This window comes from Apodemus sylvaticus, chromosome 1 (genome assembly GCF_947179515.1).
Source record: "Apodemus sylvaticus chromosome 1, mApoSyl1.1, whole genome shotgun sequence".
Classification (NCBI taxonomy): domain Eukaryota; kingdom Metazoa; phylum Chordata; class Mammalia; order Rodentia; family Muridae; genus Apodemus; species Apodemus sylvaticus.
Genome location: NC_067472.1, coordinates 105,900,561 through 105,971,676, shown reverse-complemented (window position 1 = coordinate 105,971,676; position 71,116 = coordinate 105,900,561). Strand labels below are relative to the sequence as shown.

At 48.7% G+C, this 71,116-nt stretch overlaps 2 protein-coding genes and 1 pseudogene across 4 annotated transcripts in view; 2 read left to right on the top strand and 1 right to left on the bottom strand.

The window, feature by feature from the left end:
- The window catches only part of Rnf169 (ring finger protein 169), a 52,299-nt gene extending 46,133 nt beyond the window's left edge, over positions 1-6,166 (bottom strand). The window contains exon 1 of one of the 2 annotated variants that reach the window (XM_052157735.1): positions 5,666-6,166. In XM_052157735.1, the coding sequence (XP_052013695.1) occupies positions 5,666-6,128 (463 nt within the window). In that variant the 5' untranslated portion in view covers positions 6,129-6,166. The remainder of the gene's footprint in view (positions 1-5,665) is intronic. The other variant, XM_052157745.1, reaches the window with a different exon arrangement.
- Positions 6,167-21,318: 15,152 nt separating this feature from the next.
- Positions 21,319-38,870, top strand: LOC127684726 (protein SET-like; annotated as a pseudogene).
- Positions 38,871-43,148: 4,278 nt separating this feature from the next.
- Positions 43,149-70,887, top strand: Chrdl2 (chordin like 2). 2 transcript variants are annotated; one of them, XM_052177474.1, is made up of 11 exons: positions 43,149-43,230; positions 53,599-53,711; positions 57,584-57,677; positions 58,702-58,844; positions 60,659-60,752; positions 62,623-62,678; positions 64,395-64,548; positions 65,381-65,575; positions 65,899-66,072; positions 69,900-69,992; positions 70,808-70,887. In XM_052177474.1, the coding sequence occupies exons 1-11, from the start codon at positions 43,149-43,151 to the stop codon at positions 70,885-70,887; spliced, it is 1,278 nt and encodes a 425-aa protein (XP_052033434.1). The 2 variants fall into 2 exon arrangements, with proteins under 2 accessions (XP_052033434.1, XP_052033426.1); XM_052177466.1 differs by lacking the exon at positions 43,149-43,230 and adding an exon at positions 46,532-46,634.
- The last annotated feature ends 229 nt before the right edge of the window (positions 70,888-71,116 follow it).

Here is a 71,116-nt window from a genome sequence, read left to right as displayed (position 1 = left end):
ACACTGTGTCCTAACTAATAGGAGCCAAATATTCATGGCATTATTCATATAAAATGTGACTAAAATGGATTACCATATTCTCAAGTCAAGTCACATATGAGTTGCCACTCAAGGTAGGCAACTCTTCTAAATCAACTGGGTGTCAGGGAGCAGATGTATGAGGAAGGACGCAGACGCACCTGCATTCCTGCTGTTCAGTTTGAATCCGAAGAGCTCAGCAATCCCTTCAGTGGTAAATAGATGGTGACGCAATATCAACATGAGTTTTGTAAAACACATACGTGTGAGGCACATGGTGTCTGCCTTAGCGCAACACAAGAGGATATGCTCATTCTGTCACTAAGGAGGAAGAGATGAGTGACTCATACATTCGGAAACAAGTCCTTACAGACAGAGAACTCCCCGTCCTCTATACAATCACACAATTTCATTATGTACTAGTCCTAAAAGCAACGTAGGCTACACACTTAGCAGGCCCAGGCCTATTTGCTTCTCACAGAAAACAAATGCTTAAAATATGTGTTAATCATAAGTGAGCAGGAAGTGTGAACAGGGATGTTTGTGTGGGGAGACTGTGAGATAAAGAGGAAGGGTAAATGAGACAGCATGAACCCTTTTATCTACTAAATTTTTGAAATTTGCTTTTAAGACAAAAAAACAAAAAAAAAGTATGCCAACTTGAATTGCTCTCAGCCGTTGTCAGCTTGTTACCTTAATCATTACCTATAGTGGAAGGAAAACAAGTTATTCTAAAAGCTAAAAAGTTCCATTTTCAAGATCAAAGACAGTATAATTGAGAAGCTCTTTTGGCTTTAAATCAAAATTCTTTAATCATGTTCGATATGACTTAAGTATTATTATGTATAGTTTTAAAACTATTCACACCTGTGTAGTACACATTTTTAAAATCAACACATTAGAATGCATTTATATCTAGAATATAAATTGCATGAGAGTTTTATAATATTTTGTTCGCTGATATGAAAAATGCTTAACAAAATGTAGCTATTCATTATAAACCCTGTATACTGTCCAAGACAATACCAAAACTTAGTACCACACAGACAAGGACCTGAATAGTCTCAAAGAATGTGAAGTTCAGCTTGGAGCCAGTCTTGACATGATCACTGCTGTAGCCTTTACACAGGGTTTCACAGATCAACAAAACTAATAAACCAGGTGTGGTGATGCATGCCCGTAATCCAGCATACCAGGAAGGCTAAGGGGTTACTGTGAGTCTGAGACCAGTCTGGGATACACACTGATACCCTGTCTCAAATAAATTTCAAGCCACAAAAATGTCAAAAACACAATCGAAATTTTCAACAAGCACAAACTATACTTTTTCTTTTCATAGACAACCCTAAAAAAGACATTGTATTTTGAAACCTTTTTAAAAAATAAATAAATTGTGCATGGTGGCTCATGCCTCAATCCCACACTCCGGAGACTAAGTGTGGAAGGCCCCAAGCTTCCTGCCTGCCTTAGCTCCACAGCAAGGTCCTGTCTCAAAACAGAAAAGCACAGCAGGAGTTGCAGCACACACGCAGGGGTGAAGTGAGAGGAGCACAGGACTGCAGGAGTTCAAAAGCAGCCTCTGCAACAGAACACAACCTGGCCTCAAATAAATAAGCAAACAAAGCACTTAAACAGCACTGCACCTGAGACAATTTCATTTCCAGTCTCACCCAGCAGGCCAACCCTTCCCTCAGTAGCTGGCATGACTGTACTGTAAGAATCCACCAAGAGGTACACTTGCGAGGGTTCCTACAAATGACCTCCTGCTGCTGTGGTTTCTACTCTCAGAAATCACAATGCAAATACTTCAGCCTCCTCCACTGACAGCCATGGTGAGCCAGGACAGCAGAGGCTCACACCTGCAGGCTCTGCACTCAGATAACTGAAGCAGGGGAATAGTTCAGGCTAGCTGGACGCTTCTGTCAGATCTTATCAAAAGTCAAAACAAAGTCAACATGAGCCTTTCCCTGTCTGGAGTCTGAGTTTTGTGTTTTTACACAGTCCCTCTTTTAGCTTGTGTTTATCCACTACCTCACTCACTTGTAACTAGTAGTTCTTGCCTCCACTTCACTTTTCTCTGTGCAGCAATAAGGACCCAGACTCAGACAGTCCTCAACCTCTTCTTTTCTTTAGCAGACCCTTTGAAAATCTGTTCAAGCTGTGGGTGACTTGTCCATGGAAATGCATACAGTTACAAAACAACTTTTTTAAAAATTATGGGTCTAGAGAGATGACTCAATGCTTACGAGCACTAGCTGCTCTTCCAGAGGACCCAAGTTCAGTTCCCAGCACCCACCTGCCAGTTCCCAAAAATTTATGACACCACCAAGTCCAGGGAATCTAACACCCTCTTCTGGCCACTTTAGGCAACAGGCACTTCTAGCATGTGTGTGTGTGTGTGTGTGTGTGTGTGTGTGTATACACACACATGACTCACATAGGCAAAACACTCATACATATATATTTTTTTAAGTTTAAAAAATATAATAGCAAAATATAACATTCCACTTAAAGGGGGCTGGAGAGATGACTCAGTGGTTAAGAGCACTGACTGCTATTCCTGAGGTCCTGAGTTCAATTCCCAGCAACCATGTGGTGGCACACAACCATCTGTAATGGGATCCAATGCCCTCTTCTGGTGTGTTTGAACACAGCAACAGTGTACTCATATAAATAAAATAAATCTCTTTAAAAAAAAAGATTCCACTTAAATGTTCACCAATAGATGGTTAAATAATGTTATACCCATTCAATAAAATTCCATACAGTTATAAAAATCCTAAAGATATTTTCTGTACTAGTGTGCATGTATTATTAAACAGAAAAAGAGGAACTTACAGGCTAGGGAGATGATGGCTCAGTGGGTAAGAGTGCTTGACCTGCAAGGATGACCTAAGTTCAAATCCCTATATAAAAAGTCAGGTGCAGTTACAGGTGTCTGTCACTTCAGCATTGAGGGACTGGAGGAGGACTGTGAGAACTTGCTGACCAGTCAATGTAGCAAAATGAAGTGCTTCCAGTTCTGTCAGAGACCTCATCTCAAAGCAGTAAACCATAAAGCAGTAGTTTTCAACCTCTGAGTCCCAACCCCTTTGCAGATTGAACAACCTTTACACAGGGGTCACCTAAGATCATCAGAAAAAACAAATATTTACATTATAATTCATAACAGTAGCAAAATACAGTTATGAAGTAGCAACAAAAGTAACTTTATGGTTGGGAATCACCACTACATGAGGGAATTGATTAAAGATTGAAAGCACTAGGAAGGTTGGGAACCACAGGAGGAGAGGAAGGTATCTGACATCGTTCTGTCCTCTGTGTACCCATGTAACACATGCACACACACACATACATACACAACACTGTATATACATAGCAAATATGTATTTTATTTTGATACAGATTTCATGCAGATCCACAAACTGTGAAAGAGTAAATAAAACACAGGGGACCCCAGAAATGAGAAGAAAACACATTCGCTGAATACTTTCTCCCATTTTCCTCAACTCCTGAGTGATACAGGTTGTTGAGCTTGGTTTTGTTCTGCTGAGACAGAGCCTCCTGTAGGCCAGACTGGCCTGGATTTTATTAAGTACTCAAGGATCTTGAACTTATTCTCTAGTCTCTACCTCCCAAACAGTGGCATTATAGGCTTGCCCCATCACTCTCGAAAAAATTTATTACATTTTTATTTATTTATTTTGGGAGATAAGTGCACATGCCACTGCACACATGTGGAGGTCAAAGGACAACTTTTCAGTCAGTTCTCTCCCTTCACTGCGGGAGCCCTGGGACTGACTCGGGCTGTCAGGCTGGCACTGTCTGTGACCTCCTGCTGCCTCCAGTTGTTAAGCTTTTACTTAAAATATATTGGATATAACGTCAGTAAATACCAATGCTAGAAGACAGTTTCCAAGCCCTATTCAGCAATTCCTTTTTTTTTAAGTTTTGTTTTTAAATGGCTTCGCACTTAGCCAATAACCTTGAACTCTTGACCCTCCTGAGTCCACTTCCCAAATACTGAGATCCCAAGTTTGCATCACCATGATTATTCTTCTAAAATTATTTAGCTGGATAAACATATGATTGCATATACTTAATGATCTAAAAAGTAAATTTAGCAAAAATACCTTTCATATATAACTGAAAGATACTAAGTAACAGCAAATCCTATGAACTCTTATTTTAGGTAAATGTCCTTAATCACTAAAAGCCTATCCTTTATGAAAACAAATTTCTTTAATGGGAAAAAGTTTACACAAATCAATAAGCAATGCCTTCTTCCATAGTTCAAATTTCAAGGTGGATGTTTCATAACAGCTCCAAGAGATATAGAAAGAGAAACTGCTATTTTATTTGACCATACAGTCAATGTAGTTAGTAGGGAGACCAGAGAGATTGCTTATATTTACAATCTCAGAAATTAAAGCAAGCTAAATTGATAAAATCAGATGGAATTATACTTTCATCATTAGACAAGTTAATCTCTTTGGGCCTCAGTCTCGCCTATAAAAGAGAAATAAAGGTACAACCAAGAGCATTGTGATGTTTCTAGAAGGAATAACAAGAAACGCAGAAAGTAAAATGCAGAGCATCTCAGCCCTTAGACTGAAAAGCAAGGTGTCTTTGGCAGGTGTCTCTGCTTGAACCAAAAACAGATGCATTCTGGACCCTGTGGTTTCTAGGAACTGCACTTTCATACACACAAAGCAATGCCTTCCTTCTGCTGAAAACAACTAAGGCAGAATTCCTAACATAAAAAGGCTAGCAAATGGCTTTTCCTGATTTACGGTTCTTGAACATCTCAGCTGTAGGTATGTTGCCTAGGCTTGCACCAAAAAAGCCTAGGTCTCGCTCGTGTTTCTATCTCAGACTTCAGCACCAACAAGTGATGGTGAGAAAGAAAAGGAGTTCAGGCCAAGAGTCTTACTACAGACCTTTAAATTGCTAGCATCATTGACAAAACTTACATAGAAAGACAGAAAACAGCCCCCAGCCAACCAATCTTCGTCCCCAACACTTAAATCTCACCGGCTTTTTTCATCAAGCACTACTGACGTTTATGATCAGTATTATCACCAATAGAGATGGCATTTATCTCATCCTCACTATGTGTCAAGTCCTGCGCTACGCATTTACTTTTTTCAAGATTGCATGAGAACTTCACACACGAGCTCATCCTCAAAACCCACTCTGCTCTCAAGTCTGCAAAGCTCCCCCTGAGCCTGGGATACCCCACACCTCATCCTCTCCAGCCCTGGAAGACAATCCTTCCAAGAATGCGACCCCAAGCCCTCCGCCCAGCACTGAAACAAGCGCTCCTGGGATCCTCCAGGGCCCCTCCCCCTCCACGCACCAACTTCAACATGCCCCTAACTTGTTCCAAGAATTGTTTCCTTCCAAACTTCTGACTTACGCAAGTCACGGGGTCCCCTCACTGCCCCTCCAAATTCAACACGCCCGCAGTTCTCTCCAAAGTTCAACATTCACCAACACATACAGCGCCAGGGCAGAACCCGGTCGCGACCCCAGGAGAACTCTGCACACCCGCTCCAGTAGAGCCCGGGACCCTCCACCCCGCTCACCAGGCCAGACCCGGTGGCTGGGCCTGGCTGAACCCCAAAGGGACGAAGGGAGGCTCCACCTGGCTCCGCGAGCGGCTCGGGCTCCGGCCTGGGCCCCGAGGCAGCCGCGCCCCCGTCCCGGCGCGGGCGGCAGCGCTCCGGCTGTCCACGACGGGCGCGCTCGCCCATCAGCTCCGCGGCGGCCTGGCCGTCGTCGCGGGCCCGACGGCGGGCCCAGCCCGAGCCGCGGGGACGGCAGCGACGGCAGCCCGGGCCCGCCACGCGAGAGGCGCAGCCTCGGCACAGCAAGTGGCTGCACGGCAGGGCCGCCACTTCCCCCGGAGTCTCCAGGCACCCGGTGCAGCCCGACTCCTCCGGCCGTGGCGCTGGCCGCAACACTAACAACGCGGGGCTAGAGGCCGGGCCCGGAACCCCGGCTTTCCCTGCCGCCATCTCGTGACAGCGGCCCCGCCGGCCCCGCCGACTCAGAGCTGCCGCGGCCGCCGCGGAAGAAGCCCGAGTGCTCGGACCTGCCGCCGCCATCTTGTTTCCCGTTTGAAGGGAGAGTCCGTTGCGGTGGGAGAGGAGTGGAGGGCGGGGCAGTGCTCGGCGGACAGCTATCTGCATATTCATGAGGAGGCGGGGACCTAGTCGGCCTGGGGATATTTTTCTAGAGCCTCTAGCTTAGCAGGAGGAGACTGCTCATTAATAGTTAATGATTATTCTTTATATATCCGGTCTTCAGCCCGCCCTCCAGTTTTTGCAGTTTCCAGCACTGAATCCAGAAAGACGGCAAACTGAAAGAATTTATTTGGAAATTCTGAGCGACCCTGAGCTTTATAAAGTGAGCTATAAATGTGAGCTATCCAGAAACTTATCCAAGTACTTCATTTGGTAAGGGCTTTCTCCTCGGGACCATGATAGCTTGTTGTGGTTAAAATGAGGCCTATCATGACCAAAAGTCTTGAGTGGTTGTTGCAATAACAACCTGACCAGCTCTCATCTCATCCTCTCTCTCGCCACATCCCTTTATGAAGCTCCTCTCTTGACTGGGGCAAAAGCATACTTTATTTCTCACTTATACACAAAACCCTGCTTGTCAGATTATTTCCGCGTTCGTTAGTTAAATGTACATATTCTTGTAAGCTTGTGCCTTTTCTTTTCTCAGTCTCCTCTGATTCCCTGGTCTCCTCTTTCTTCCTCATGAAAGCCCACACTAATATCTGCAGTTCAGAGTTACTGAATTTATCATATATCCTTGGCTATCTGCATCCTCCGTGCACAAACCTAATGCCTTCCGCCTTTCAAAACAGCTCTTAGTTCCCACATTTTATTCACAGAACCATCTCCACAGGTCCTCACGCTCCCAGCCCAGGTGTCTTTAACTTATAGTCTTGTCATTTTCTGGCCAAAATGGCTCTGTTTCCAGCCTGTTCCCACCCACTTCTTTCGGTAGGCCCACTACACGATTTCTTCCCCATCAGCTCTCACTGCTGGCAGCAGTGACTTCTGCGCACCGACCTCCTTCACACAGCCCCACTTCCTATAAGCTTTGTTCCATGGTTCCTCGAGTTCATTCCTAGCGGCCAGCTCTGACCACAGCATTCCTGTGTAAGCCAGGGAGAGGTGTTTAGACTTTGTTGTGATTTCCCTTTCTGGATACAGAGGATTTACAAAAAAGAATGTCTCCCCCCCATGGAATGATAGCTCTACTACAACGCGTCTCAGGCTGTTGCTTTTTTTTTTTTTTTTTTTTTTTTGTTACCTTAAGGTACTTTTGGACCAAGATGCTATCTTTATGGAAAAGCAGAGACTTTGTAAAGACATTATTTTTACAGCATCTTTATGTAGAAGAAAGCATCTAAAAGCTCTAGGTTGCCATGAGGGTGTCCACGGTTGGTGGTAACTGATTCAAAGCAGAGTGATTAATCCAAGTCAGGTGTGTGTGTGTGTGTGTGTGTGTGTGTGTGTGTGTGTGTGTGTGTGTCGGGAGTAGGGGGGAACATGGAGTCTCAGGATGAGAACCTGGTAGTTAAAGGACAGACAGCAACTGACAAAGGGTCAGTGAGCAACTAAACATCATGTCCAGAGAGTCAGAGGCCCAGACTAAGGCCCAGGCACAGAAGTGTGGGTCTGGGATGGGCTGTCCTTTATCCGTGGCACCTCCTCACTTCCTACCCAGGGACATTTTACCTGATTCTGACAAGGAAGACTTGGGGTACAGAGAGTATGCTAGCTAGTTTTATGTCAACCTGACACAAGCTAGAGTCGTCTGATAGGAGGGAGCCTCAGTTGAGAAAATGCCTCCATTAGATCAAGCTCTAGGCAAACCTGTAGAGCATTCTCTCAATCAGAGATTGAAGGGGGAGAGCCTGGCCCATTGCACGTAGTGTGGCCTTGACCTGGTGGTCCTGGGTTCTATAAGACAGCACCTGACCAAGCCAGCAGCACTCCTCGTGGCCTCTGCCATAGCTCCTGCTTCTGGGTTCCTGCCCCAGTTTGAGTTCCTGACTTAACTTCCTCAGTGGATTGTAATTCAGGGTATCTAAGCCAAATAAACTCTTTCCTCCCGAAACTGTTTTTGGTCATGGTGGTCCATCACAGCATGGTGAAACTTAGAGAGAAAGCAGCCACCATTAGAAACAGCTGCTTCTTGCAAGCTGCTCAAGTCAACAGGACTTCCGTCTGAAGGGCCTGCTCACTGCCAGCCTAGAACAGTGTAGCTTGCTTTCTTGGACACAACGAGAAGCAAGAGATCTGAATGTCACGTGACCCGATGCCAGGTTTGATCTTGTTCCTGGGCCTCGTCCTTCTCTCTGCCCTCAGTCTCCTCGGCTTTAAAATACATGGACTAGAACACAGCAGTTCTCAGCCTGGGATGCACTACAGAAGTATACGCCCACGGGCATAGGACAGTCAAGGTGTTGCCTCGGATGTACTGATGCCAAAAGCTGAGATAAAGGATACCAGGACCTATGTGAGGTTCATTTTTAATGGTATAAGAATCTAAGATTGTAAGGGAGACTGTTGCCATGGACACGTTCAATAGTCTCTTCTCTCTCGAATTCAGAAGACCAAATTCCCAGTTTCCAGTGTTTTCTCTCCTCTATGCTGTTGCCTAGGTAATCTTTCTACCGCAGTAATGATCACTGGGTACTGGGGGCAGAGGGAGTCAGATCCGTGGAGAGTTATCCATGACCAGAACAGGAACAAGAAGATGGTTCTGAAGTTTCAAGTGTAAACCAGAGACTGTGGTTGTGGTTGACAAGTCAGCAAAGCAGAGCAACCAGTCTGAGAGGAGAGAAGGCCCGAGGCCTGGCAGACATTTTGTTATATCTCATTTGCCACCGTCATCTAAGCCGCCTTTCTGCTAAGAAACCCCTCATTCTGTGTATCTCTGAGGAGAGGAGAGAGGCTGACAAAGGGAGGCATCGAACTCCTCCCCGCCTGGAGAAGCCAGGGCTGCTCATAGGTCTCAGGCTCCACTCCCTTCCCACTTCTCTCAGAACTCTGAATCTTGAAATCGGAACTTTGAATCTTGTGAGTGACAGATTTAGAGACAGATTTAGAATTGTTCATAGCAACAAAAACAATGGGTATCCAGCAGCAAGGGCTCTTGGGTGGGAACTGGGGGAGGGGTGGTGTCCTGCCCTGGTGACAGTTGCCACTGCATTGTTCCTGTAGTACCAGCTGCCTCGCTTCTTAGCTTCTCTCCAGTTGACTCAATTTTTCCTTAAACCGTTTTCAGTTCCTGCCAACTGTGCTGCAATTCTTGTTTTGAGGCATCGTCTGAGACTGGTTGTTAAGGATGCTTCACAGATTATGAAATGACGCAAGGTTAGGCCAATGGTCTAGAACAGAAAAAGCCCAAATGGTGTAACTACCCTGGCAGGAATGAAGATATTCCAAAGAGACATTGTGCCCCTCCCTTTAGATATCGAACTATTGGAATAAGAATAATAGACCCCATGGGATTGGAACTTCCCTGGAAATCTTATACTGGGAGAATCTTATACTGGGAAAAGACTAGAAATGGTACCAGGCAGAGGAGAAACCTGTCTCTCAGAAAGAGACTTCTCTCAATACTGACAGCTTGTCAGACCACCTCAAAGGAAATGCTACAGCCCACCAGTGAGGAAGGACAGGACCACACTTAGACCCGGACTGCTTAGCTCTGCATGCCTCTTGCACTGTATCTGAAGCTAAGTTTCATGTCAAGGCCCAGAAGATGGATTTGGCCAGAGGAGGGGGATGGGGTCCGTCTGACCTGCTTCCTCCCCCACTGGGGCCACACTGAGTGAATCTTTTTCTGCTCATCACCCTTACTCTATCTCTTTCATCATCTGTCAGGGGACCGGTGGCTGAGCCCCTAGGGTGCGGTGCAGGATCCAGGGTCCAGGCTCTGCTTCCAGCTGGATGGTGACATAGTAGGCCACACTCTTTGTCCTCATCCTCAGGTGGCTATACTGATTACCAGGGAAAAATGGGACCCATAGACTCACGTTAATGCAGGATGCTGACTAGAACAAGAATGGAGTCCCCTGCTTCAGTCTGCCACCCCCGTCATCCAGGCTGAGGACTGCATGACCACACACACACACACACACACACCACACACACACACACACACACACACACACACACGGTCTCTTGGAAGCAGAGAGCATAGGCTGAGTCCTAGGGAAGGCCCCACAGAAGCCCCCTTTGAATTCTGCTCTGAAAGTGAGCTCATCCAGTGGACAGGAGGGAAGGAAAGAACTGAGGCGCAACAGTAAAAGTGGCAAAGCTCAGCTGTGTGTGTGTGTGTGTGTGGTGTGGTGTGGTGTGGGGGGGTTGAGGGGTGGTGTTCAGACTAAACAATTCAATGTGGGAAGAAAGAACATAGGGCTAGAAATGAGCCTAGAAAACTGGGGGGAAATGAAATAGGCCCAGCAAGTCTGAGGAACTGAGATCAACCCTCAAGCCCCAGGTGGTAGACGAAAACTGACTCCAAGCTGTCTGATCCTCACAGGCAAGCCTGGCATTCACAGGGACCACCTCCTCCCTCCCTTTCTTCCTTGCTCCCTCTCTTCCTCTCCCTACCCCAAAAATGTAAAACTAAGAGGTTGTCTTAATGGAGCTGGAGAGACGGCTCTGTGGTTAAAAGCGCTGACTGTTCTTCCCAGAAGACCTAGGTTCGATCCCCAGCACTGACATGGGCAGCTCACAAAATGACTGCAATTCCAGTTTCTGACGGCAATGCCCTCTTCTGACCTCTGAAAGCACCAGGCACACTTTTAGTACACAGATAAACATGCAGACAACACACACACACATACACACACATACACACACACACACACACACAAACACACACACACACACAACCATAAACATTTTTAAATGAAAATTAAAAAGAAAAGTGGTTAAAAACTAAAACTAGAATTTACAGAGCAACGACTACATGGTAGGCACCTCACTGAGCAGTGAGGACTGTCTCACTGCAGCCTGTCAGCCATGCTGGCCTCTGCTTATTGAGGAAGACAAGATATTTGGGAGCAATCAAAAGATTTGGATTAAAGGAGTTTTGCACATGAATTTTATAGAATAATTCTCAAACCTATACTTACAAATATGGAGTAAAAACAGTGTCTTCTCCACACCCACACAGAGCTGAGCGATCACGAGAGAAAGCCTTTACTCCGTCGGCGCTGATACACAGCCTGGCTGAGAATTCAGCCGCAAGAAGGAAGGGCGGGGATTGGTGGCACCAGGCAGCTTCAGGGACAAGGTTTGATGCATCCTAGATGTTATGAAATCAATTTCATGGAATAACATGAATAAATGGTTAATACCATTACCATTCAATGAGTTTCAAAGTACAACACATAAAAAAAAAATCTATTAAGGAACAGCACAAGAGGAACACTCCTCCATTGCTGGTAGGATTGTAAGCTGGTACAACAACTCTGGAAATCAGTCTGGCAATTCCTCAGAAAATTGGACATAGTACTAACTGGAGACCCAGCTATACCACTCCTGGGAATATGCCCAGAAGATGCTCCAACACATAACAAGGACACATGCTCCACTATGTTCATAGTAGCCCTATTTATAATAGCCAGAAGCTGGAAACAACCCAGATGTCCCTCAGTGGAGGAATGGATACAGAAAATGAGGTACATTTACACAATGGAATACTACTCAGCCATTAAAAACAAAGATTTCATTAAATTCACAGGCAAATGAATGGAACTAGAAAATATCATCCTGCTGAGCTGAGCAGACCTTGGGCACAAACTCCGCAGACAGTCCCACAACGCCCAGAGGAAGTTCCACTCCCAGGCGCTTTTACATGCTCAGGGTCACAGGATTCCAAGATCCCAAGAGCTTGGTCACACCAGGATCTCAGGGTCCCATAGGCAGCTTGACTCCCAGGAGCTTAGACACACATCTAAGTCATAGATGCAAGCATCACCAACAGAATACACGAGATAGAAGAGAGAACCTCGAGCCCGGCAGTGGTGGCACATGCCTGTAATCCCAGCACTCTGGGGGGCAGAGGCAGGCGGATTTCTGAGTTCGAGGCCAGCCTGGCCAAGTGAGTTCCAGGACAGCCAGAGCTATACAGAGAAACCCTGGCTCGGAAAAAAAAAAAAAAAACAAATCCAAAAAACCAAGAGAGAGAGAGAGAGAGAGAGAGAGAGAGAGAGAGAGAGAGAGAGAGAGAATCTCAGGTACAGAAAACACCATAGAAAACATTGACACAACAGTCAAAGAAAATGCAAAATGCAAAAAGCTCCTAACCCAAAACATCCAGGAAATCCAGGACACAATGAGAAGACCAAACCTAAGGATAATAGGTATAGAAGAGAGTGAAGATTCCAAACTTAAAGGGCCAGTAAATATCTTCAACAAAAATATAAAAGAAAACTTCCCTAACCTAAAGAAAGAGATGCCCATGAATTTACAAGAAGCCTACAGAACTCCAAATAGACTGAAACATAAAAGAAATTCCTCCAGTCATATAATAATCAAAACACCAAGTGCACTAAACAAAGAATATTAAAAGCAGTAAGGGGAAAAGGTCAAGTAACATATAAAGGCAGGCCTATCAGAATTACACCAGACTTCTCACCAGAGATTATGAAAACTAGAAGATCCTGGGCAGATGTCATATAGACCCTAAGAGAATACAAATGCTAGCCCAGGCTACTATAGCCAACAAAACTCTCAGTTACCACAGATGGAGAAAACAAGATATTCCATGACAAAAAACAAATTTACACAATGTCTTTCTGTAAATCCATCCTTACAAAGGATAATAAATAGAAAACACCAATACAAGGAGGGAGACTACATCCTAGAAAAAGCAAGAAAGTAATCTTTCAACAAATCCACACAACATAATTCCACTTCTAACAACAAAAAATAACAGGAAGTAACAATCACTTTTTCTTAATATCTCTTGATATGAAAATTAATATTACCAGCATATTGATTGAAATTCAAAAATATGAGGAACTAGAAATTTGTTGGCTGTCACCCAGTGGTCTCTCTAATTTGGTAATTGGAGAAATATGTGCAATATTGTACAATCCATGGACACTTTCTGCTTGTTTGTACCTGACAGTGTCTTGCTGTGTACCACACAATGGTCTTGACATCATGCTTCTCCTAGCTCAGCCTCTCTATCAGTATGGTTGTTTATTTGATGTTTTCACACTATAATGTGGTTTTCAGAACAGCTTACATATTTCAAAGTTATTTATACAGCCAAAAGAAACTTAGACAATTAATTTGGTAGGTTGCTTGTAAGAGAACAACAAAGAGTGAGACTGAATGTTTTGCTTGATATTTCTAATTATTTTATCAATTTTAAAGACGATGGTTTTTTAAGTTACTCTTCTTCTGAGATGAATGCTTTTCAAATCATCACAGTCAGTGAACCAGAATCTTACCCTCACCTAATGTCTGTGCCAACCTCCAAGCAGAACCATTGTTCATTGAAACAGTGATGAATGTCTTCATCGATAGACTATCTTAATACACACACCATTTCTTAAATAAATGTAACCTGTTCCCTGTGGGCTGAGAATGATGACAATCACTCAAGTCAAATAGCTTTGACCATAGCAGGAAATCTGTATCCAAATAATTGTAGCTACAATTCATTCCTTGGTGCCGCAGAACTGTCAACTCTTAGCTTAGCTACTATGGAGGTAAAATCCTTTGGGGATGTGAGGGACATTGAGGTACAGCCTTATTACAATGAACTCCAATGTCTAAAAATTGTTCTTATTTTGGGTTTGTACCACAGTTAAGAGCCAAGATTTTAAGCTCTACTAAAATCAAAAACAAACAAATGAAAAGACTTTATCTTTTTATGTTCATTTAATAACATGTCCATCATTTTTATGATTGGTAAAAGATATATATTGTGTTGAATATGATAAAAAAGAAAATTAAGAAAAAGGAAATATCATCCTAAGTGAGGTAACCCAGTCACAAAAGAACACACATGGTATGTACTCACTGATAAGTGGATATTAGGGAAAAATCTCAGAATACCCATGATACAATGGGTATTCACAGGCCATACAAGGCTTAAGAAGAAGGAAGACTAAAGTGTGGATGTGTCAGTCCTACTTAGAAGGAGGAACAAAATAATCACAGAAGGTAGAGGTAAGAGGGACTTGGGAAGAAGACAGGAGGGGAGGGAAAGGGGGCAGGGTCAGGTGTGGGAGGAGACTGGGATGGTATACAGAAGGTCAGGAAATTGAACAGAGGTGTCCAGTGGGGGATGGGAAACTGGGGGTAGCCACCAGAAAGTTCCAGAAGCTAGGAAAGCAAGAGAATCCCAGGTCCCAACAGGGAGGACATTAGCTGAAATACCCAATAACGGGGAGAGAGAACCTGTAGAGACCACATCCAGTAGTTAGGCACAGCCCCCGGTTGAGGGATGGGGTCACCCACCCATGTCCAAAATTTGACCCAGAATTACTTCTGTCTAAAGGAAATACAGGGACAAAGAGTGGAGCAGAGACGGAAAGGTCATCCAGAGACTGCCCCACCTGGGGATCCATCTCATCTGCAGCCACCAAACCCAGAGACTATTGCCGATGCCAAGAAGTGCTTGCTGACAGGAACCTGATATAGCTGTCTCCTGAGAGGCTCTGCCAGAGCCTGACCAATACAGATGCAGATACTTATAGCCAATCATAGGACTATGCATGGGGAGCCCAGTGGAGGAGTTAGGGGAGAGACTGAAGGAGCTGAAGGGGTTTGCAACCCCACAGGAAGAACAACAGTATCAACCAACCAGACCCGCCAGAGTTTCCAGGGACTAAACCATCGACCAAAGAGCACACATGAGGGACCATGGCTCCAGAGGCTTATGTAGCAGAGGATGGCCTTGTCAGACATCAATGAGAGGGGAGGCCCTCGGGCCTATGAAGGCTTGATGCCCCAGTGTAGAGGAATGCCAGGGCAGTGAGACAGGAGTGGGGGGAGCCCCCTCATAGAAGCAGGGAGAGGGGATGGCGTAGGGGGTTTGCGGAGGTGAACCTGGGAAAGGGGATAACATTTGAAATATAAATAAATAAAATACTCAATAAAAATACATAAAATAAAATAAAATAAAATAAAAAGAAACAAGCACATTAGTTATTTGTGTGCAGGCATGGTGGTACACGCACCTTTAGTCCTACACTAGGGAAGCAGAGGCAGGCAGATCTTTGAGTTTGAGGCCAGCCGGATCTGCAGTTTGAGTTCTAGGACAGCCAAGGCTGTTACATAGAGAAGTTCTATCAAGAAAAAGGAAGGAAGGAAGGAAGGAAGGAAGGAAGGAAGGAAGGAAGGAAGGAAGGAAGGAAGGAAGGAAGGAAGGAAGGAAGGGGAGGGAGGGAAGGAGGGAGGAAGGAAGGAAGGAAGAACAGATCTCTCTGAATTTCCTACCTATATACTGTAAATCCACTTAATTATATATGCAGTGGGATCCACTCACTCTACCTCCTGCCCAGTCCCCCACCCCACAGTCTTTCTCCCTGACTCTGAGACTCCCCCACCCCACAGTCTTTCTCCCTGACTCTGAGACTCCCCCACCCCACAGTCTTTCTCCCTGACTCTGAGACTCCCCCACCCCACAGTCTTTCTCCCTGACCCTGAGACTCCCCCACCCCACCGTCTTTCTCCCTGACTCTGAGACTCCCCCACCCCACAGTCTTTCTCCCTGACCCTGAGGTTTCTCTACTCTTCTGTCCCCTAGACCCTGGCTAGAAATTCTAAGCAATCAGTCTCAATCATTTTGAGATAAAGTCTCACACTGTAGCCCAGACTGGCCTGGAACTTACACCAAATCCTCCTATCTCCAGCCTCAGAGTGCTGGGGCTATATACCACACCAAGCTTGATTTATTATAGAATTTCTTTGATGAGTGAAAAAAATTATATATAGTTATTGTTTATAGGGGCAGAGGTGGCTTTAAATATACATCATGTTTATGATAAAAATATAAGAGAAAAATGAGCAAATAGCTCTACCCAGCCCTGTCTCACAGTGCGCCAGCCCTGTCTCACAGTGCGACAGTTAGAGACAGACATCTCTTGCTAGAGCTTGTCATATTATAGCTCAGAGCTGCTTGCTTCTCACTGAGCCTGACTCCTGGCAACCTCAGCAAAAAGATCTTACTAGATTCACTTTGCCTAGGCCAAAAGAAAGTGGCCATGGCCCTGTTTGAGGACAAGTGTGAGACACAGTGAAGCCATACTTTGTCATAAATTAATGGGTAAGAGAATAAAACTGAGCTGAATGAAGAATTTGCCTCCGAAGAAAATGTCTCTAGTTTGGGAAGAAACTGATGCTTGATGTGTTCCGCTAAAGGCCGAGAGCCGAGAGCAGAGCGACCAGTGATAAAATTGCTTTGCCTATTCTAGAATGGTTCACAATTTGGTTGCTGGTCTCAGCTCCACTCTCCCATCTGTGGGAACAACCAGCTCGGTTCCCGGGCCTTCCAGGACTGCGATGTCACCAAGTGACCACCAGGGGGCAAACAGAGCCTGCACTACCTCTTCCAGTAGTTTCTGAGCCAGTCACTCAGAGCCCTGCTGGCCTTTGAAATCATCAGAGGTTTCTAACCAAACCCCTTTGTTAAAAAAAGAAGAAAACTAAGGTTTGCAGGGGGCAGGGGGAGGGACGACTTGGTCAAAGCTCTTTAGTGAATCATGTGAACAGAACCAACGTTTCTGTTTGTTTGTTTGTTTGTTTGTCTCGAGACAGGGTTTCTCTGTGTAGCCTTGGCTGTCCTGGAACTCACTCTGTAGACCAGGCTGGCCTCAAAATCAGAAATCCGCCTGCCTCTGCCTCCCAAGTGCTGGGATTAAAGGCATGCACCACCACTGCCCGGCAGAACCAACGTTTCTGACAACTGTCTCACCACAGCCCACGCGGGCCTGGAATTCACTCTAACTCACAGTACCATCATTCCTAGCTAATACCTCTTTCATGTTTTCTACGGAAAAACTACTTTTCCGATTAAACTATAAGAACAAGAGGCTGGGGAGCGCTTGGACCAACAGTGAGAATCTCCAGCGCCTATGCTGCTGTGCTGCAGGCCGCCTTTGCTCTATGCAATCTGAAGGATTTCACCAAGCATGAAACTGCGGTGAGGCAGGTCCAGCCTCCCTTCCTGGGTGCCCAGAGATGAAAACGCACCATCCTCCCCCTGCCATCCGGACGGAGCTCAGTATCAATGAAGACAGACATGTGAACCTGTAACTAATCCAGGAGAGGGCTTAACAGTGGAGCAGATAAAGCCACGTGGAGGTGCAGACAGAGAAGGAAGCCACTACTAGGTGGCACAGAACTGAACCCAAAGGAAGGATCTGAACTCATCCAAGAAAAAGGAATTCCAAGTGGGACAGTAGAGGGAGCCAGCACTTAGAGGCACAAAACTCCCTGCACAGGGTGGAGAAGACAGATTCTGAGGAGCTGCCACATTTGTATCAGAAGCTGGATCATGGTGGAGAAAGAGTAAAGAAGAAGTTTGGGGTCAGCCAGTGATACAGCCATGTAAGCTCAGGACTCAGGAGGACTGCAAATTCAAGGACAGCCTGGGCGCAGAGTGGGGCCAGTGTCAGCAAGATCCTGAAGGAAGGAGAGGAGGAGAGGATGGGGGAGCACAGCAGGATGGAAGGAAAAGGAAGGGAAGAGGGGAGGGAAGGGAGCAGGGCTGAGAGGGAGGGGAGGAGGGAGGGAGGGAGGGAGAAAAGTAGGGAAGGAGGGAGGAAGAGAGGGAAGGGAAGGAGGGAGAAAAGAAGGGAGGGAGGGAAGGAGGGAGAAATGAAGGGAGGGAGGGAGGGAGGGAAAGAGGGAGGGGGAAAAAGAAGACAGGGAGGGAAGGAGGGAGGGAAGGAGGGAGGGGGAAGAAGGGAAGGAGGGAGGGAAGGAAGAAGGGAAGGAGGGAAGAAAGGAGGGAAGGAAGGAAAGAAGGAGGGAGGGAAGGAGGGAGGGAAGGAGGGAAGAAGGGAGGGAGGGAAGGAGGAAGGGAGGGAAGGAGGGAGGGAGGAAGAAATCTTCATCGGCTGTAAAGTTGCTGCTGTTCCCTCATTCATTCAAGGAGTTTTAAGCACAACAGGCTTCAGGCTGGGGTTGATAACAGTAGAGATGCTAGCAGATGCCGAGGCTTGGGGGTGGGGGTGGGGCGGCTGGAGGGATGGCTCAGTGGTTAAATGCCCTTGTTGCTCTTCCAGAAGACTGGGGTTCCATTTCTGGCACCTACATCAGGCAGCTTACAACCACCTTAGCTCTAGCTTCAGGGATCCAATCCCCTCTTCGGGTCTCCGAGGTCACTGAACACACAAACAGGACACACATATGCTGGCACACACACATACACAGAAGTAAAACTAAAATCAAAACTAGCTGGGTCTGATGGCATGTGACGTCAATCAGAGCACTCAGGAGGCTGGGGCAGGCAGCTCCCTGTGAGTCGGAGGTCTACCTAGCAAGCCCCAGGACAACCAAGGCTACACAGAGACTCTGTCTCACGTAAAATAATCCGTGGCAGAGGTGCTGGTGACACTATTACACAATCACACTTTTAGAATTAGAATCACACTCCTAGCCTCGGGTCTAAGCTTGGGGTCCGTGTGAATCAGATGCTGCTGTATGTCCTAGCCTCCACGCTTTCTCCTGTGACTCACTATCCCTGGCATAGTGCCTCCTCATGCATGAAGAATATCTGAAGATCCCTGAACTCACTGGATTGTTCTCTAAGCACGGATTGCTAAGTAGCGACCCTACTGAGTGCTACCCGCATGCAGGGAAAGTTTATGACCCGAAGCAGTGGTGTGCGGGTGGGCAGACCAAGCCAACTTTCTACACTAAAACTACAAAAAAGATTGTCCTGGGGATGAGGGGCAGTGAGCCCAGCCTCCAACCTAGGAGAAGCCTGGCTGTTCCGATGGCTGTTCCGAGGCAGGTGGACGATCAGATGAATGCGTTATCTTTATTCTTTTTAAGATTTATTTATTTATTTACAGTATATAAGTACACTGTAGCTGTACAGATGGTTGTGAGCCTTCATGTGGTTGTTGGGATTTGAATTTAATACCTCTGCTTGGCCCGGCGGTGGTGGCGCACACCTGTAATCCCAGCACTCTGGGAGGCAGAGGCAGGCGGATTTCTGAGTTCGAGGCCAGCCTGGTCTACAGAGTGAGTTCCAGGACAGCCAGGGCTACACAGAGAAAACCTGTCTCAAAAAAAGGCCTCTACTGGCTCCAGTCAACCGTGCTCACTCCAGTCTGCCCCGCTCGCCCCCGTTAACTTTGCTCACTCATGCCCAAAGATTTATTCATTCTTATAAATAAGTACACTGTAGCTGTCTTCAGACACACCAGAAGAGGGTGTCAGATGTCATTAGAGATGGTTGTGAGGCACCATGTGGTGGCTGGGATTTGAGCTCAGGACCTTCTGAAGAGTAGTCAGTGCTCTTAACCGCTGAGCCATCTCTCCAGCCCCATCTTTCTCTTTTAAAACATCCGTTCTTTAAGACTTTCATTTTGGGCCTATCAATCCCCCACTCTCCCTCCAACTCCTCCCAGACTCCCTTAGGCCCACCCCCATACCAACTTCATGTCTTCCTTTGTTAGCCTAACACAGTGGTTCTTCACCTGTAACAGATATCCTACATATCACATACTTACATTATGACTCACAACAGTAACAAAATTAGAGTTATGACATAGCAACAAAATATTTTATAGTTGAGGGTCATCACAGCATGAAGACCCGTGTAAAGGGTCACAGCACCAGGAAGGCTGAGAACGTGGCTTACTAAGTCTAGTCAGTGCATGCACACGGAAGAACATGGAAAAACACTGATGAGAGCAGGAGCAGCCTGAAAGGGGCCAGGAGTCATCCCTTGTTTTATTAAGAAAATAAAACCCCAAGGTTGTGCAGTCCCCACCCCACCATCTCGTCCAGCCCCCACCCCACACACCCCTAAGGTCCAGCCCATCCCGGGGTACTCAAGATCATGGAGGATTGGTGTATTTGTTTTATTGCTTTATTGGGTTCTGCTATCTCCACCTCCCTTCTAACCCTTATTCCACCCTAGTCTCTTCCAACCCAACACTAGTTAGGAGGAAAGAAGGTTAGAGGGAAAAGTGGGTGTGGCCCTCCATAGGTGACTTCCTGCTGATTGGAGCCCTCGGCATTCCCTGGGTCAAGTCCAGTCTTCATTATCAGGATGTCCAGCAACAGCAACAGCAAACACACAGACTGCAGCCGAGGCAGCAGCAGGCGGAAGCAGCTGCCGCAAACCCTCTCTGGGATCACCCCTCCCCCACTCCATCTAAGTTAATGGCTGTGGGCAGACTGAAGCAGCCCATATCCCACACCTGGAATTAAAACACAGACACTCACATAACTGGGTTTTTAAAGAACCACAACTCTCACTACATGATAGAGACAGATCATGTCTAAGACTTAGGTCAACTACTACTATTATTTTTGTTAAATGGACTTAGTATCACACTGTCCTTTAAAAGCCTAGCTCTCTATCCATAGACTAGCAAGACTCTCAGACCTCATCAGAGAAGTTTCTTTTGTGTGGTGGATGGTATTAACACAGAAACTCACAACTGGTTACAATGCAGAACAGTAACTGTGGCGTGTTCGGCTATAAACGGGGCCTCTGGATCATGCCCTCTCCCCAGTGCTCAGAGGCCATCATGGAATGGGGGTGGGGTGGAAAGATTGCGGGAGCCGGAGGTCCAGGAGGAGCAGAGTGAAACAGTGTCTTCTGAACACAAGACCAGGACACTCAGGAACTCAGCTGCCGAGGCTGCCTGCACGGTGTCTGCACAGCCAAGAGTCGGGCACGGAGTGGAAAAAGTCCTTGAGCCCAGCTGAGGCGCTAAGAACACTTGAGGGCACCAGGGGAGGAAAGTCAGTTTTTTCAAGGGTGCAGCTTCCGATGGGAGGAGCGTATTGCAGTGGACGGCCCCACTCTCAGATGAGGGACAACGCAAGTTGGAGTAGACGAATTATTAAATTAAAAAAGAGAACATAAAGTTGGGAGGAAATGGGAGATAGAGGTGGATATGAGAGGAGTTAAAAGGAGGATTCGGGGATGAATATGATTAAAATACATTGTCTAACATAAAAAAAATATTTCTTCAAAAAGAATTATGGTGAATAAAAGACATGGGCTGGGTGGTGGCCACATGGAGAGAGTGCTCGCAGCACAAGCATGAGGACCGTAGTTCAGATCCGTGGGAAAGCCGGTGAGTGTGGTGGCCCCCCGTGACACCACCGCCTCACACGAGGTCAGGGACTCCCCAGTGAGTGTGACAGCGCCCCTGTGACACCACCACATCACACGAGGTTAGGGACTCCCCAGAGCAAGCTGGCTGGCCAGATTACACCAAACAGTGAGTTCTAGGTTCGGTGAGAAACTCTGTCTCAATACACATGGTGGAAAATGATGGAAGACACCAGACACCAACATCCGGCCTCACATTCACACGCACACTTGCTCACATGCACACACAGGCATAAACACTCACTCATACTCACATACTCAGGTTACCATACACACACTCACACATAGGCACACACATTCATGTGCACACAGGCACACACGCTTACATTCCCACACAGGAGAACACACATTCATACACAGAGACACACATACTTTCTCACATACACTCATGTGCACACAGGCACACACACTCACATGCCCACACAGGTCAACACAAATATACATTCACACACAGAGACACACATACACTCTCTCACACACATAAACACACTCATGTACACCAATGGACACATATTCTCTCACACACACATATACACTCACATCCCCACACAGGTACATGCGCGCCTGTGTGTGCACTCACACACACACACACACACACACACACACACACGTGCCGTGAGCAGAAGTGACTCAGAGGACACAGGAGGTAGCTCAGGTGATAGTCTTTTTTCAGCATGCCTGAGGCTGGGGGTTCAGTTCCCAGCACCATATTCCAGGTTGGTGGCACATAATCCCAACATTTGGAGGTGGAGAAGAGGAGCACAATCTCAAAGTCATCCTCTACCTCCTAGCAAGCTTGGGGCGGATGACATACATAAAGACCTGTATCAAAACAGGAAGTAAGCAGAAACTCAGAGAAGGCAGACCCTGGTGGATAGGCTGGACCTGGAAGACCGCTGAAGATGTGACACCTATCACAGGTAAAGTCTGCTCTGGGGAAGCAGGAGTCATTCCAAGCAGGAAACTCACAAGGCAAAGACCTTGATGGAGGCTGAGGATGTGATGTGACCCAGGGACAGAAAAAGGCAGGTGCCTGAGCCCAGAGGAGAAAGGAAGTCCAGGGGTAGGAAGGGGCGGCTCAGATGGCTTTCTTTTCTTTTTTAAAAAATACTTTATTTTTTTTAATCTAATGAAATTCATTTTAAAATATAAAACTCAGTATTGACATTTTTAAGTCATCAAAATAATTTATAATAGTTAAATAACCATTAAATATACACGATATCTTCTGAAGCTAAACGTAATATGCACTCAAACAGTTTTTAAAATCTATTTGGAACATTAAACATGATAGAAGTAGAAAAACAATCTCTTATGAAGTCCTCTATGGAAGGAAATTGTGACAAGTTCCTAATTAGACAGAAACCATTCCACCTCCATGGGAGAATACTCAGTGTAGCTGTGGCTTCATAGAACGGATTAGGTAGTGTTTCTTCTGTTTCTATTTTGTGGAATAGTTTGAAGAGTATTGATATTAGATCTTCTTTGAAGGTCTGATAGAACTCTGCACTAAACCCATCTGGTCCTGGGTTTTTTTTGGTTGGAAGGCTTGTAATGACTGCTTCTATTTCTTTAGGGGTTATGGGCTGTTTAGATGGTTTATCTGATGGTATTTGGTAACTATCTAGAAGATTGTCCATTTCATCCACATTTTCCAGTTTTGTGGAATATAGGCTTTTGTAGTAGAGCCTAATGTTTTTTTTTTATTTCCTCAGTTTCTGTTGTTATATCTCCCTTTCATTTCTGGTTTTGTTAATTTGGATACTGTCTTTGTGTCCTCTGGTTAATCTGGCCAAGGGTTTATCTTCTTGTTGATTTTTTCAAAGAACCTGGTTTTGGTGATGCATTGTATAGTTCTTTTTGTTTCTACTTGGTTGATTTCAGCCCTGAGTTTATTTCCTGTCATCTACTTATCTTGAGTGCATTTGCTTCCTTTTGTTCTAGAGCTTTCAGGTATGCTATCAAGCTGCTACTGTATGCTATCTTCCGTTTCTTTTTGGAGGCACTCAGAGTTGCATTTTCCTCTTAGCACTGCTTTCATTGTGTCTCATAAGTTTGGGTATGTTGTGCCTTCGTTTTCATTAAATTCTAAGTGTTTAATTGCATTTTTTCCTTGACCAAGTTATCATTGAGTTCAGCTTTCATGTGTATGTGGGCCTTCTGTTGTTTTTGTTATTATTGAAGACCAGCCTTAGTCCGTGATGATCTGAAAGGATGCATGGGATTATTTCAATCTTCTTGTATCTGTTGAGGACTGTTTTATGACCAATTATACGATCAATTTTGGAGAAGGTACCATGAGGTGCTGAGAAGAAGGTATATTCTTTTGATTTAGGATGAAATGTTCTATAGATATCTGTTAAATCCATTTGGTGCATAACTTCTGTTAGTTTCACTGTGTTTCTGTTTAGTTTGTGTTTCTATGATCTGTCCATTGCTGAGAGTGGGTTATTGAAGTCTCCCACTATTATTGTGTGAGGTGCAATTTGTGCTTTGAGCTTTAGTAGAGTTTCTTTTATGAATGTGGGTGCCCTTGCATTTGAAGCATAGATGTTCAGAATTGAGAGTTCTTCTTGGTAGATTTTTCCTTTGATGAGTATGAACTGTCCGTCCTTATCTTTTTTGATAACTTTTGATTGAAAGTTGCTTTTATTCGATATTAGAATGGCTGCTCCAGCTTGTTTTTTGGGACTATTTGCTTGGAAAATTGTTTTCCTGCCCCTTACTTTGAGGTAGTGTCTGTCTCTGACACTGAGGTGCATTTCCTGTATGCAGCAAAGTGCTGGGTCCTGTTTATGTATCCATTTTGTTTTTCTATATCTTTTTATTGGGGAATTGAGTCCATTGATGTTAAGAGATATTAAGGAATAGTGATTGTTGATTTATCTTATTTTTTATGTTATTTTTATGTTTGTGTAGCTATCTTCTTTGGGGTTTGCTGAAAGATGATTAAGTTCTTGCTTTTTCTAGGGGGTAGTTTCCCTCCTTGTGTTGGTGTTTTTCCATCTAATATCTTTTTTGGGGTTAGATTTGTGCAAAGATAATGTGTAAATTTGTTTTTGTCATGGAATATCTTGGTTTCTCCATCTATGGTAATTGAGAGTTTTGCTGGATATAGTAGCTTGGGCTGGCATTTGTGTTCTCTTAGGGTCTGTATGACATCTGCCCAGAATCTTCTAACTTTCATAGTCTCTGGTAAGAAGTCTGGTGTAATTTTGATTTTGTATGCTTGGTCTGCTTTTATATGTTACTTGGCCTTTTTCCCTTACTGCTTTTAATATTCTTTTTTTGTTTTGTGCATTTGGTGTTTTGACTATTATGTGACAGGAGGACTTTCTGGTCTGGTCCAGTCTATTTGGAGTTCTGTAGGCTTCTTGTATGTTCATGGGCATCTCTTTCTTTAGGTTAGGGAAGTTTTCTTTTATAATTTTGTTGAGGCTATTTACTGGCCCTTTAAGTTGTAAATCTTCGCTCTTTTCTATACCTATTATCCTTAGGTTTGGTCTTCTCATTGTGTCCTAGATTTCCTAGATGTTTTGGGTTAGGAGCTTTTTGTATTTTGCATTTTCTTTGAGTGTTGTGTCAATGTTTTCTATGGTATCTTCTGGACCTGAGATTCTCTTGTATTCTGTTGGTAATGTTTGCATCTATGATCTCTTTCCTAGGTTTTCTATCTCCAAAGTTATCTCCCTTTGTGATTTCTTTACTGTTTCTATTCCCATTTTTAGAGCCTAGATGATTTTGTTTAGTTCCTTCACCTGTTTGGTTGTGTTTTCCTCTAATTCTTTAAGGGACTTTTGTGTTTCCTTTTTAAGGGCTTCAAGTTGTTTACCTGTGTTCTCCTGTACTTCTTTAAGGGGGTTATTTATGTTCTTCTTAAAGTCTTCTATCATAATTATGAGATGTGATTTTAAATCAGAGTCTTGCTTTTCTGGTGTGTTGGGGTATCCAGGGCTCACTGTGGTGGGAGAACTAGGTTCTGGTGATGCTAAGTAGCCTTGGTTTCTGTTGCTTATGTTCTTGCCCTTGACTCTCACCATCTAGTTATCTCTAGTGTGAGCTGGTCTTGCTGTCTCTGACTGTGGCTCGTCCCTCCTGTGAGCCTGTGTGTCAGAACTCCTGGGAGACCCGTTCTCTCTGGGAGGAATTTGGGTATGGAGAGCTGTGGCACAGGGACAGCTCTGAGGTGCAGATGGAAACCAGAAGGATTCTATCCCAGGCTGCTCCTCAGTTCCTGTGTCCTGAGGGCTCTGGGTGTGTCCATCTTGGGCCAGGAATTTGAGCAGAAGTGGTGGTCTGACTTGTGCTTACAGTCATGTCTGCAATCCTGGGAGACCCACTCTCTCCCCGCAGTATTTGGGTAAGGAGAGCTATGGCAAAGGATCAGCTCCGGGTGCAGATGGAAACCAGAGGCCTTTTCCAGTGGTTGTCCCAGAGAGCATCTAATCAATTTCCAGACATTCAAGACTTCTTCAACTTTTGAAATAAACCTTTCCCACTCTGAGGCTGTGATGAAGTCTGTGATCTCAAACACTTCGGACTCGGGCTCACTGTGCACGGACAGGATCCTGTGAGCATCCTGCTTTCCTAGTCCCTGAGTGTGGAGGAGGCCAGAGCCAAAGGCCCATTCCCCATGCCGATTATCAAGTAAGACTGCAGGATTATCGTGATTGCTGACAGCACAGGAGGCTCCAGGGTGGCAGAGCTTAGGCCCCAGATGATGGGTGATTTCATTCCATAAAATCCACTATAAATATTGTCCCTGTCCAACTTCCCTCATGAGGTCAGCCTGGTCTACATAGCAAATTCCAGGACAGCCAGGGCTTTGTTATACAAAGAAGTCCTGTTTTTAAAACAAAATAACAAATAAAAGTAAATAAAAGAAAAAAGATATTGAGTGTTCACAGTGCATAATTAACAATTTGATATGGTAAGGGTTCACTCATCCATTCTGCAAATGTTCATTTAGGTGAACACACTGGAGATCCAGATGAACATATCCTAAAGTCCAGTGCACGGCCTCACTGAGTAATCAAGCTAGCCTCAAACTTATGATCCACCTGCCTCAACTTCCCCAATCAGTGGGACTACTAGTATGTGCCATCACGTCTGTCTTAATATTGGCTTTAAAATAAACATTTGTTACATACACGAGTGACTGGGCTCAGGAGCAGCAACAGGTGGACAATATTCTCTTCACACACTAACTCTGAGCACCCTAAAGTAAGATTTCCCTCCCATTGTTCCTGACTTGGTTCTAACTTCAAAGAGTCAAAATGGGGAGTTCACCCTTTTTAAGGAGACAATCAACTCAAGCAGTGAGCAGGTGTCTCTCACGATGCATGAAAGATTGGGTCCAGGACCCTGGTGGATACCAACATCTATGGACACTCAAGCCCCCTGTATAAAACGTATCTGCACAGAGCGGACACACATCCTTCTACACATATGCTCTAACTCACCTCTAGACTCCTTTCATCATGACAGCAGTTGCTACATGTTAGTGTTTAGGAATGATGACAAGGCAGCCAGAAGCCTGCACACGCTGTGAGTCTCTTCCTGGATATCTCTCACCTGAGTCAGTTCAGGCTGCAGATGCTAAGCCCGGAGACATGAAGGACTGACTGCACTAGAGCAAGGGTTACATGTCTAGATATTTTGCAAGTGGTCATTAAATAGTTATTACCAAAATGATTGCATAGGCTTAATACAATGTGAAATAAGCTGTATTTAAAATAGAGATCATAGGGTTGGGGATGAGGCTCTGCTAAGGGAATGCTTGCTTAAGGCACATGAAGCCCCAGGCTCTGTCACCAGCATTACATGACTACAAAGGCTTGGCGGTACACTCCTGTAATCTCAGCACTCAGGGAGTAGACTCAGGAAGATTAGGAGTTGAAGACCATCCTCAGCTTCATAGGAGTTCAAGGCTAGCCTGAGTTATAAGGGACCCTGTCTCAAAAGAACAAATAATCAAAAGTTAAAAAAAAATAGAACTTTCTAATTTTGTACAAATGTGCTCAAAGTTATCAATACCTATCATAACTGTATAGAAGAAATAGGTAGAGATGGAATCCTCTTTCAACTGCTGGTTCCCGAAACCACTCTAGGAACCCAGTTGCCTGTGTGTGCACGCATGTGCACTGAAGCCAGAGGCCGGCACTGAGTGTCTCCGTCCGTGTTCTCCACCTTACTTTTTGAGTCTCTCACTGAAACTGGGCTCCCTCAGGGCCTGAGCAGAGAGGCCAGTGAGCCCCAGGGGTCCACCTCTGTCTGCCTCTCAGAGCTGGAGGTGCTCATGCGGGCTTCCGTGCCTTAGGCTGTTGACATATGGGTTTGGTTTTGGTTTTCGCCTGTTATCACATTTGCACAAGTCCGTCGCTGACCGTGCCATCCCCCCAGCATTTCACACTTCCTTGTAGAAGAGGCAGTGAAGTGGTCCAGGGACAACCGTCTTCAGCGGTCTTCCTGAGGGAGTACCTCAGTTTTCTTCTCATGCCTATTTCTCTTGTTTCTTTCTGTCGCGGATTTTGTAGTGAGTGCTGAGGTAAGCCCAGGCCTTGCACACACTTGGAGAACACCCTCCATTGAGAACTGTCTGTTTCTTGGCAGTTCAGGCTGAGGCCTGTGAGTGCTGCAAGCATCCGGTAAAGGCGGGATGTCCTGTGAGAGGCCTCCTGTCCTTGCTCATTACACCGTATTTATTTGATTCCTTTGTGTATCAGAGGTTTGGATAAGTGCTAGAAAATAAAAGTACACACACAGTGCAGGGAAAATACACAGATGTTTACACCCCTCACAAAGATGGGAGGTCTACTAAGTCCCAGCCTAGCATGTGCCAGGACTGAGGTTTGATCCACAGCACTACCAATTATAAATAGGAAAACAAAAACAAAAACAAACAATATTTTCCCCAGAAGATTCAGGAAAGGTCTAAATAAATAAGAAGAGAAAAGGAAGGTAGAACCACCTAGCATGCAGGAGGCCCTGTGTCCACTTCCCAAAAGGCTTGAATCATTGCAACCCTTGCACTAAGGGGTGGAAAGTTTAAGATCATAATGAACTGGAGAGATGGCTTTGTGGGTGAGAGCCCTTGCTGTGCAAGCATGAAGACGTGAGTTCAAATCCCAGCCTGCATAAAAGCTGAGCTCACTAGCTGCAAGCCTGGCTTCTAGGTTTAATAATAATAATAATAATAATAATAATAATAATAATAAAAACAATATAATGTGGACAATGACAAAGCAGTGCATCTAGTGACCTCCTCTGACTCGACAACCATGTCTATGGCCATATGGCCGTGTGTACCAAGTTATAAAAAGCACTCACATATGCAAACACACACACACACACACACACACACGCACACGCACACGCACACGCACACGCACACACACACACAAACACACACATGAATGCACAGGCATGTGGTCCCCTAACAAGAAGCCAGAAGCTTAGGCCATAGCAAATTCCAGCATGGAGGTATATACCTATAATCCTAGCAGTTTAAGGCAAAACAAGAGTGGGTCTGAATCTCAGACAGAAAGTGCTGGCCTGCTGAGTTCAAGGGCCAAGATTTACAAGTAAATGGAAATGTGTATACGCAAACACAGAGGACTGGAAATGCACGGCCGCCTTGTGGGGGAGCACGCTTGGTAAGAGCGTGTGGCGGGCTGCAGTAACCTGACTTCGTGTGTGCTCTGGAGTCCAGCTCTACATTGAGAGCCACATCCCGTGGGTAACGGGACAGACACGAGGGGTTCAAGGACAGAGGTGATGGCATCCGGTTTGTCATTGAATGATCACGGCTCTTTCGGGAAACACGAGGGAAATACATCTGAGGGGCCCAGACTAGGACCAGGAGGCCAGAGGACAGGCAGGGGCAAAGTCTGAGTAGAGACCGACGAGGCCTTTGCTCCAGAGATAAGGATGCAGAGGAGCTGAGATGGCGGAGACCCTTCTGGGAAGTAGAATGAGCCAGGTTTAGGAGAAGTCATGAGCGGACACCCAAGACAGCCATCTACAGGCAGAGGGAATCCCATTACTAAGATACTGTGTGCGCCTGAGGCAAAGGAGCAATGCCTTAGAATTGGAGGGGAGGCAGTAAGCCTGAAGGACAGGCAGATTGTGGCTGTCCTGTTCCTGAGAGCCCCAGGGAAGCTCTGTCACCAGCTCCAGCCACTGCTCTCTGGGGTAGAGTTGACAGCACAGGGGAACCATAAACGGTAAGCGGAGCCTTAACCTTGCCGGTTACGATCTGAACACGGAAATCAGACGACCCTCTACCAGAGTGGGGTGTGGCCCGCCATCTCTTCTCCTTTCTGACCCTTGTCCTGCTCTGAGACTCTAGTAGCTGGGCAAGAGACACTCAGGAATCAAGGTTCAAAGCCAGGACGGCTGTGTTTCCCCACAGCGGCCCAGCAAGCTGTGGATGGAGCCCGGATCTCCAGTTGGCCTTCCATTGCAAAGCCTGGGTGCTCTGCAGTGCACAGAGTGGGTGCTTTTCTTAGGGTCTTCTTAGTTCAGGAGCTCATTCAACGTGAGGTCTGGAGCAGCAGCCTGCCCAGGCTGCTGGGCTCTGGGTCAGTGTGCTCACCTTCTGCTGAAGACAGGGCCCTGACCCTGGCTGTCAGTGGCGCATGCAGAGCGCTGGGGCCTCATCCTGTCTGCTTGGTTAGTGGGCGTGACTCCATAGGAGAGTCTCTCTGGGCAAGCTGTCAATCAGTGGAAGGTGCCAGGAGACACTGGAGACACTGATTGACAGTGAGTCAGGAAGAACAACAGGCATGTAGGTGACATGTCTCTGACATGTGGGTGACATGTCTCTGACATGTGGGTGACATGTCTCTGACATGTGGGTGACATGTCTCTGACATGTGGGTGACATGTCTCTGGCATGTAGGTGACAAGTCTCTAACATGTGGGTGACATGTCTCTGGTATATAGGTGACATGTCTCTAGCATGTAGGTGACAAGTCTCTAACATGTGGGTGACATGTCTCTGGCATATAGGTGACATGTCTCTGCCATGTAGGTGACATGTCTCTGACATGTGGGTGACATGTCTCTGACATGTGGGTGACATGTCTCTGACATGTGGGTGACATGTCTCTGACATGTGGGTGACAAGTCTCTAACATGTGGGTGACATGTCTCTGGTATATAGGTGACATGTCTCTGACATGTGCTTTGACCATTGAGACCTCCTTTGGTCCTTGGGACAGCTTTGACCAGACAATAAACATATTAAGAGACTCAAAATCATTATTTTAATCCTGGAGGGAAAGACTCTGAGGTTGTGTACCCCAGACTACAAACTTCCTTAAGATGGCAATTTGAGGCTGGAACGATGGCTCAGCAGTTATGAGCACTGGCTGCTCCTGCAGAGGACCCAGGTTCAGTTCCCAGCAGCCACTGTCACTCACAGCTGTGGGTGACTCCAGCCCTGTTCTGGCAGCTCCAGCACCCTCCTCTGGCCTCCTCAGCCACCCGGCACGAAAGCAGTGACGTAGGCAGGCAAAGCACTCACACACTTCAAATAACAATAGAGAAGACCTGCGATCTTCAGTTGGGTTTAAATAAACATTTGTCGCATAGATGAGTAACTGGAGAGAGGGGTGTTGGTAGACAAGCCCTGTGAGGAGGCTTCTGCCTTCCACAGTTTGTGAATTGGTTCTGATTTTAAAGTGTCAATTCCTTCCCCGCCCCCTTAGGGAAATAATCAAGAAAAGGCAGTAATGAGTGGTTGCCTCTCCCGATCCAGCACCACTGAGTCCAGGACCCTGCAGAATCTGTTCAGGTCCCTTTTCTAAACTGACATAGGATCTGCAAACAGCCAATGTGTGTCCTCCTGTGTCCACACGTAAATTACTTTGAGACTACTCACACCCATGACAGTGCAAATTCTTTATAAATAATTGTTGGACCGTCCCACTTAGAAGGACAACAAGAGGCCTGCCTGTGTTCAGTAAAGTCATGTTTAATAATTTAGATCCTCGGCTGGTTCAATCTGTGGCTGTTAAACTCATCGATACAGAAGGCAGACTGTACTCAAAGGCAGCCAGAGAAAGCCCAGAGTAAAATAGACGTTTGGCAAGCTGGTTAGTAAACACAGTTATTAACAAAATTAAATTGCATGAACATATAATGACATAAATCATGTTTAAAACAGAGGCAGCATGGGCTAGAATGTGACTTGTTAATAGAGTTCAAGCCCATCAGCATGGTGCCTGAGTTCCAGCTTCAGTGCCACACAAACAAAGCAGGGGGCAGCAGGAGGAAGAGACATCAGGGTTAGAAGTTCAAGGTCAGCCTCATCTATGTAAGAAATTCAAGGCCGATCTGGACTACAGGAGACACCCTCCACCAACCATTTTCCCCCTCAGAATAGGTCAGAATTATCACCAAAATCCCAAACTTTGGAGTAACATTTGTCAACCACAAGTGTCTGCGCTGCTTGGGGAGGAATATGAGAGGCCCCATATTATCTGACCAGACTTAAAGCGACAGAATTTGAAAACACGAAATCAGGTTACAGAGTAGATTTTTACTTTGATGAAAATCTTTACTTTGAAAATAAGGTTCTCTCTGAAGAATTTCATTTGGGTGAGGGCTATGAGCCATCTTCAAAGGCCACTGAAATGAAATGGAAATCTGTAAAGCATTTGACAAAACACTCAAGTCCCACAGAGAATAAGGCCAGCGGGGGAGACAGCATGAGGGACCAGGGGCTTCTTCACCTGGCTGACTGGTCATGCTGTGTAGTCACAGACAAATTAAGAGAGGTTGGAAAAGGTGATTATTGGCCAGAGCCCTTGGTTCCTAATGTGGATGATTGGGGGAGGAGGTGATGGTGACAGTGGTGATGGTGACAGTGGTGATGATGGTGATGGTGATAATGGTGATGATGGTGATGGTGATAATGGTGATGATGGTGATGGTAATAATGCTGATGATGGTGATAGTGATAATGGTGATAATGGTGATGGTGATGATGGTGATAATGGTGATGGTGATGATGGTGATATGGAAATTAGAGGAGAAGGATTGGAAAACATTGATGAGGGCAAAGAGGATGAAGTGATGGTGAAGGAAAGGAAGGCGAGGAGGGGAAGAACACCAGTGGGTTCCAACCTTCTTTTCTTTTTCTGTTTTGATTTTCTCCAGGCCCTGAGAGCCAGCTGCCATCATTCTCTCCCTTCCGTCACACCTGTGCTCAGCCATAGTTTTTGAGGTCTCTTTCTTCTAGACACCACAGTTCTCAGCGTATTTGGGGGACACTCCTTGTGCAAAATACAATGGAAATAGATTTAAAAAAAAAATCCAGAACCATCCCCCACCCCATCCCCAAAGCCGGGACTTCCACACTCAGCATAATGGTGCAGTGTCTGTCTGTCATGCGCCCCTCTCCTGTCGACTGCCTTGGGGTGAGTTCGTTCAGAAGCACGCTGTCAGAACTGAGTGGGTGAGGTCCCCTAATCCCTGTGATCCAGGTTGCCATGCTGGTTCTGCACTGTTCAGCAATCTCTAGGCCAGGAGACCTTCTGGCCACAAATAACACATGACCAGGACAAGGACAACCTCTTAAACGTTGTCCATCTGGATTCGAATTCACCTAAAAAAATTTTACTGTTACAGGCTATCTAGGCATCAAAATTGTATTAATAATAAATCTTAAGTTCATTTAAAAATGATTGTTTGGAGTATGGATACCTTTACCTTCTGTTAGACACTAAAGGGCCTTGGCATGCTAATGAGATGAATGTGCTTAATTGTTTTGAGATAAACAATTAGGTCTTGTCTGAATGTTTGATACTATAAACTATGAAGCCTCTTCCAAACCTTTAGGAATTGGCCAATATTTTGGTTTCCTAATGGCCAATGCTGGAAATACCACATGGCGGAAGTATAAACCCAGAGGTAGGTACGTCAGGGTCTTCTTGGCAGTTATAGAAAACTCAGTCCTAATCCTAAATTCAGCCAACAATTCTTTTTAATGAAACTCAAATTAGCAAGTTAGCTTAAAAACAGTAATTTCAAAATCAAACGTCATCATATCCAGCATTAAGGAGGCAAAGACAAGCAGGTCTCTGACTTCCGGTCAACCCGGTGACATAGTGAGTTCCACCTGGACCTAGGATCCGCAAGAAGCTGAGGAAGAGTACAAGTCCAAGGCCAGGCTGGGCAAGGTAGTGAGACTCCGTCTCGAAATAAGGACACTGGGTGCTAATTGACCGTTTGAAGCAATGAGAATCTAACCAGCAAACCTACATTTAGTTGCAAGGGTGAGTAGAAGGAAGTGCGGAGGACCAGGGAAGAAATGAGTTAAATACTGATTTGTGTCCTGAAGGAACTTGCTGTAGAGAAGGTGACACACACAGCCCTGTGACTAACAGTGTGGTAGATGATGTCATGGGGGAACGGAAGTGTGCAGGAGAAAGACAGTAACTCAGAGACTACCCACATGCTCCAGAGGGCACCCAGACCCGAAGCACCACACCAGTGTCTTTCTCGCTCTCCAGGGTGTCCCCAGCACCTTGTACACTGTGTCCCCAGCACCTTGTACACTGTGTCCCCAGCACCTTGTACACTGTGTCCCCAGCACCTTGTTCACTGTGTCCCCAGCACCTTGTTCACTGTGTCCCCAGCACTTTGTACACTGTGTCCCCAGCACCTTGTACACTGTGTCCCCAGCACCTTGTACACTGTGTCCCCAGCACCTTGTACACTGTGTCCCCAGCACCTTGTTCACTGTGTCCCCAGCACCTTGTACACTGTGTCCCCAGCACCTTGTACACTACCTGCACTGAGCTGGCATCCAGTAGGGCAGTCAGTAAAGAGTGTGCCACAGAAGGGGTATTGGTGACTTTGACTTTGATAAATATGTAATCTTTGTTGCTTTTTGAGACACATCTCTCTGTATTTTTTTAGCTCTGGCTGGCCTGGAGCTCACTCTGAAGACCAGCCTGTCCTCAAACTCTCAGAGATCTACCTGCCTCTGCCTCCTAAAGTGCTGGGATTAAGGGTGTCAGTTGTTACGCCTGACTAAATCTGTGGTCTTACAAGTCAAACAAGGTAGGTTTGTTAATGTCATTCCAGAAAAAACAGTGTGAGTGCTGCTTGGGTCTTCTCAATTTGCCATGAACTAGAGACACCTGGGAAGAGGGAACCTCAACGGAGGGATTGCTTTCACTACACTGGCCTGTGGGCAAGTCTGTGGGGACATTTTCTTGATTAATGCTTGCTATGGGAGAGAACACGCTGTGGGTAGTGCACTGCCAAACAGGTTGTTCTGAGCTGTGTAAGGAGGGCGGGCAGGCTGTGGGAATGCCAGTGAACAGCACATCACCATGGCTCTGCTTCCGTTCCTGCCTCCAGGGTTTTCCCTGACTTTCCTTGATGATAGATTGAAAACTTAAGGTGAAATAAACTTTTTCCTCCTCACGTTGCTTTTGGTCCTGGTGTTTACCATAGCAACAGGAAGGAAGCAGAACAGAAAATGGTACCTTGTTGTACAGGCATCTGTGCATTATCCTCTGAGGCAAACCACCACCGTCTTCAGCAGCCCCATAGGAAGAGGGGCAGAGCTAATCCCAGCACTCAGGAGGTAAAGGCAGGAAGATCTCTGTGAGTCCAAGGCCAGCCTGTTCTACAGAGTCAGTTCTAGGATAGCTAGGGCTATGCAGAGAGAATTTGTCTCAAAAAGAATGTTTTTAATTTAAAAAAAAGCAGAAGGGGGAGAGAGAACCAAGACTACTGCTGTCTGCTAAGACCACATGCAGTCAGAGCAGAGTATACAGTTTTGCTCTGACTGCGTGTGGTCTTAGCAGACAGTCTAGAGACTTACATGGGGAAGGGTGAGGGAGAGGCACCCTCTATGTAGCTATGGGAAGCCATTACCTCTGCCGGGTGCAGACTTTTCAGAGTGGCTGCTTTACAATCTCCTATTCTTTTGCTCATAAAAGAATACTTCACACACTGCTGCTCTGAAGGTAAGGGCAGTACGTTCATCAGTTCCCCAGAGCGAACTTTGGTGGAATTGTACATTGGTTGGTCAGTGGGACCTTGTGGGGGCTGTGAGATCTAAACAATGTCTACCTTGGGAGGGGATTCCAGCAATACTGGTTTAGCGGGCAAGATACACAGATCAAGGATGAGTTTGGGAAGAACATTGGTGTTGCTTCTGCTGAGCATGATGGGCCAGAAGTCTGAGCGGTTGTGGAGGGAGTTCTGACACGGGATCTGTCCCCATAGGGCTTGTGGGAGTGGGGGTCAGTAGCATGCTTCTCACAGCTAGGAGACCAAAAAGTAAAGAAAACCCAAATATAATCTTATTCAAAAGCTCTCCTGGAACTCCAAAACCTGGAATCCATGGGAGGAGTAAAGTAGCACAAAGGTAGAGAGTCTGACCTTTGATACAGAAAGGGAAAAATTCATGGTCCAGAATCCAATCTGAGGCCATAACAATGTTCAGTGAACGAGACCGCGGTAATAAAGACATATTCAGTACTGGGGCTTCTGGAAGCAGGGAAACCCTTTAAACAAGCAACGAAAGATTCTCACAGTCTGGCTTGTGAAGCTGTGGGACAGTCAGAGGCAGGGGAGTCAGTCCCTGATGGAGTAGCCCACTCAAGCCACTGGGCATATTTAGTGGAAGTCACCATGGATATCAGGTGCTGGAGGACCACAGAGGAGGGACAGGCACAACAGAGGCAGCTAGGGATGAGGAAATCAGTGTATGATGCCTAGCTTCTGGGTCTTTGTTCACCAATGGTTTATGGAAGAGCTGGGTGTGATAAGGGCCCCCAGACTGGATGGAGTTATGGTGGCTTGTGGTGCCCTTTGGTGAGGCAGGATCTTTATGAAATAGCAAAGTCTTTGATGGGTCTGCATGACCTTGACCAACATGTAAATCGTGTCTATGAGGTGATGGAGCAGCGCACATGCTGGAAGAGAACGGCCAAGACTGAGGGGAGGGTCTTCAAGTATCTGGGTTACTTGAAGACAAATGTGGCAAGATTTGCATTGAGTTTCTGAGGGAAAGAAATTGACAGAAAGCCAAACTCTGTGCTACTGAGCTTCTGGAAGGCATTGAGGCCTAAGGATCAGTTCACAAAAGGCATCTGTGATAAAACATTACAGGTGAAGACAATCGAGCATGTCCCACAGTGGGCCACTGTCCCTGTAGACTATGCAGGGTGCTTTTCACTCCTGCAGAAGGATATACTACAGATACAGATAGCTTGCCTGGTCATGGCCTCTCCCAAGCAGCCAGGTGTGGTGGGTGGAGAGACCATAGCTGGAGATCCAGCCACAACCACAACCCAGAGCCTCTCTGACCCAGGAGCTCACTAAGTCACAGGCGCAGCAGGGGAGAGCAAGCCCAGGGAAGTCACGGGCTCCAGTAGAGAAGCACCTGCTAGAACTTGGCTAAAGGTGCTGTCCACATTTGTGTTTGAAAAGTTACTACTACCAGCTGTCTGTTTGGACATTTTCCTATTCCCCACCCCCTCCTGTTCTTTTTCTCACTAGAGTTTTGTAAGAAATTTCCCACCTATGTTCTGGAGATGGAGGAATGACAATAGTGTCTTAATTACTTTTCTATTAATATGAAAAAACACCATGGCCAATGTAACTTATTTAAAAAGACATTTCATTGGGCTTATGGTTTCAAGAGTTAGAGTCTGTGGTGGTGGAGGAAAGGCCGGGTGGGTAGGCAGCTGCAACAGTAGCTGAGAGCTCACATTTTGACCCATAAGTGGAAGGCAGAGAAGGAACATTGGGAACAGTACAGATCTTTTGAAACCTCAAAGCTTGCCCCAGGGACACACCCCCTCCAACCAGGCCACACCCCCTAGTCCTTCCCAAATAGTTCCACCAACTAGGGACTGAGTAGTCAAATATATGAGCCTATGGGGCCACTCTCATTCAAACTACCACGGAGGATACACTAGAGTTAGAAACTGGTCAGAAATTTATGTCACTCCCTCCCAAGCTCAGGAACTCATGGGGAAGATGCCAGAAAAAAAAAAGGAAGAGCTGGAGGGGGAGCTGGCTCAAGGTACTATACAGGACTGACTATTCTCTGAACCAAACCGTCACTATCTTCAGGGGTTCTGCCAAAGATCATCATATCTAAGCCTCACAGACATGGTCGGGGAGGATCATGGGAACCTCTCCCAAGTATCCAGTCCCCTCTCCCAACCACTGTTATGGAACTCTGCCCTAATCACCTGTGGCCTTTTGGAGGCTGTAAATGGGGAAGGATGAGGAGAGGGTTTCCATCTATGCAGCCACAAGGGAGCCATCATCTCTACTGTGTACTGATTTTTGTGACTACTTTAAGGACATCTGTATTCCTGCCCATAACCCCTCAGCATTGCTCCGTAAGTAGGCCTATTTAACCCACCAGTTTCCCTAGGTGAACTTTGGTGAATCATACCTTGGTTTGTCATCTGGACCTTGGGAAGGGGGATGAGACAGTCTATCCTAAAGAGGTAATTTTGGCAACATATCATAAATGAAGCATTGCAGTGACAGAATTGACCAGTTTGCTTTGGGGAGGATTGTGAAGGGATCCTGGGGCTTTGGGATGAAAAAAATAATTGATGCTCACAGCTTACTGAGCTGTGGAAGCCTGGAACACACTGCTTAGAGTCACACAGACAAGGGGAGCCCAGGCAGGCGAGGCTCCAGGGGACACAAAAAGTTACGTGATGTTTCCCAAATGCCTATGGTTCCTGCTCCTGTTGCAACATTTTTCATTCCCACGCATCCACCTATGGCCCTGTCGAGTATGCCCCATGATCAGGTAAGACTAGAACATGGTATATTGATTTTTTTTTGTCTTTCCCAGACAGGGTCTCACTATGTAGTCCTGGCTGGAATGTACTATGAAGACCAACTTGACCTTAAACTCACAGAGATCCACCTGCCTCTGTCTCCCAAGTGCTGAGATTAAAGATGAGTACCACTACACCCAGTTATTAGTGGCTCAGCATACCATATAAATGTCACCCAGAAGTGGTAGCTTTCCAGAGCAGCCATAAAGGACACTGGAAAAAAGTCTTCATGGTGGACAGATCTTGGCAGTGAACAAGTATATCTGTATGTTTGCTTGGAAAGAGAAGCAGATATATATATATATATATATATATATATATATATATATATATATATATGGAATATGTTTGAAAAATTGATGAGAAAGGCATTTGGGGAGAAAGCATAGATAGATCTCTTCAAATGGTAGACGGATATGAAGATAATTGTTCCATGGAAATGCTTTTCAGAAGATGACTTCAGAAGAGGAAGAGCTTAATAGGCAAATGGACAGGATGACCCATGCTGTGGGCGCTGTTTCCTTTCCTAGCCATTCCTGCCACTGCCCCATGGGCCCGGGAACAAAGAGCCACGGCGGCCGAGATGGAGTTATGCACGGGCTCAACAACATGGAGTTCCACTTGCTAAGGCTGATTTGACTACGGCTGCTTCTGAGTGTCAGATCTCCCAGCAGCAGAGACCAGTCCCGAGCTCCTGATGCAGCGCCATTCTCTGGGGTGACCAACCAGCAACCTGGTGGCAGGCTGACTACATCACACCAGTTCCACTGTGAAAGGGACAGTTCTTATAAATACCTGCTAAGGCCACACAACCAGTTACAGGGATGAGAACTGCAGTTGGCAAGAATGTTTTTGTCCTACCTGTTATTAAGAATATGTAAACACTATAAGCCGATATTTGTGGTTTTCTTATCATGCAATATAACATCAGTTGATATAACATTCCTGATTAAGTGTTGAAAATCTATACTATCATATTAAAGTCATAGGACCTTAAAAAGGAAAGTATTGCCAGGCAGTGGTGGCGCATGCCTTTAATCCCAGCACTTAGGAGGCAGAGGCAGGCAAATTTCTGAGTTTGAGGCCAGCTTGGTCTACAGAGTGAGTTCCAGGACAGCCAGGACTACACAGAGAAACCCTGTCTCAAAAAAACAAAAACAAAAACAAAACAAAACAAAAAGCGCTAAGTATTCCTCAAATGATTTTTGCTCTACAGAGCTCAGAAGATTCCAGATGGTGGTCTTTGGCACTTCAAAATCTGTTGTCTCCTCGTCTGGATTTGATTATCCTTTCTATGGTTGCACCTTTTCTTTGGCCTTGTTTTTTTCCTCCTTTGGAATATGAATGTCTACTTGGTACCATAATACATTGGAATGTGTCATTTGGTTTTGATATTCATGGGAGTTTACAGTTAAGAAATTGGAGACTGTGAAAGCATTAGCATTTGTAGGTATCATAGAAACCTTTTAAAGTAGACTACAGTAATGCATGCTGAGGTTAGACCCAAGGCCTTGCACATGCTTGGCAAGAACTCCAGCACTGAACACTTGTGTTTCTTAGTCATTAAGGCTGAGGGCAATGGGTGCCTCGTGAATTCAGATGAAAGGGTTTGAAATCTTTATGTTCTTGCTCAAACACCCAGCCAAGTTTATTCAGTGTCATTGTGTGTCAAAAGTTTGCATAATACTCAAATTAGATATAGATGTGAAAAGAGCATCTTTCTCACGGCACAAGGTGAAGACACAAATAAATATTTACACTCCACACAAAGAACTCACTAGAGCCCTTGCTAGCATGTAGCAAGCCTTAAGTTTGATCACCAACCCTTAAAAAAAAAATCTTTACCTGGGAGACTCGGTGAAGTCCTAGAGGGAGTGCAGCTAAATCATGTGCTTCCCCGTGCATGCAGGAGGTCCTGTCCACTCTCTGACTGAATGTGGTGTGGCATCCCTATTAGCATTAGAGGGAGAGGTAGGAAGATTAAGTTGAAATCATGGGGGGCTAGGGCCATGGCCTCGTGGGTAAGAGCGCTTCTTAGGCAAACATAAGAACCTGGGGTCAAATTACCTGCATCACATTAAAAAAAAAATAAGTTGCACGTCTCTGTTCAAGCCTGTAACCCAGTGCTGTCAGTTGTGGGTAGTGAGAGGAGAATCCTTGGGGCTGGCTAGCTGGCTACTGGGCTATTGCTTACTAGATTCTTCCAGATAGAGATAGTCTCCAATAAGGTGGAAAGTGGTCTAGAAAGACAACGACTGCCCTCATCTGGCCAAAACATGCAAGTGCAGGCCCAGGTGCAACCAAATACAGGTGTGCATATAGCGCACAAGTGTGCACACCCAAAAGACACACGACACAAAGAAACAAGCAACTCAAGGTCACAAGTTCTAGGACAAGGGTACAGACTTATTTTTCTAGTCAAGAGGAAGTCGAGGCAGGAGGATCGCCTAAGACAGTTGGTGCAACTTGGCAAGACAGGAGTGGAGATGAGACTCAGTCAGAAAATGCTACCCTGCTTTGCTCATGGCCAGAGACTTAAATTGATCTCACAGAAGGAAATTGATCTCACAGAAGGAAAATGTGTACAACGAAGTGTGTACACTTTGAGGAGGTGAGTGCTTGGTAAAGGGGTAGGGGGTACTGGTAGGTAGGGTGGGTGCAAGGGGGTTAGAGGGTTGTAGGGGGTGTAGGGGAGGTGTAGGGGAGGTCAGGGTGTAGAGAGGAGGTTAGGGGACTTAGGGGGTGCAGGGTCGGTAGAGTGAGTGTGGGGTGGATATATAATGGGTGTAGGGGGTGTAGGGTGTAGGGTGGGTGTAGAGGGGTCCAGGGTGGGTCCAGGCTTGATAGGGTGTGTAACAGTGACAAAAAGGAGTCAGGAGTCAAATGTGCGCAGCCTTAAAGTCAGCGCTGAACGTTATACATCTTAATCCTGTGAGTTACAAGATAGGTTCAGGGAGGGAGAGGAGACATCCGGGTCATTGTTGAAATCATCAGCACAGCTCTTGAGAAAAATGTGAGGAAAACACATCAGATCGGCCCAGACCAGGGGCAGGAGGCCTGATGCCAGGCTACGGGAAAGGGCTGTGAGCGCTGACTGAAAATGTCAGAGCTCTGAGGAGAGCTGAGAGGGCGGAGACCCTTCTGGGAAGCAGAACGAGCAGGGTTCAGGAGAACACAACAACCCACCTCTGGCAGCCGAAGACAGGTGCAGAGGGCACATCAGCAGAGACAGAGGAAGGCAAGATCACATCTCAGCAAACGCTGTCTGGGAGGGAGGGGTGGAGGAGAGATTTGACAAGAAGGACCTAAGTCTGAGGAGTGCTGGAAGAGGTTCATGTTTGTCTTCAGCCCCAGAGCCCTGAGGAGGGGCTTTCTTGGTGACTGGTTCCTCCCATTGCACACTTAGTGGGAGGAGTGCAGCCTTAACCCTGCCAGGCACAGAACCTGGAGTGGGGTGTGGCCCGCCATCTCTTCTCCTTTCTGACCCCCCCCCCCCCCCGTCCTGCTCTGAGACTCTGGTGTTTCTGGTGTTTCCCCACAGCGGCCCAGCAAGCTGTGGATGGAGCCCGGATCTCCAGTCGGCCCTCCATTGCAGAGCCTGGGTGCTCTGCGGTGCACAGAGCGGCTCCTTTTCTTAGGGTCTTCATAGTTCAGGAGCTCATTCAGCGTGAGGTCTGGAGCAGCAGCCTGTGTGCTCCCCTTCTGCTGAAGACAGGGCCCTGACCCTGGCTGTCAGTGGTGCATGCAGAGCGGTGGGGCCTCACCTGGACAAAGAGCTCATCTGGTCTGCTTGGCAAGTGGGCAGCCACAGTGAATCCATGGCAAAGCCAGTTCTCAACCTGTGGGTGGTGCCTGGGCCCACCACCTGCCCTTGGGAGAGTCCGGGTACCTGAAATGGCTTTCTTCCAAAGTTGAAGTGCTTTGATGTTCCTAATCTTATTTGATCCTTTGCGACATTTGCTGGACAATACTGAAGATCTTAAAAAGTAACCGAAAACATCATTTTAGTGCTGGAGAGAAAACCTCTCTCCTAGGCACTATGTCCAAGTACACAAACTGTGTTCAAAATGGCAAGTGTCTCCTGCACTCCCCCACCCAATACCCAATCCTGAGATTCCCAGACCCGCGCTATGACCTTCCCCACTCCAACACCAATCCCATTCAGCTTCATATGAAATCTAAATGGATTGGGTCCCCTTGCAGGCTGGGTACCGCGGGGAACCAGGGGTTAAAACCCGGGGCGCTTGTGGCCCCTTCCCCCTCCCCAGGCCCCTCATCTTCACTCGGCGCCTCGCCTGGAGCGAAGGTTCCCAGCCCTGCATTAGAGGGGAGGGGGAGAAATGGGCTTGTTTCTCGAGTGGCCAATCCACGAGCTCGCGGTGCCTCAGAGGAGGCGCCAGCATTAGGCCGGCCCGGAGCTGCAGGCTTCCCGCGGCAAAGTACAAATGCGCCCGAGCGCGGCGTCTGGCGCCCGAGGCGTGCACAGCGGCAGCGCTCAGCCTCCCCCGCGCCGCCACCGAGGGTCCTGTCGCCCCGCCGCGCCCCAGACCCGCGCCGGACCCGAGCCGCCGCGCCGCCGCCTGCCAGCGCCCCCGGGACACTGCGCCCCGGTGACCGCGCCCCGCAGACCCCGGTCCTCTAGCTAGCACCTTCTCCCTCTCTGCCATCGCTTTTCTCTTCTGCGGACCTTCATTTCTCCATCTCCCCATATCTCCATCTCTCTCTTTTCTCTCCTTGTCCCCTCCCTACCGTCCTCTCATCGGCACCTTAGACCTCTCTGCCCTTGACTCCTCTTCATCTCGCTTCTCCAACTCCTCAGGCAGCGGCCCTACTCGGTCCTAGGGACTTACTTGTGTCCTTCTTATCTCACTTTCTCCCGGCTCATCCCGGGGTTGTCTGACCTTGGGACAAGGAAGGATGGTTCCCGGGGTGAGGATCATCCCCTCTTTGCTGGGACTCGCGATGGTCTGGCTCCCGTTGGACTCCCAAGCGCGAGCCCGTAAGTAGAAACCGGGCACAGTCTGGGCAGGCAGGGGAGGGATGCGAACCAGCGGGATGTACTTTGCTGGAAGATGTTAGGACCTGGGGGACCCTTACCGCCTTTATCCAGGCAGCACCTGCATCGCAGGGGTGGATGTTGTCCCACGACCAGTGTGGGCTGGAGAGTCTTGGGGGAGAAAGGGGTCTGACAAAATTCCTTTCTGGGGGGGTGGGGGGGCTTGCCGGGGCAGGGCACTTGGGCAGGGCAGTGTGCGTTGTGGAAAGGGAACTCGTCCCGGCGGCCCGGTGTGGTGTGCCGACACAGGAAAGAGTGTGAAAGGCAGAAAGGCTGCTGTGTGAAAGAGCAGCTGGGCAGAAAGATGAACAAAACAGCGTCCATTGTCGCTTTGGATACTCACAACGCCCCGGCGAGGTGTCATCATTCCGTTTAACAGATGAGCAAAGTTGGCAGGGCAAAGAGAGTTGCCCGAAGCTGGTAAGCCATCCAAAGCCAAGAGTCTAATTCCTGCCTTCCAGAGTCTGGAAGACACCCCGATGTGGGCTGTGAGGCTGGAGGGCATCAGGCCACGGTGAAAAAAGACGAAGTTCTTCATCTTCCCTGCCCCACTAGCATACGCCAGCTGGTGGATCAGACACGGAGGGCACCTCACTGTCTCTTTTCTAATCTATAAAATATGAGCCTCTTAAAACTGTTATGAGGATTAAATGGCAGGGATCAGGCAGAGCAGCTCGTATAGGGAGGTTACTAGGTGGCTGCGTCAAAGTACACCAGCTGCCCAGCCCCCAGAGTTCGCACTTCCAACAGTAGCTCATGTAGGACCACAGCCCGTTTCCTAACTGGGCCCTTTAAGCTGGTGACCCCTTCTGAAGCCCCCTGATAAACAGAGGCCAAGGAGGACAGTCATTTGCTCCAGGCCACAGCTGCTCTTCCAAGCTTGAAGAGCCCAGGTACCCACCTCCCAGGGGGCAACCTTCCGTTCTCACAGCTTGTCTCCACCTGCCAGCTCTGCTTCTGTCTGGCTCATGGCTTCCTGGATCTAGTGAGGATAGATTCTGTCCTGGTTCTTCTGGGGATGGAAATGTTGCGTGTCTATCTGACGCTCCCTAGCCTGGGAGTGGCGAGACAATCACGGGCATCCTCATAAGCGGACAACAGAGAGAGCTCAGAATTGGGTGGAGGTCCTGACTCGGCCTCTTACACCTGTGTCACTTTTCAAACTTCTGTGAGACTCGGTTCTTCCTCAGCAACAGAGAGCTACTAACCGAGGTCTGAGGGTGTGGGGAAGGACTAAAGGAAGTGATGTTTTCGAATGCCTAGCAAAATGTCAAATATTCAGTAAATAGCCCCTCTCCTTCCTTAAACCCTGAGAGCTTCCTCCTAGCCTGCCTGCTATCTACTGGAAGAGATTTAGTCTCAAAGCACTGTCATGCCTGCCCTGGACTTGGCCCTGGCCCTGCCACGTCCTTCCCAATATCATTGCCCTGGGTGACCCACTCTGAGGAAGGCTTAGAGGTGCTCAAAGCCCGCTTCTCTGCCCCTCCCCCCATGGCCACTAGACCTTCAATGACTCAGACACCTCTTCCAGAAAATTCTGCCTGGGGACCTGCTCCCTTTTTGGCTTCCCCTCCTCTGTGCCTCGGAAGGCCTTCCAGTCTGTATCTGTCACCAGATTCTGGAGTAGGCTATCTCCCCCATAAACACAGAGCTCCAGCCACTCAAGAAAATGACCGTCACTAAGGTGAGGAGAACTGGCATTCTGGGAGGCGCATTAAGATCCTGATGTTGTCAACGCTGGAAGTTCACCGTGTCTACCCATCGGATAACCTACTGTCACAGTTAATCTGAAGGAGGGTCTCCTACAAGACCACAAAGAAAGAAACAGAGACCTAGATCCTAATGTAGGGTCTGTCATTTGTTGGCTGTGGGAATTGGGACACATCCTGTATCTCTGAGCCTAATGATGATTGGTGTTGAGAATTTTGCAAGTCTCCTGCCAGTGTCCTATTTTAAGGTCTTACACGAAGTCTTGTCTTGGGGTAAGAGAGATCTCAAGCCTGTGGTGTGTAAGAAGGTTCCTGGTGACATCTAAAGTGCTTTTACAAATGGTGCCAACAGATGGGTGTTCTTAGGTCCAAGGCATACCCTGGCGTATGTCTAGGGGCCAGTGAGCAGGGGTTTGGCATCCTCCTTAGTTGAAGTCCAAGGTTGCTCAGCAAAGGTTATTTATTCTCTTTGGCTCTACTTCCACCTGCAGATCCATACTATGTCAAAGGTAAGCCATACTGAACCCTAACTGTCAGACACTGACTGACCCCCAATTCCACCTGAGGCTGGAGGCTCTGTCCTCATTTCCCGCCGGTGCTGATCCCAATACCAGGGGAGTCACATCTGTGGGGTTCACCCTGGTCATGAATTCCCTCTGTGACGCAGAAGTGGCCCCATTCTCCTCTTCATCTCCAGGGCCTCCTCTAGTGCTTGCTCCTCGCTGCACTGTGTCCTTAAGAACTGTCTAGCAAGCGTCAGGGTTCTCTTCTCCCCGTTTATCTCATGCTACTTCAAGAGAGGGTCAATCCTCCAGGGTTTGTGTCTTATGGGAGTTGGAGCTTCAGGTCTCAGGTGATAGAATCTCAGACCCCAGCAGCAGGCCTGGGCAAGAAGGCAGTTCCTACCAGATGATGCGGTTCCAAAGGCGAACGCACCATTGGAATGTCAGGGTCCCAGCACTTGTTCTTTCCCTGATTCAGAATGTAACCCCAGATCTCCCTCTGTTTGCCACCTATAAGGTCAGATGCTTGTCCTTAAACAGGTGATGTTTGAGGACCACGGTAGCATTGACTGTCTCTAAGATCAAGATGTCCGTGACTTCAATCCGAGCAAAAAAGTGCCTGAGCGACAGATGTAAGGGAAATGTGTCATGAGATGCTTACCAATATAGAATCCTGCTCTGCTTTCCAGCTTAGTCACATCTGTCCATCTGTCCAGATGTGCTCAACTGGGTGGAGGGCAGGTAAGAGAAGGCTTGAAGTTCAGCCTTAGGCAAGAAAGGCCCTGTGTCTGGGTCTCTAGCTACGAGCTTCTGCACCTCCCTGCTCCCACCAGTAGAGGTCTCTGCCTCACTCACTGGCTCCAAGCTGCAAGCCCCAAGACAGCTGCGCAGTTGCTCCAGCTGTTGCACCTGTTCAGGGCTGGCCTCTCAAGTTGCCTCAGCCGCCCGCCATGGCGCCGGCTCAGCGAAAGGACCTGGAATATCTTGGACTCCCAAAGAGGAGGACTGATGTGAGAGAGATGTCCCTAGGAGATGCGGCGCAAAGATCAGGCAGTGCTCTGGGTAGGACCCCGCCGTGTCGCTCATTCTTGTATTCAGGAGTTCTTCGTTAGGTCTCAGCCGAGTTTGTTTGCTTGTAAATCGAAGCCAGTTTCTTCTGGCCCTGTCACTTGGACGGGCACCTCTGTAAGCATTCTCTCCAGAGCTATAGACTGGTTGTGGAGCCTATGCAGGACAGAGCTGGGATCTCTGGCAAGTCCTGACTCCTCCCTCACTGATGTTCTCTTTTTCTAAAGTAAAGGGACTGGACATGGTCTGAGTTCCTACCTTTCTAGGATTCTATGGATCTAAGTGTGTACAGCCGAGCAAAATAGAATGCAAACACTGCTCTTTGATAGGTAATAGAGATGCTCTTCCTGGCTCAATGATTCTGTCCTTGGAAGTCCGTCTATGCTCCTCAGTGTCTGTCCAGATGAAGAGAGATAGATGCAATGAAGTATATCCCTTTTACACAGTTTAGCCACTGAGGCATTTCTCGTACCATTAAAAGGCGACGCTCAAGGGGAGCCAAAGCCCAGGGAAAAGCTTACGTCTCTGGGGGGAGTGAATATGCCTGTGTAAATAAAGTACGGCTGTGTGGGTAAAAGTGGGATTTGAACACCCACATTCCTGGGCAGCCCGGCTCACTCAGCTTTCCTGAGTTCTTGCTCCGATTCCAGACCTCACTCTCCTCTCCCTGAAGCCTGGTATGTTTCCATGGCCTTCTCCAGCCCCTCGAAGCTGTTTCCTGGTTGTCTTTCCTGATTGCTACTGGGAGTCTTCAGGCATCATCCCCACCTTTGACCTTGCCCGCACTGGGTCAGACTGTGGGATGCTCTAGGAGGGGACCCTTGAGATCCCCTCATAAAGATCAGGGAATCATCTGTGCCTCAGCACAGCAGCCCAGGCTTCCAGCCTCTGTGTACACTGCGTTCTTTGGTTTGGCAGGTGGTTTGGGAGTCAGTGGCCAAGAGCTGGAAGGGGAGGTCAAAGGTTAATTCATGTCATGTGGCGAGATATACCTGTTGAAAGGGCCTGTTCTCCTCCCATGCAATAATGTTGTGTTTGTTGTTGTTAAGGAGAGAGGTTTCCAGGATTAAAGACCATAATTGGTTCTTCTGCTGGAGCTGCCCTCTATCTTTCTGGTAGCTTCCTCCATCCATCCACTGGGTCATTCATGATGAGTGAGAGGCAAGCAAAAGGGGGTGAGCCTCAAAACGGGGTCACCGCAAACAGTAGTGGTTGAAAACGTATCTGGGAGCCAGCTCAGGGACAGTCTCGGGGTAAGCAGGGACCATCTGGGGTCTGTCTGGCAGATATGGCCACCCTGAATTGAGAGCAGATAAACTAACTCCAAATACGTCCAGTCTGTTTAAGTAAGGAGTCCAGGTGTGGCCTATGGGTGTGGGTGCTTCCTGTGACCTCTGACCCCGTCTCAGGGACCTCTCTGTCCTAGCCATGGTCACTGTGGTCTCTGTGCTTTTGCAGGTGGCTCCATATGAGTGTCAAGCCACTCCCCTCCTGCTCCTGGTTTACACTCGGAAGATCCTACCTGGTGTCTGCTCTCCCTCCCCCCCTCACTCACTCACACACACACACACACACAAACACACACACATAGAGAGACTCACACACACACACACACACAGAAAGAGACACACACACACAGACACACACACACAAACACAGAGACAAACAGACACACAGACAGAGACACACACACACACAGACACACACAGACACACACACAAACACAGAGACACACACACACAGACACACACACACAGACACACACACACACAGCATGCATCACATATGTTCCACGTCTGTTTGTCTTCTTTGCGAGTCAGGCTCCGGGCCCGTGACTGGGTGTGAGACTTGAGGTGCAGAAGCTGCACAGATCAGTGGATAGCAGGAAGTTTCTCCCCTGTTACCAGTGCTAATGATGCTCGCTGGCATGTCATTTTCTGGCTCCTGTCCAGGAGCTGCAACCACTCTGGCCACTGTCGGTCACTCTGCTAGCCTTCAAGTTGCCGCGGCACAGGCTGCTGTGCTTGCACTCTGGCTTGCAGATAGTTTTGAGCCTCAAGCCAGTACCATCGTCTCCTTGCTTGCTCCTCTGGGCTCTCCACCAGTATCTCGCCCAGGCTGCCCTATAGCCTGCCCGGGAAGCCTACAAACCTGCTTCTTCAGTCTGTACCTTTGCTTGTTAGTATTCCCTCCCTTTAGGTCCAGTGCTAGATTTGCTGTGGTATTAACTCACCAGGATGACAGCCACAGCGCTTCCCTGACCCCTTGCCCACTCACCCTCCAATCAGCTTTCTACTCCCATGGCCCACAGTGACACTTCTAAAATGCAGGCTTGATCGAGCTTGCAACCCCAGTTAATGCTTTCCATGGCTGGCCTTTGACCTCTTGATTGCAAGGCGTCATCGTGAGCTCCCGTCCCTCCTTCCCCGACGGGGGCTCCCCCACTCTTACTCCTGCCTTCCCAGTCTCTGCACGACCTTCTGAGCCACTCTCAGCTCACCTGACACCCTACATCCCAAGCTGAGGTCCAGATAGGTGCTGGGGATATTAAGGGAGACAGGTCAGGCTTGTGAGTGAAGCTAGAGGTCAGGAGCTCCATGAACGAGGACACTGTGGATATATGACCTCTGGGGGATTATGATAATCATGGCTAGGAGGTTCTGGAGGAGCTCTGAGAACTCTAAAAAGAAATACCACGAGAGACTGACTGTTGAGGAAGTATAGAGCCAGCACCCAGTTCTGGTTTTTGTCAGTCTGGTCTTAGGCACTACTTAAATGAACATATATTGTAATCTGTGTCGGATGCTAAGTATGGTGTGTATAGAAGCTGACTTAATTCTAGATTAACCCCAAGACACTGATATTACAAGTCCCACTGAACAGATGTGGAACTTGGCATGGGACACTTAAGTAGCTTTACTCAACCTGGGCTTCAAGTAAAAGTAAGTCTATGAGTTAAGTCCTGGCCACTGGGACTACAGAAGGTCCTAAAAATAAGACATGCTGTGGATGGATAGATAGATAGATAGATAGATAGATAGATAGATAGATAGATAGATATAGGTAGATAGATGATAGCTACATACACACATACATACATAGATAATAGATAGATAGATAGATACATACATACATACATAGATAGATAGATAGATAGATACATAAATACATAGATAGATACATAAATACATAGATACATAAATACATAGATAGATACATAGATACATAAATACATAGATAGATAGATAGATAGATAGATAGATAGATAGATAGATAGATAGACAGACAGCTAGATCTGGACACAGGTGAGTGGGAAGAGAATGGTGGTGGATGAGAGAAGGCTGGGCTAGGGCCGGGAGAGGAGGCACAAGAGAGAGGACAAGGGAGGGAGCTGGGAGGAACACACTGCCTCCTTTTCTGTTGGCTCTCAGAACTTCATCCTAATACACCTTGGAGGGCCAGAGACCCTGGGATGGATGTAGCCATCAGAATCTCAAAGAATTGTGACATAATCCACCCACTCATAACCACAGCATCAAGCAAGCTGATTAGAAACTTCACGACGTATGAAATGTAGCCTTTTACAAGCACACAACTCTCAATAGTGAATCTGAGAAACCTAGAACCTTAGAACTTGAAATCACAAATTCATAGACCATGCAGAAAACCTCTGGAGACCAGAGCCTGCCCCTGAGCATCTTCTAAATAGGGAAACTGAGGCTCAGAGAAGGTAAGATGGTTCTGGACATCACCCTGTGTGTTGGCAGCTTCAGGAGTGAGCAGCCTTGTACGGGAGCTCACGCTTCTGCCAGGGTCACTGGAACCAGGACGGCTGTGTTTGGCAGTCTCCTCCCCTCCTGGTTTCACATGGCCTTGGGCACGCACCTCCCTAAAGGAAGAGAGCGCTCCAGGCACCTTAGAGGGCATGGTAGGGTGGAGTATGTGGCCACCGAAGGCCTCCTGCCAGGCCCCCCACAGGCCCAGCTTCTGCCAGGCATGTTGGTGGCAGGGAGGAGCCCTGACTGAGTGGCTCCTGTCCTCACACTCTGAACAGGCAGGGAAGGGAAGGCATGCCAACTGGCACAGAGGCCTAAGGCTTTAGGACCGCCCCGAGGAAGGTAGGACAGGGTTTCTTCAGCAACTGACTGAGACCTAAGGTGGTCACGGTGTTGCAATCAATCCTCCCTCGTCGGGGGAGGGGACTGAGGAAGAAAGACATTATTCACTCCTTGGAGAGTTGGACTGGCTCTAGCTAGCACCCCAGCTGGGCCTGTGTTCCACCCTCTGCCAGGGGAGGCTGAGAGATAAACACGGCTCATTTGATACGGGTAAGCCAGGCCAGCCAGGCATTGCTGGCTCCTGGGCGATAGGACCTGTTGTTTGGGGCCAACTGTCCACGGTGGGCTGGTGGGAAGCAGGTAAGGAGAAAACTTACCTGTGTGTCCCTAAAGTCCTCCATGGCCCTCTAAAGCCCAGACTATGACACCATAACAATGACATCAAAGCTTTGTTCTGGGAGGCCACCCGAAGAAAGACCTGTAGTTTTCCTCTTGAAGCAACTTCCTAAGGTATAGAAATGGTCTAGGGAATCTACCACCATGGAAGTGTGTGTCAGGGGACGCTCTTCAGCCCACCCCAGTTTTTGTATGAAAACTCCCATACAAGCTCTCCTTAGCTAGAGGATGGAGAGGATAGCCCTTAGTGTGAGCCTGAAAGCCGGAGAGACCTTGATTCTGAACCATTTCCAAGATGCTCCAATTAGGAGAAAGATCTCAAAGGCAACTGCTGCATTGTAGAACAGTAGCAAGCTAGAAGGAAATACCAGGGACAGCATGGTGGCTGGTGGGCAGAGAGAGGAGGAGGTAGAGACCACAGGCCTGAGTTTGGGCTAGCGGGTAGCATAGGTGCTGGGCTCTTCTTTGAACCCAATCTGTTTCTGAACTCAATTTACTGGCTGGAGAGCTGCGGGCAAGCCTTTGCTTTCTCATAGAGTTTTCTTGTAATCATGGCATCACAAAGCACCGCGGGATGAATCACCTAGCCCAGGTTTCTGAGAGTTTTCCTCTCTTTGCCATTCAGCCATGTCCAAGGGGAGGTGGCTCTGTGTTTGGGGCTGTAACCACCACAGAGCATTCAACTAACAGCGTCCACTGCCTCAGGGAGCGCCTTGCAGGCATTGCAGCAATAATTCTCACACAGGGTTTAGGAAAGCTTAACTCTTATCGCAAGGGGCTCGTGTGCCCCAAGTTGGCCCCAAACCCATATGTAGTTGAGGATGGCCCTGAACTTCTTATCTTCCTCCTCTGCCTTCAGAGTGCTAGAGTGACCTGTCGCCTGATTTATGTGATGCTGAGGACCAAGCCCAAGCTTTTGTGGCTTCTAGGCAAGTACCCTACCAGCTGAGCTACACAGCAGCCCCCGTTAAGGAGCGTATATAAAACGCTCAGCACAGAGAATAGCTGCAGCTTCCATTGTCCCCGTTTCAATACGGAGGCGCTTAGCTCTGACTGGGCGCCCTCCACCCCATTCCTTCTGAAAAGAAGAGCTCAAGCAATTGACAGGGCAAGAGGCATAGTGAACCCAGGTAGCCATGTTGAAATGGGAGGCCGAGGCTTTAGGCGAACAAGGAGTAGGAAAGGCGTTTAACCCACCTCAAACGCAGCTAGTGTTTCAGTCATTCTGAGAAACAATCCACGTACCTGTACTGCAACGGATACAGAGACAACTGTAAAGCCAGTTAAGGTGACAATCAAAACTCAGAGAAGTAACAACGGTGATTTTTGTCTCTCGGTGTGTGATATGTTCATGTTGCGTGTGTGCATGTGTATTTGTACAGATGTGCAGGCACATGTGTGCACGGATGTGGAGGCCAGAGGTTGGCATTAGGTGTCTTTCTGGACTGCTCCCCACCTTATATTGAGTCAGGGTCTGTCCTTTGAACCCAGCAGTTGCTGATTGGGCTCATCTAGCGAGGCTTCAGGTAGTCCAGCTAGCCAGATTTCTCCAGGGATCCCCTGCCGTCCCCTCCCCAGCCTTAAAATTCCAGGAAGACTGCACCTTTGGGACATTCGACATGGGTGGGTGCTGAGGGTCTGCACACCAGTCAGTTTTAATGATATATGAATGTCGGGTGCTGTGTGTGTGTGTGTGTGTGTGTGTATGTCTGTGCCATGTGTGTGTATGCCGTGTGTCATGTGTGTGTGCCGTGTGTGTGTGCTGTGTGTGTGTATATGTGTGTGCCGTGTATGTGTGTGTGTGCCGTGTGTCATGTGTGTGTGCTGTGTGTGTGTGTGTGTGTGTGGTGTGTCTCAAGGTGGGGAGAGAATGTGTCACTTATAGATCCTACTGGTGTGTGTGTGCGCGCGAGTGCGTGTGTGCCATGTGTGGAGTGTGTGTGTGTAGGGGGTGTGTGGTGTGTGTGTGTTTGAAGGTAGGGAGAGAATGTAAGTGTCACTTATAGATCCTGCTGGTGTATGTGTGTGTGTGCTGTGTGTGTGTGTGCCATGTGTGTGCTGTGTGTAGGGTGTGTGTATGGTGTGTGTGTGTGTGTCTCTCAAGGTTGGGAGAGAATGTGAGTGTCACTTATAGATCTTGCTGGTGTGTGTGTGTGTGTATGTGTGTGCCATGTGTGCGTGTGTGTGCGTGTGTACGTGTGTGTGTGTGCCGTGCGTGTGTCGTGTGTGTGTGTGTGTGTGTGTGTGTGTGTGTGTGTGTGTGCTGTGTGCGTGTCAGAGTGAAGGTGAGGAGACCCGGACTTTTTCCCTACTCGGTGTGGCCTTAGCATGCAAATTGCCCTTTCTGGACCTCGTATCATCCACCCACGTGGAAGAACTACCATTTGTATCATAGGATGTTGGTTTGAAAGCATTTCATTGTTTGATCCCCACACAGCCCTGTAAACTGCCAGGAACATGCCTCATAGCAAGCGTGTGGTCCAGCTGAGATGCAAACTCAGATATTCTGGGAACAGCGAGGAGGCGGGGCTTTGAGTAGGAACCTCTTGAGACTAACATCTCTCATTGGCTTGCCAGGCCCGGGCAAAGTCTGCCTTTTTGGTGAAAAGATATACACCCCTGGCCAGAGCTGGCACCCGTACTTGGAACCACAAGGCACGATATACTGTGTGCGCTGCACCTGCTCTGAGGTAGGTCCGTCTGGCTGATATACCGCCTATATCAGGTATGTCTGGAAGACAGCGGTGGGTTGAGGATCTGGTCTCCAGTCTGGTTTGTGTAGGTGCCGGCCTTGCTGTCTGTCCCCACGCAGCCTAGCTTCTGTGACTTCACACTCCGTGCCAGGAGTTCCCTCCAGCCTTCTCCTCACCCTTCCTCCACAGACATTCCTCCAACTCAGCTGATTCAAATATCCGTTCCCCAAGGCTTTGCCTGAAGCAGTAAATGACCTCTGCCTAGAAGTAGCTCTTCCGGCACAGACATCTGTGTCTCTTTCTCCTAATTACCGTTCACAGTTATGTGCACCTTCTGGATGGGGCCCCCAAGAACACGGCTCACACCTAGCCAAAGGCGGAGCCAAATGGGCAGAGCCCGTGCCTTTGCTTTCCCTCTACCTCCTGCTACCCCAGCTGTACCAGTCAGCTTTCCTTTACCACCACAAAACATAAACGTATAAACATAAACAGGAAAGGCTTGCCACCTCACAGTTTTAGACGGTCTAGCTAATTAAGGTCACTTGGTCTCACTGCTTACTCCATGGCCAGGAAGCCAAAGAACGAGGAAGAAGCCCAAGGCCCACTGTCCTCTTTATGGGCACAACCCCAGTGACCTATGGACAAAAATCCCATCTCCTGAGGGGTCACAGAGCCTCCACCGCTTCGCCCTGGGACCTTTAACATATGCACCTTCCAGGTCATTCAACACCCACATTATCACCATCCCAACTCTTTCCTGGGGCCTTGCACAATCAGTTGGGTAGGATAAAGGAGACCCGTGCAACCCAGAATTCTCCAAGGAAGTGTGAGAATGGGAGAACAGGAGCAGGCCAGAGGGGACACCCAGATGACAGGTCCCTGCTGGGAGGTCTTGGACTCACTTTCTGGGTGATACTGGGGGCTTCTGGACTCAGGCCCTCTGCACCCTCTTTTACTCAAATCAAGAGATGGAAGAGGCAGAATTTCTAAGAGCCTCTGTGGTTAAGCGAGACCCTCCAAGGGCAGAGAAGAGCCTCTGAGGAGACCTGAGGGGGAGCAAATGCCGCAGTCCTCACCTCCACTGGGCCCGCCCCTTCCAGGGTCTTCCCCTTCTCCCCACTGTCCCCATAATGTTAGCTTTAGGTAGAACTCAGACACAAACAGCGATGCAACTCCCTCCTCCAAGGCTCCAGCTGCCTTTTTCTTCTTTTTTTTTATCCTTAGCACATCTGAAGCCAATAAACCATTTTTAAAAAGCTTTATGAAATATAGCCAGAAAGCAGAAAGGAAACCACAACAGACAATTCCAGACCCGTCACATGGTCCAGTTGACAAAGGCCAAGCTTTGTGATCATGTCCCCTTCCCGAGTTCACACGCGCAGGTTCTCTTCCTCAGCCCAAAGGCCTGCTGCCCATATCCCAAAGCTCAGCCTGAGCACCTCGCCTCTCTCCACCATGGCCCGTCTACACCATGGAAGTGGCCTTTATCTCGTATCTGCCGCATGGGCCCGCCAACAGGTCTCTCTGCTGTCCCTCTCAAAACCCATTCTCTACAAAGCAGCTAGAATGATCTTCCCTAAACACAGACCTATGGTGTCTCTAAAACCATCCAGTAGCCCCTGCCCCCTTTGTGGATGAGGTCTCATGTGACCTAGGCTAACCTCAAATGCATCTGAGGATGATCCTCTGCCTATACCTCAGCAGTGCTGGGGTCATGGGCATGGGCCACTGTGCCATCTTTCTGCAGTGCTAGAGGTTGAACCCAGGGCTTCATGTGTGCTGGGCAAGCTCTCTTCTAGCCCAGCCCACTGGCAGTTCTGCATGACCCAACCTCCCCCACCTCCATGCCCTCAATGCAGCCACACTGGCCTGGTGTCTGAACCTCCAAGGTTTAAAACATTCTTACCTATTCCCTCCATTGAAATCATCTTCTCTCATGTCATGAATGACAGTTTTTCCCTTCCGGGTTCATAATGTGACTGTCACCTCCTTGGGAGGGCTTCCCTGGCACTCTCCAAATGTGTCTTCTAATCACATCACCTGGTTTGGTCATGGCCATAAACACAACACCTGAAGTTGGCTTGTTCCTGCTTCTAACTGCCCTGTCATCTCCAGCTACTAGGGTGTAGGCTCCCAAGAACGAAGGACTGTCACTCCTGGATGTCTGCCTCTGCTCAGCATAAGCACCGAAACTGTCTCAGCATCCCATAAAGGCATGGCCCCTGGTCACGAGGTTTAGCTGCTGTGTCATGGTGTTTAGCTACTGTGTGACCTCAGGCAGCCTCCTGGACAGTCTTTGCTAGTGTTAGGGACAGGAAGTGAGGTCATCTATCTTTACACACTCCAAAAATGATGGCTCTGATTTTAACAATGAAGTTCCTTCCCTCTGGCCACAGACAACCTGCCACATGCCTGTTACCCCCAAGCTGCCTTCTTCTGATCCACTTCAGCAAGAGCCAAGAGAAAGGTTCTAGATCTTTAGGTCACACATCCCTCACAGTCTATCTTGCTTCTCCAAGGGCCTCCATTTGCCCTCTTAAGATTGACAGCTCCACAGGCGTGGGACCTCACGTGGAAGGTCACTGTGGAAGCACGAACCATGTCTGTGGCTCTGAGCACACCTCTTCCCACCGACCAGTCCTTGGCACTCTCTTCAGCCACCTTGGGAAGCAGGGACTGCAGAGGGATTCAGACACTCTAGGGTCTTCCTTGGTACAAGAGGCTGCTTCTGGGAGAAGTCTCATCTACAACCTCTGCTGGGAAGACAGCAATAAGAGACCCACATGCAAGAGGGCTGCAGCCAGCTTGATTAGTGTTAGGGTTTAAACAGTGCTGGCTCCATTCACTCGAAAGCCTCCATGTCTGACTCCGGCTCTCTCTTCCCCCACCACCCTCACACTTTTAGATTTTAGTGGTTGTTTGCTTGCTTGGAGTCAGGGGCCCTGTGCCAACCTTTGCTTTGGAGTTCATGCTTGAATGGGGGAGACAGATGTAAAGGTACAACACAATGGGTCTGGCCCAGGGGCGAGAGCAAGGGGCGGGGAGGAAGGGCTGAGGGATGCCCTGGGGCTCTAGGAAAGCTCTGGAAGCATCTGGGACGTCTCTCTCATTGCTTCAGTTCATCTCCTGCTATGTGTGCTCCCTTGCCTGAGTCTCTCTCACTGCTGGACTCTAGGATATGAAAGAACTTGAGCTCCCCTTTTCTCTGGTGCCAACCCCAGAGATACCACAGGACCAGGGTTCCACAGAACCTGGTAGACTTGGGGAGGAGGATGCTAAAGCTCCAAGTCTTTTCCACACCAGATTTTTTTAGTCACATCCTGGTCCCTGTTCTCTTGTATTACAGCCCTCCTTGGAACAAGAGGCTCGGGATCAGTACTATAAGAAAAGAGTCATAGAGTTAAAAATAGCCTGGGCAGAGAACCAAGATCATTGCCAAGATAGCTCAGAGCTTTTACTTCCATTTCTCATACCCACAAAGGGGCCACGAGATCTGAGCAAACCTACACCAGGTCTGCCCTCCATGGCTGAGGGTACAGATGAGTGGGCCAAGTGAGATCAGCTTAGTGGGCCGGGTAGGGACGAGGCTCACCTGGGTTGTTAGGGTTCTTTGGGGTTTTTTTGTTTGTTTGTTTGTTTGTTTGTGTTTGTTTTGGTTTTGTTTTTGATTTTTTGAGACAGGGTTTCTCTGTAGCCCTGGCTGTCCTGGAACTCACTCTGTAGACCAGGCTGGCCTCGAGCTCAGAAATCCACATAGGCGTAAGACAAAGTAGGATTCTGCAGTTGAAGTGGAGGTCCAGGAAGCAGACCCCTGCAGATGGGAGGCAATGGTTCTTTGGAGTGAGGCCCGACCCTGTATCTCTTTCCAGAATGGCCATGTGAATTGTTACCGCCTCCGATGCCCACCCCTCCACTGCCCACAGCCTGTGATGGAGCCACAGCAGTGCTGTCCCCGGTGCGTGGGTATGTAGCCTTCTTCCTCCCCTGGCACTGAGCTCCCGGCTGACCATCTTACTCCTGCTTTACCCCTCCGGCTGAGAGAAGCCGCCAGAAGGAGAAGAGTAGTCCCATCCATTAGATAGATGGGGACAAGCAGCCGCGCAGTGGACACATTCTGGACCCCAAAGGAGGCTAAGGCAGCAGCGAACTTCTGGCTCCAAAAACTGATACACATAACAGGAGAAAGGGGCAGGGGGAGTAGATGTTGGGTGGGAAGATGCCTCAGCAGGGAGGGGAACTTACCATCAGGATGACAATCAGCAGGGAGGGGAACTTACCATCAGGATGACAATCTCTGGGACCCTTATGGTAGGAGGAAAAAGTGACCCAGAGGATTGTCTTTTGGCATCTGCCCACATACCACAGACCCCTTCCCCCGTGTAATAAAAAAATTTAAAGTTTAGAAAGAGAGAGACAGAGAGGGAAGGAGGGAGGAGGGACGGAGGAAGGAAGCAAGGAAGGAAACAGAGAAATTGGCTGAAGGAGGTGGGAACTGTCTTGGCCTGCTGACTTCACATCTGGGCCGCAGTCCCTCTGCTATCCAGAATGGGGGGAGAGGAGCAAAGGTGAGTGACTCATGACTCGGGGCTGGCTTCCCCCACAACCCCCTGGCCCTCCCCCGCCCTGAGTGCCCCCTGTGAGTGCATGGTGTCTTTGCCACCGCTCATCTCTCTACCTCTTAGGTTGTGACCCTGTCTGTGACAGGGCCAAGCCTGACACAGAGAGAGTGTCCCATGAACACTCATGGGCCTCAGACCCCGAGGGGTGGCCAGGCTGCAGTGGGAAGAGGCGGGTAGGTATCAGTGAGTCCTCTTGGCTAGTTTATATAGGAAATGTCAAAGTCAGACCTTAGTTTAAATGTTAAGGAGAGAGACAGAGACAGAGACAAATTTTACAGAAAAATGAAAAATGGGCTCTCTGCTTCTGGCAAAAATCGTAAATCCACGGGACTTTCATTTTCTCCTTTACCCTGCTCTTCCACCTACAGATCCTCATGTCCCCTCTGGCCTCCGGGTTCCCCTAAAGTCCTGCCAGCTCAATGAGACCACATACCAACACGGAGAGATCTTCAGTGCCCAGGAGCTGTTTCCTGCCCGCCTGTCCAACCAGTGTGTCCTGTGTAGCTGTATTGTAAGACCCTCTACAGTCCCTGTGGCCCAAGCCAGAGTCTATCGTACAAGAGGGTGGGGGTGGGGCACTGAGGATAAGAGAGGCTGGAGGAAGCCAACACCCAGGATCCACCATGACCCACCTCTAGCTCGGTGAGGTGACCTTTCTCCAGGTTTTCTCACTGGGTCCCCAGATAACAAGAGTAGCTCATCTCTCCTCCCCCCATGCACACTGCTTCTTTGAGGGCACGGAATGTACCCATGTCGGTGTTTCTGTGTCTTCTCTTGTTCGTGCTCAGGGCCTGACATGCAGAGAATGCCAGTGGTTCCTTCAGAATAAATGGATGGATGGATGGATGAATGGATGGAAAGGAATACCAGTTGGTTGTCAGTCCTCAGGAAGGGTCTGACAGTAGCAGATGGGGTTTAGTCTGAAGTACTTAGACTCACTCCTTGTGCCCGTGGTCAGAGTAAGGCTTAGGGACAGCAGGCTTGACAGACCTGAGTCCCTAAGTGAGTGAGAGTGAGTGTGAGTGACAGACCTGAGTCCCTAAGTGAGTGAGAGTGAGTGTGAGTGAGAGACAGCAAAACAGGCACGACTCAGGAAGTCTCCCTCCCTGTCGCTCTCTTCCCGTCACAGTCTCTCAGCTGTCCCTCTTACCCTCAGCCTTAGCTTTCCTATCTCTTTACTCCCTATTGCCAAACCTCTCTGGATGAGATGATAAAAAGGAAAGTCAGAGATCCAGAAAGGATGGGCAAAGGCGCCATTAGAATATCCTCGCCGTCCACCACTGTGCACCTTGCCACAGCCTGGTCTTAATGCAAGTATTCCCCTCCATGGAAGGCAGCACTCTTCAGGGAAAAGAACAGACTTCAGGAGTCATGGCGGTCTGGGCTGGGATTTTGGTTCTGTAGCTATGGTGAGCTACTTAACCGCTCTGAGTTCCATTTGCTTACCTGAACAGGGTGAGGTCTTTCCCCTAAGGCCATTGACCAAAGACATCCACAAAGGTGGATCTAGCAGAGCAATGCTAGACTAGGGCAAGAGGCAGGGGCTCTGCCGAGCAGCCGCCCACTAGCCTGGATCTCTGGCTCGTCCTTGTTTATGGCCCTGGCTTGGGTTCCAGACCTCCCTGGAGGTGGGAACCTTATACCTTAGACTCATGGGAAGGAACAAGGAGAGGACCTGGAGCTGCCATGGGCCTTACAGCTGAGTTTCCCGGCCTCACTCAGAGCTGATTGTGCTCCCTGCTTTTCACAGAGGTGAAACTCAGGAGAGAAGTCTTCTCCAAAGGTGCCAATCTCCTGCCTCCTGGAGGGCCCTGCATCCGATAGTCTCAGCTTTCAGAGAGGGCCTTGAAGTTGGCAGCCAGTGGCTTCCAGTAAGACAAATATAAGCCTAGGAGCCACCCACGCAGCCCCTTCTCATTCTGGGCCCCTGATGCAGACCCAGGAGAAAGATAGAGATTTCTGTAGGGAAAAAACCTGACGCCTGAGCTCTGGTCCCTTCTACCCTGACTGTCTCTATGACTGTCACAGTTCCCCCTTCATCCTCAGGACTTCCCTTATCTCCAAGCCCATCTTACAAGTTGCTGTTGAAGCTGAGGGAATATTGGAGGTGAAATTCATTTCAGAGCTTAGAATGGGAATAGGAGGTCAAGGGGACCCCTTACCCCAACCAACTTGCCCTGTGCAAGAACCACAAGCCACTCCCTCCATCCTCCAAGTCAGGGGAGATCTCAAGGCTATTTGTTCCCAGGGAAAGAGGCTCTTCTGGACCCCCAAGGCTGATCATCAGCAGAGCTCATTTCCAATCTGGTGGGTTCTGTCTTTCAGGAGGGCCACACTTACTGCGGTCTCATGACCTGCCCTGAACCCAGCTGCCCCACCACACTCCCTCTGCCTGATTCCTGCTGTCAAACCTGCAAAGGTGAGTGTCGTAGTGAACTTTGTCAACTTGACAGAGCCTAGAGTCATTGAGAGGAAAGCCTTAACTGAGGAATTGCCCAGATCAGACTGGCTTGTGGGCTTATCTTTGGGGAATTGTCTTGATTGTTCATTCATGTAGGATGGCCAGCCCACTTTGGGCAGCACCATTCCCTAGGCAGTGGACCTGGCCTCCCTAAATCAAGCAAGCCAGCAAGCAGTATCTCCCATGGTTTCTACTTCAAGTTCCCACTTGAGTTCTATATTGACTTCTCTCAATGAGGGACTATGACTTGTGAGCTGAAATAAATCCTTTCCTTCCCTAAATTGTTTTTAGTGAGGATGTTTTATCACAGCAATAGAATGTAATTACAACTCTGAGTGGTCCCAAAGGCTTCCAGGGCCCCATGGTGCCCCCCTTATGAACTGCCAGGAAGAGCCTAGGGACAGCCAGCATATAGCAGACCCTTCCTTCCCACCGGGAGGTGGAAACTTGGCATGGATATCCCAGAAAGCAGGACCCATGGCTGATGTTGTGCTGGGCCATTTCTGTCACTGCAATACCAGGAAAAGTTTAGTCTCCAACCTGTCAACTCCCATTGGCCAAGGCTCACATCAATCACCCTCATTAATGCAGGTTACTCCTATAGTGTGGGTCACAGGCAGCGCTGGGAGCAGCAGGCAGCGAGGGGAGGGGCCTGTGGTAAAGCTGAGGGTCCTGGAATCAGAGGGCGTGCTGCTGCAGAGCCTATAGTGACAGGGTGCTGCCCCAGGAGGGGTGAGCATGGGCTGAGGCCTGGTGTCTCCTGTCTTCCTCGTGGCAGCATAGGGCACAGGATTGGATTCCTGAGGTAGATTCTCTGGGTAAACTGAGGCTAGCACACATGCTGCTGAAGAGCAGGCTAGGCTTAAGCCGAGGTATACAATTGGACTGTCCGAGTAGACCAGGAAAGACAACGAGGGCTTCTTGGGGAGCCTTGGATGTTGGGGTTTGGGAAGGCGTACTTCTGCTTATTCCTCAATGCTCCCCTAGACATCAGCTGGGGAGTAAACAGAGGCTGGCCTCGGGGCTCCAACAGGTGCGCAGTCCTACTCTCCTGGGTCTCTGGGACGGGAGCATTCAAGACAAGCCCGACGGCATAGTGAAGCAATGGCTAGGGAAAGAGAATGGTGCTGGGCTTCAAGAAGCTGCAGGCTCTCTCTCTCCCTCTCCCTCTCCCTCTCCCCCTCCCCCTCCCTCTCCCTCTCCCCCTTCCCCTCCCCCTCCCCCTCCCCCTCCCCCTCCCCCTCCCCCTCTCCCTCCCCCTCCCCCTTCCCCTCCCCCTCTCCCTCCCCCTCCCCCTCTCCCTCCCCCTCCCCCTTCCCCTCCCCCTCTCCCTCCCCCTTCCTCTCTCCCTCCCCCCCCCTCTCTTTGTGTGTGTGTGTGTGTGTGTGTGTGTGTGTGTGTGTGTGCTGGTTTCCTGGGGCATCAAGATTCCCCTGGAGGAAGAGGACTGAAGAGTGGAGCTCTGGGAGTGTGTAGTGAAAAACCTGGTTGCAGGCATGGGATTCTGGGATCCTGGGGCAATCACTTACACGGTGGCCAGCACCCCAGAAGGGTGACTTTTAAGTAGACTAAATAAGATGCTCTGACCTAACTGAACAGTGCACTCCTGGGAGTGACCAGAACGTCAGTGTCGGGAAGCTGAAGAAGCAGCCTAGTAGTGATTGCCATAACCCAATAAAGACAAAGACGGGCTGTGTGGGGAAGTGTAAGACAACACGTACGCTGGGGCTACAGATGTGGCGTTAGGCTTTTGGAAGGGGCAGAGGTACAGACAGAGGCTTCAGGGCCGTGGCTGCAAGGCTGACCTGGTTTCCTTTTGAGTTTTCAGACAGGACAACTGAGAGTTCCACTGAAGAAAACTTGACACAGTTACAGCACTCAGAGGTGAGTGTGCACACGGCTCTGCAGGCATGGCAGGGAGAGAGGCTGTAGGACTCTCCAGCACTCACTGCTCTTAGGCATTACACTCTATTCCTGATCCCATATCCCTCTGACTATGGGTCAGCTGTCTCAGCACCACCATAAGGAAGGCCGCCTTCCAGCCTCCCTCCCTCCCTCCCTTCCTCCCCATCATCATGGGTTCTACTATGGCTGATAGGCCAGAAGGGAACAGGTTGCCACACGGGCAGTGTAGGCCCCCAATGCCCTCATGTCCCTTCTGGAGTCCCTGACACTGTTCTTTCCAGAGCCTGTGTGTGTGGTCAGCCTAAGTCCCTGGGGGAACAGCCCCTGGTTTGGCTGGTGCTTCTGTGCCTCACTTCTGGGGTACAGGTTCCTTGCTGGGAATCTGCCTTTCTGCTCCCCTACTTCATCTTGGCTCCTGTCAATCTTGTTTGGAACTCAGAGGACCAGGCCTGCCCAGCTCTCTGTAGCCTGAGGGAAGAGATGGAAGAATGAACCGTACCGTGGCTCAACTGCCCTATCTATCTCCTCAGTGTCCTGTTACAATGTGAGAATTCCTCCCGTTATTTTATCCTGGGATCCAGGAGCCTGGCACACTCAAAGCGGGACTCCAGACCTCTCCTCCTCAGCCAGGGCATTTGCCTTTGCCAGGCTGATTTCTCAGGAGAGCCCATAAACATGAGCTCTTTGATTTCCTCTTCCTACCTGTCCTTAGAAGGCAGTGTGCAGCCACAGGCTAATGACAGACCCTGAACAGTCCTTCCTGACCAACTCAATAACTTGGACATGTGCAAGTTGGGTGTTGCATTTGTCCTTCAAGTCCTTCTTGCCCCAACTCCACTTGACCAGTGAGTCACAGGCACTTCCTGTGTACTGGGGCCTGGGGCTTTTCTATTCTGCAGGCTCTGCCTCTGGACCGAGAAAGAGCTACCTCAGAGGCTGTGCAGAGTGGGTGTAAGTAGAAGGAAGGGTGTAAGTGGCTCGTGGACATCTAGGGAAAGGACTGGCAGGTTCTTCTTCTTGTCCCCAGCCCTGTCATTTCCCTTTGGTGGCCTGGAGCCGCCCAGGCCCCAAACTGAGCCGCAGAGCTCCTGCCCTGTAGGCTGACATTCCCACACACACTTTTCTGTCTCAGCCCTCCTAGATCTGGTCTGAAAGGCCAGGGGACGGAGAATAGGACCTGGGAGAAACGATCTCCATTCCAGCAACTGTGGAAGGAGGCCTCTCTTTAAAAACCCTGTGTCTCTAAGTAGACCCGAGAGTTTTTTGTTTTCCTACACTGTGGAATTCTGGAACTTTCTGGAATCTTCGGAGGCTCATTCTGTTGTCTCACCACCTAATTTTTCCTATGCAACAAGTTTTCTCTATTCCTGATCCCATGTTGTTCTGCCTACCCACAGCAGCCCCAAGGTCTGAGACTGGCTTGGCAAACCCTTGTCGATGTTTTTATTGATTAGTCTGAGAATATCTCAGAAGGTTCTGTGTGGAGCCTGCATATTCTCTCTCTCTCTCTCTCTCTCTCTCTCTCTGTGTGTGTGTGTGTGTGTGTGTGTGTGTCTCTGTCTGTCTGTCTGTCTGTCTGTCTGTCTGTCTCTGTCTCGTCTCCGTCTCTCCCCCACTTCTCAGTGCAGCATGGCTTGAGGCCCAGCTGTGGCCTGTCCCACTGAGACAGCTCCACATCCTGCTTGCTGTTTGCAGAGCCGTTCCCAGGATCCATGCCCGGAGAGGAGCAGCCCCAGCACGCCAGCCCCCACCAGCCTCAGCTCCCCTCTCGGCTTCTCTCGACACTTCCAGACAATAGTGATAGGTGGCACAACTATCAAGATTATCTTGAAGGAGAAACATAAAAAAGGTGGGGACAGGACACTCTTCCTCAGCCTGTTCAAGGCTCAAGGACAGCCTGAGCTACATAGTGAGACATACCCATCCTCACCCGACAGGACAGGACTGGTTCCTTCCCTGATTTGGTCCTTGTGCCCCTCAGTGTCCTCCTCTGTCAGATGGGAGTTAGGGTGCATGATGTCAGTGGTGCACTCGATTTTGTTTTTTGAGTTTCAGTTCATGGCCAGGTTGAGATCTATTATGTCTTTATTGAGAAGTGGAGGAGACAAAATAGAGTCTTCCCCAGTCTCTGCCCCAAAGGGCTCCTAGACCAGTTGGGAAGACTTGTGAATAAGTTAGCGTGAGGCAGGACTGAGGACAAGACTGTCAAATGAAGGCAGAGCAGCTCGGCAGGGTGACCGTGGGTGGCTACGGAGGAGAGAGCAGGGTTCCCAGCAGGACTGACTCCCAGACTGGCAGAGAAGGAAGAGCCAAGGGCTACAGGATCTCAAGTCCTGGGCTGTGGTAAGGCAGGGAGAGGGAACAGGACCTACTAGAGTTCACACCACCAGTGCTAACAGTTGTCTTTGGTTTTCCTGCCAGGAAAAGCCCATCGCCAGGCCAGCACTCTCCTTGCCCCACCACAAGAATTTCTTAGGCCAGGAGAGGGCTTCCCATCTTCAGCAACGCTTAGGTCCTGGGAGGGATGTCAGAGCTGGTGCAGGTTTTATTCCTTAGTCTGCACTTTGCACACAGTGTGGCTGGTGGTCACTCGGGGGCCTACTGTTCATTTTGAGTTAGAGACTCTGGCCAGGCCCGAGACACTGACCCGCCCTCTCTCCTCCCTGTTCTCCATGCTCCAGCTTGCACACACAATGGGAAGACATACTCCCATGGGGAGGTGTGGCACCCTACTGTGCTCTCCTTTGGCCCCATGCCCTGCATCCTGTGCACGTGTATGGATGGCTACCAGGACTGCCACCGTGTGACCTGTCCCACCCAATATCCCTGCAGTCAACCCAAGAAAGTGTCTGGGAAGTGCTGCAAGATCTGCCCAGGTAGGAGGGATGCTGAGGGCAGGAGAAAACTGTCCAGAGGCCCCCCCCAAGGGGGGGTGGTTCTGGGACCTGGGGTGCTTCCACTTAGCCTTGGGACGTGGGGTTTATAGGTACCCAGGCTACAAGAAGCCCATGCATAGCAAATACCAGACCACATGGATCCTCCTCGCATGACAGTGGTAGCCTCAGAGGCTAACACAGACACAAAATCAAATAATGTTCTGCATTTTATGCAGTCATAAAACATTAGAGCCCTAAACCTTTAGAGATTATCCAATGTCAATTGAACACATCACAAACATCTTTTCCTCCCTCTCTTTCAGAGGATGAGGCAGATGATGACCACAGTGAGGTCATGTCCACCCGGTGTCCCAAGGTACCAGGCCAGTTCCATGTGTACACGCTGGTATCTCCCAGCGCAGACAGCCTGCACCGCTTTGTCCTGGAGCATGAAACCTCTGACCAGGTAGAGATGTACATCTGGAAGATGATGAAAGGTGAGTGGCCAGCTCCTGCTCCCAGCCTCATAAGCCTGTGGAACCTTCCAGTCTTCGGCACCCATGGGGGGGCTTAAGGAGGCTTTGCTGGGCAGATGCCTCTGCCTCCTCCCAGGAGTAAGAACCCCTGATCCCATTCCCACTCCTCTGACTTGTGATAGCTCTGAAAAGCTCGCCAAGGCCCCTGAGTGCTCCCTCTCCTGGTCATGGAGGGTTACTGCACCCTTTGAGGAGCCGACCTTAAAATCATAACTCTACTGGTAAGATCGAAGCATTGAGCCATGATCCAAAGCCTTAGTGAAGAAGATTCAGGGCGTGGGGACTGCTGGCTCCTGACTCTGGTGGCATGCCCTGCCTGAGGGAACAGTTTTACTCTCAGTGATAGCAGAGGCTGGACCACAAGCAGAGGCTATGGAACCAGGCAGACCTAGGTTCAAATTCACCTCTGCTACTGCAAATCTTGGCTCTTTTCGTTTTTAGCTGTGTGACCTTGGGCAATCACTTAGCCTCTCTGGACCTCAGTGATCTCTTCTGTGGACTGGGCAAAGATGCTCTGGGATAATCCCTAACCAATGGCAAAAATATCTGTATCCTCCTACCACACGGGCTGATTAGAATGGCAGAGAGGTGGGCTTCTATTTAGTAAGAGAGGGGACTTGCTTAACCTCAAAGGGAGGTGCAGAGCCACAGAGCAGGAGAAGCAGAAGCAGGAACCCTTGTCATCGGTCTGAACCTTTAGATCACATTGATTCTCCCAGGCTGGTGCTGGCTACAGCTCGCAGACCACCCACACTCTACACCCGGGCAGTGCTGGGACAACAGTATGCCCCTGTCTTTGGGAAGGCATGGCTTGCTGACTCGTGTGCAGCAGGTGCTTATGTGGAGCTGATCTGGTCAGAGAAGGCTTCCTAGAAGGTGGACCTCTGCAAGGGAGGAAAGCCGGAGGGAGGGCCTTGGAGAAGCCACAGGGGGCTTTGCAGGCAGAACAGCAGCCCTGTGCTCTGTGATCTGAACACAGGAGGCACCCTGTGCAAAGTGCCCTATTTAATCCACACAAGAAACTTCATGATGTATACTCAGGGCCCCATTTATTTTTAGAAAAAAAGTTAGTCTGAGAGGCTTAGTAGGTAGAATGCTTGCTCTGCACAGGAGGCCCCGAGTTCAATCCCAAGCACAGAACAGACCAGACACAGTGGCACACATTTGTAAGCCCAGTAGTGAGTCCAGACTTTCAAGGCCATTTTCAGATACATGGAGAATTTGAGACCAGCTTGGGCTACGAAGAAGTGCAGGCTCCATCTAGGAGATAACATGGCTTGCCTGAAGGCTTAGAGAGGCATCTGGGAAAGACCTAGAAGGGCCAGGATGACACACAGAGAATGAGGAGGAGACTTGTTTTCCAGCTCATCATCACTAGAGCCAGTATAAAAGAAACTAGGGGGACCTTCACCTCTGCCACGACAGTTCCTACTGTCCTGTCCCTGATGTGCTCCCCAGCTGGTGCTCCCCAGCTGCTGCCCTCAAGTCACCTAAATGTGCAGTGGCTCCTTCCCTGCCCCAGACTAACGCTTTCTGGACTCATCATCAAAGCTACCACGTGCAGTTTCCTCCCTCAGAGGGGTGAGCGCTGAGCCTGCTCTAGCCAGGCCACTCCACGTGAGACCAGTCCAGAGCACCAGCAGCATCTGAGCACAATGAGCTCAGGGTTGAGAGCCTGTGAGATTCTGGAGTTTCTCTCGGCTCCTGATGGTCCCTGGCCCCTGCCCTAGCCCCGTGCAGGTGCCTCCCTCTCAGCCCGGAACAGCTTGGTCCGGAGAAGTTTGGCTTCACTGTGAGCTGGACTGGCCTAGTGCCTGGAACTCAGTCACCAGCGCCAGCTCTGCCTAGGGGGTCACAGGGCCTAGCTGCGCTCAGACTCGACACAGCCTTTCAAAAGGGCAAGGGGCACATTCAAGACCCCCAGGCCAAAATCATCCTCCCTGAAACTCAGCCCTAGCATTCATGTTTTCTGTCCCCTCTGGGCCTCACCCTGATACAGGTCTGGTTCTTGGTGTTTCCCAAGGTGGTGCTGGCCTAGCTGAGGTCTTGCGGGATACATCTATCTGCTCTGTCTGGCTAGAGGCTGCTGCAGGTGACAGCTAGTGCCACCTCACAGGGCATGTGCTTAGGGCCTCAGTGCCACAGCGCCAAGGGTAGCTCTCCACACAGTGAAAATACCAGAGGATTCAACTAATACCTCATTCCTTCTGGGGCCTCGCTAGACTTGGTGCATATATATTTATCCTTTCATCTACCCACCCACCCACCCAGCCAGTCAGCCAGCCAATCCTAAATTTGTCCATCCATCTACCCTTACACCCATCTTTCCACCCATCCATCTATCTACCTATCAATTTATCAACACACCCATCTATATCCATCTACCCATTTGTCCATCTAACCACATCCATCCACCCATTAATACACACACATATACATATGTATATTCATACATACATACATACATGCAAGCATATATCCACCCTCCCACCCTTCTCTCCAGGGAATCATTTATCATACGTGTTTCATGCGCTGAACTCAAGAAGTTAAGATGTCCAGAGTTATAAGTCTGGAAGAGAATTATGACAAAGTCATGATGACAGCACCACAGGAATGGATATGACTGGTCTAGGATGATGGCTCAGGTGGTAAAGCACTTGCCTCAAAGCCTGGGAACCTGAGTTCAGCCCCCCGAAGACGTGTAAAAACCCGGGGTACCATGGCACACGCTTGCAACCACAGCACTAGGGAAGAGGACACAGGAGCATCCCAGGCAGACGAGCCTGCCTGGTGAGCTCAAGGCCGGCAGAAGACGCTGTCCCAGAGGAAAGGGGCCACCTTAGTGAGGATGGTTCCCAAGGTTGTCTGTCCTCTTTCTTCCATAGTCACATGCACATATGTGAACACACACACACACACACATGTTCAAAAAGAAGGAGGGTAAAATGATAAAGAGAACCTAGTCCTGTGGAGAGGAGGCTGTGGTCACTTTCACACTAAGGTTGAGTGGGTGGGTCACTCACTTGCTGTCCACAGAAAGCAAGAGCAGAAGGACCAGCATTTATAAAGGCTTGGTTTCCTTCTGGGACCTCAAGTATTAGCTAGGGATGGGCCATACTCAAGACACGATAGTTCCTGTTCTGTGATGTCTGAATAAACACGGCTCTAGATTTTACTGTATGTTATATGCTACAGAAAAGTTTGAATGGTCTACATGGGTCAGCCTTCTCTTACTTAGTTTCCCTTTTATCTCTCCCTCCTTCTTTTCCTCCCTCCCTTTTCCCTCCCTCCCTCCTTCCCTCCTTCCCTCCACGAGGGCAGATATGAGGATCCCCTCCTTTCCTCCCTCTCTCCTTTCTTCCCTCCCTCCTTCCCTCCCTCTTCCCTCCCTCCTTTCTTCCCTCCCTCCTTCCCTCCATCCCTCCCTCCCTCTTCCCCTCCCTCCTTTCTTCCCTCCCTCCTTCCCTACACGTGGGCAAATATGAAGGTGTTGCTGATGGCAGGAGCAGCATCAGAGGAAGGAGGCTAAAGGGACAGGTTTTGCTTCCTGTGGAGGTGACAGGTGGTCCGAGAATCCAGAGCGTTTCAGATGGTCACCATTGGGATTATGGTTTACGAGGGGACGGGGCTTTGGTGTACTGATTGAGGAAGGGCGATGGGGTAGGAGAACCAACTGGAACCCTACACATTTATTCCTCCTCACATTGGGGGCAGGAAGGGAGGTGGCCGGGTGAGTTGTAAGTGGCACTCCATCCTACCTCCATAACGCACGCTGTGTCTTCCTGCAGGAATCTACCACTTGGTTCAGATCAAGAGGGTCAGGAAGCAAGAGTTCCAGAAAGAGGCTCAGAACTTCCGGCTGCTCACCGGCACCCATGAAGGTGGACCTTGGGCTGGGTTCCTAATAAGGGCAGGGAGGGAGGGGAGAGAGACAAAACAGGCCCTCTTGGGGGGGTTCCCAGGCTGCTGGGGGGGGGAGGAGAGGGGGGCTGTCAGCTGCAGACGTCAGTTCCCGGCACAGGAATCCAATGGGCGTCTGGGCCAGAGATTTCTCAATCCCTGAGGCAGAGAGCGAGAGGTGAGGCTGAGCAGCTGGCCTTGACTTGGCTCGGAAGGCTCAGGTCTGAGTTCTCAAGCCCTGGAGCTTCCTGTCTCTAGACCAGCAGTTCCCTACCTGTGGGTCATGACCCCAAAGGGGTCATGTGTCAGTTATTACATTACAATTAGCAGGAGCAAAATTACCGTTATGAAGTAGCGACAGAATCATTTTGTAGTTGGGGGTCACACAACATGAGGAACTGTATGAAAGGGTCACAGCAGTAGGAAGGGTGAAACCCACTGCTCTAGACTGCCCGTTCCCAGTGAGACCTTCCTAACCACTTTCCTAGACCCTCTAATTCATTCTGCGTTACTCCATGAATGGATGTTTTTGTGGGGATGGCAGGTGAGGTGACAGATGAAGCAGTGCCTACAGAAGGAAGGGAACCCAAGCCCTAAATACCTGGTGTCTGAAGGCTAAGTCTCATACAACTGTAAGACAGGGACTTCAGCTTCCACCAGTGGGTCCCAAACCCCGGCCCAAACAGTCTCTCCTGACCCAAGCATTAAAAGGCCCAGTCCCCAGCGCTGTTGCACACATGCTTGTGAAATATGTGGCCACACAGACCCCTTGTCTCCTCTCCCTCCCTCCATGCAGGTTACTGGACCGTCTTCCTAGCCCAGACTCCAGAGCTGAAAGTTACAGCCAGCCCAGACAAAGCGACCAAGACATTATAGCAAGGACCTAAACAGTTGCAGATATAAGTTTTATTGGTGTTGTTATTATGTATTAATAAAGAAGTTGCATTACCCTCCCCTCAGCCTGTTGATTTACATCCTGTTTCCAGGGACCCTTCTGGCAGATGCCTTTGTCCTGAATTTACATGGGTAGAAGTAGATTCAGAAGGGGTACAGAGGGGCCCAACTCCTCACAGCTGCTTCTCATTAGAGCCAGGGGTAGCTCTTA

What these genes read in the sequence shown, in the direction of transcription:
- Chrdl2 (XM_052177466.1), top strand. Translation starts at nt 46,532, where the DNA reads ATGCGGCGCAAAGATCAGGCAGTGCTCTGGGTAGGACCCCGCCGTGTC. An exon ending in CTGCTGTCAAACCTGCAAAG is followed by an intron (nt 60,753 to 62,622) that starts GTGAGTGTCGTA and finishes TTGAGTTTTCAG; the next exon opens with ACAGGACAACTGAGAGTTCC. An exon ending in GAAGGAGAAACATAAAAAAG is followed by an intron (nt 64,549 to 65,380) that starts GTGGGGACAGGA and finishes TCCATGCTCCAG; the next exon opens with CTTGCACACACAATGGGAAG.